General features: G+C 40.2%; 3 protein-coding genes across 4 annotated transcripts; 2 read left to right on the plus strand and 1 right to left on the minus strand.

Annotated features, from left to right (window-relative positions):
- The first annotated feature begins 20849 nt into the window (after positions 1 to 20849).
- LOC135635563 (phosphatidylinositol-3-phosphatase SAC1-like) lies at positions 20850 to 43134 on the plus strand. Its single transcript, XM_065146713.1, has 16 exons — positions 20850 to 21096; positions 21191 to 21395; positions 21487 to 21652; positions 22127 to 22349; positions 32089 to 32165; positions 33299 to 33486; positions 33771 to 33868; positions 34779 to 34912; positions 34996 to 35130; positions 36485 to 36854; positions 37005 to 37126; positions 37289 to 37405; positions 37555 to 37767; positions 40118 to 40309; positions 41843 to 41954; positions 42621 to 43134. Exons 1-16 carry the CDS (start codon positions 20971 to 20973, stop codon positions 42867 to 42869), a joined length of 2727 nt encoding a protein of 908 aa, XP_065002785.1. The 5' UTR covers positions 20850 to 20970; the 3' UTR covers positions 42870 to 43134.
- A 1385-nt stretch (positions 43135 to 44519) lies between these two features.
- LOC135635564 (large ribosomal subunit protein uL3-like) lies at positions 44520 to 49623 on the minus strand. Of its 2 annotated transcripts, none has more exons than XM_065146714.1 (6): positions 49573 to 49623; positions 49062 to 49166; positions 48593 to 48703; positions 46617 to 46921; positions 45185 to 45594; positions 44520 to 45012 (listed from the first exon to the last, which is right to left on the minus strand). In XM_065146714.1, the coding sequence occupies exons 2-6, from the start codon at positions 49144 to 49146 to the stop codon at positions 44754 to 44756; spliced, it is 1170 nt and encodes a 389-aa protein (XP_065002786.1). In that variant the 5' UTR covers positions 49147 to 49166; positions 49573 to 49623; the 3' UTR covers positions 44520 to 44753. The 2 variants fall into 2 exon arrangements, with proteins under 2 accessions (XP_065002786.1, XP_065002788.1); XM_065146716.1 differs by lacking the exon at positions 49573 to 49623 and adding an exon at positions 49520 to 49569.
- Positions 49624 to 50095: 472 nt separating this feature from the next.
- LOC135582295 (uncharacterized) lies at positions 50096 to 52530 on the plus strand. Its single transcript, XM_065147745.1, has 3 exons — positions 50096 to 50316; positions 50393 to 50481; positions 52294 to 52530. Exons 1-3 carry the CDS (start codon positions 50151 to 50153, stop codon positions 52423 to 52425), a joined length of 387 nt encoding a protein of 128 aa, XP_065003817.1. The 5' UTR covers positions 50096 to 50150; the 3' UTR covers positions 52426 to 52530.
- Positions 52531 to 72089: the final 19559 nt, after the last annotated feature.

Consider the following 72089-nt stretch of genomic DNA (forward strand, 5'->3'; position numbering starts at 1 on the left):
CTTTTCATAATGCATTTTTCTTTTCTTAAAAATTACATGTTTAATAATTTTATAATGAAAATAGAAAAAATTAGGAATCATGCTTATCATTCTAGTAATTTTGAAAATAATCATGAAAATTGCTTGTTTATGATAGACAAAATGATTTTGATTAAAAATACATTATGAAATCAAGTTATATGTGGTTGAGAAGTAATAATGTGTATCATGTTGATTTCCATTGTTATTTCTCGATTTTGAGTATATGAAATCATGTTCAATTTGAAGTTATGATTAATGAGTATATATTTTTGAAATTATGGTGATTCTTGATTATCGATTTTCATGATAATAACAGTGGCTTTAAAAAAAAAAAAATTTTTTTGATGCATGTTTTCATAAAAGAAAAGGCATGCTAACATGAAATCGATCACTTAAAATGAAACACTTAAAAAGGGGGAAAATATATTATCAATGAAATCATGAATCTATTTATGTTTTGTGAGCCATAGAAATGATTTTGATGACTTAAAATTGAAATGAGTTTTATCAAAATCATGATCTTGATTTATCAAATTGAATGAATTGAAAATGAATAATGATTTTTCTCTTGAATGATTGTGACTTGTATTCCTTGTATTCATGATATGATTTTTATGCAATTCTTTGTATTCATGAAATATTTATCTCATCACCCAATTATTTCTTTTTCAATATTCCTCAAGTGATGATATGAATGCATGAGATATTCATGAATTTATTTTGATGTATGCAAATGAGAAGTTTCGATCATGCATGGTAGGATGCAATGTGACAAATTAATACCATGATGATTTGAAATATTTATGATTTGGAATGATGCATATGCTTTTTATTATGATAATGTATGATGTGTATCATGAATACTTTAAATGATAAATGTTCGGTATCATGAATACTTCATTATCATACATGAAAATAGTGATAAATATTTTGAAATAAATGATTGTATCATGTTAGATGGTTTTACATTTTATGCATGATAAGCTATAGTGACGAGTGAAACAATGATTGAAATAATATGAATAATGATTTGGAATCATGCATATAATAATGAGTTTATATGTTTTGAAAATGTGCATGTTTTAATTTGAAAATATAATGATACACAAATGAGATTGATACTAACCTTTGTCATGATTTAAAAATTGATGTAAAGGGTTTTTCCCTTCTTTTTGACAATGACAAAAGGGGAGATAGCTAGCTTGCACAATTCAAGAAGAAAGCAAAGATTGCACTTCTTAAAAGAGAATAAATTGCTATCTTGAACATCACCAAGAAGTGCTATCTTGCAAATCTCAAGACACACAAATGCAATCATGCAAAATTTGTAATTTTGCACATCATTAAAATTTATGATGCTTTGGTGATTATGCATATTCTAAAATGTTATAAAATTCACTAGCTTGCATGATGTAGAACTTAGCTATATTGAACATCACCAAGGAATGCTATCTTGCCTATCTCAAGAAGCAAAAAGTTAACTTGCACATCTAGCAAAACTTATATTTCAAGAAGCAAGAGTTGCTTTCTTGAACATCTCAAAATTGCTAGCTTGCGGGCCTTAAAATGTTGAAAATTTTTGCTAGCTTGTATATGGTAAACTTGCTATCATACTACCATGATGATGAGCATGCCTTATCTTCATGATTATATTTGAAAAACTATGGCAAAAATATGTCCGAATGATTAAACGTGTTAAAATTATTTTTCGGACTTTTTTGATTGAATGATCAAATCACTTGATTGCCATAATAATTTTACACAATTACTTACCATGATTACATGTTGGAAATTATGTGCTTGAATACAAAAATTTCCATGATAATAAGCATGTTTTACCTTCATGATTGTCATTGAATATCTCTAGTAAAACCCTGTCCGAATGTATGAAAGTGTCAAATTTCATTTTTGGATTTTCTTGATCCTAACAATTGGATTTTTTTTTTTTGATACATTATCCTCTTCCAAATTTAACAAGCATATGTCATATCAAGTTTAATTCACATCATTGATTTTTGACATATGGAATCATCTAGCAAATGCACTTATCATGTGAAAAATATTTTTCGAGAAACATATTTGATGGTTCCCTCTTATAAAAGGAAGATATTTTTACATACAAGGATTTGATTCACTTACATATCTTAATCCTTGCAAAAATGAAGTGTTCTTTAATATCTTACCGATTTGAACTTCACATATGGCTTTCCTCCTTCATGTAAAAAGATAACAAATAAAAAGGAAGAAGCAATAAAAGCTATCTCCATGTCATGTTTTCCTCGAGATGTTTGCATTACTGGTATTCTATCACTCACTGTTGGAAAATGACATGAACCAACTTATGGCATCGCACTTATATTTAAAGTTTGCTTATATCGTTCTCCTTGTTGTTGATGACAAAGGGGGAGAAATATATGAATTGATATGTTTGCTATCACTAATGATGATATGGTTGCTATCACTGATGTTGATATGTTTGCTATCACTAATGATGATATGGTTGCTATTACTGATGTTGATATGTTTGCTATCACTGATGTTGATATGGTTGCTATCACTGATGCTATGATTAGGCCATACTTGCATCACCAAGAAATATATGATTGCTATCATTGCTATGATTAGGCCATACTTGCATCACCAAGTAATATATGATTGCTATCATTGCTATATGCCCTGTATCAAGATATCAAACAAAAATTTGCATCGTACGAGCTGATATCTTACCATGTGATGCAATGCTACACTTGCTAAAATATTCGAAATGTGTACATCATGAAATGATATCAAAATCTTGCTTCACAGCTTTACATGCCGATATCATGCCATATGATGAAATGCTACAATTGATAAACACTTGAAATAGTTGCGTTACAATATCAAAAGCTAACACTACAAAGGAAGCAAAAATTTGCTAGCTTGCAACATGCATATTTCAAGAAGCAAGAGTTGCCTTCTTGAATATCTCTAAACTGCTAGCCAGCAAGTTCTAAAATGTTGTAACATTGCTAGCTTGCATGTGCTATCTTGTATGCCGTAAAACTTGCATATCTAAAACTTGATAGCCTGAATGTTCTAAGAATGATGTAACATTTGCTAAATTTTCTGGCTTCAAACTTGCATGATGGTAACAATAGATATTATGTTTTTCGTGCAATGAGTTAAACTTACATCACAAACACTAGATTGTGGTACTTCTCCTTTTTGTTGATGACAAAGGGGGAGAAGTATGTTGATGACATGACATGTTATGCATAAGTTTATGATGACATGTTGCTTGGATTTTTGAATCCAAGAGTTTCTATCAATATGGCATATTGATAGGGGGAGTTTGTTTAAACTCTAGGAGTTAAGTTTAACTCCGTTATCAAGTAGTTGTCATCATCAAAAAGGGGGAGATTGTTGAATCTCGTATTTTGATGATGAAACTACTTGATATATGTTTATGATTTAATTTACATTTTGAGTGACGTAGGGTGCTTCAATCAGGATGAGATAATTTAAGCAGGAACATCATGTTGTGTCGGAAGAACATGTGAGAAGATTGGACGTTGGGCCGGTGGATCGGTCGACGTATCGACAGAAGGCTTCGGGCCGTGGACTCGGGCATCGGGCCAAGAAGAGCGGGTATTGTGCCAAGGATATCAGAGTTGCGGAGTCAACTGGCCGATTGGGCAATAGGCTGCAGGAAAGGACGATGCGCCGAAGAATCGGACGAAGCGTCGATGGACCAATGACATGTCGGACAACTTAGTTAATTGCTTAGGATTAATTGTCTTGATCGAAGTTTTTGTTTTGAGTGTGCAGGATTGACTACGATGAAAGTAAGACATGCAGCAGGAGTTGCGTCGGAGTCATGACAATGATCACGTTGGGAGTTCGAGAGCTCGACGGAAGTTCGGACAATCGTCGGAGGTTCTGCGGGAACAAATCCGAGAAGTCCAGAAGCTTGCCAAAGGAGCTCGTCGGAACTTGCCAAGTGGATCGTCGCAGTCCAGGAGTTTGCCGGAAGTCCGCAGGAGCATCACCGAGGGTTCATCGGATGATCGACGGAAGTTCGCCGGAAACTCGCCGGAAGAAGCGAGTGACGCATCGAAGCAAGCTACAGAATATGTCTTAGGAAATAATCGTAGTTAGCACTTTGATTAAGTTAGAAATGGGAGGTGATCCCATTAGCTTAATCCTGAGGCAATTGGGCCCATGAAGAACTCAAATTGGGTCGAATGGTTCAACCCATTCGGACCCAGGTTGCTGTGGGAGGTGCAACCGCCCAGGCTATGTCTCCCAGCGAGACTGGGCGGTGCAACCGCCCCAGCCAAGAGGTGCAACCGCCCAGGGCTCAGTCTCCGAGCGAGACTGGGCGGTGCAACCTCCTCTGTCAGGAGGTAGCACCGCCAGAGCTCAAGTTTCGAGCTCTGCCAGGCGGTGCAACCTCTCTAGTCAGGCGGTGCAACCGCCTGAGCTCGGTCTTCGAGCTCTGGCAGAGAGGTGCAACCGCCCCTGACAGAGGTGGCACCGCCCAGAGGCTTAGTCTTCGAGCTCTGCCAGGCGGTGCAACCGCCCCAGTCAGGAGGTGCAACCGCCTGATCCCGGAATTTCGGGATTTGATCGTTTTGAGCTCCAAATTTGAACTAGGTTGGGGCCTATAAATACCCCACCCATTCAGCATTGAAAAGATACAGATCACACACACGAAATCTTGCTGTCTTTCTATGATTCTTAGAGCTCAAAACTGTTAGTTCTCCTCTTTCTGTTCTTCAAAGTTTGAATTGTAAAGAGAGGAGAGAAAACTTCTGTAAGGGTTGTCTCCTAAGCCCTTAAAAAGGAGTGAATCTGTAAGAGGGTGGTTGGCCTTCGCATATTGAAGGAAGGCTTCTAGTTGACGTCGGTGACCTCGTCGATGGAGGAAGCCAAAAGTGGAGTAGGTCAAGACTGACCGAACCACTCTAAATCTCTGGTTTGCTTTTATTTTGAGCACTTTATCATTACTGTAAACCTCCTACATAGCTACTGCTCTCTGCGCTTTTACGAACAAGTTTCTAAGTTCTGATCTTTCCGAATCTGTATTCTAACGTAAATCGGTGTTTTCGTACGATCTTTACATTGCAGTTTACACTTACGTTTTGATTCCATTTATAACTGCAAACTGCCTTCTGCGCTTTTACGAATGAGTTTCTAAGTTCAGATCTTTCCGAATATGCATTTAGACGTAAACTACGTTTTGACGTAAAACTGTGTTTAGACGTAAACTGCACTTAGACGCAATCTATGCTTAGACGCAAACTGCGCTTAGACGCAATCTGAGCGTAGACGCAAACTGCGCTTAGATGCAAAATGCGCTTAGACGCAATCTGCATTTAGATGCAAACTGCATTTAGATGCAAACTGCATTTAGACGCAAACTGCGTAAACTGCACTTAGACGCAAACTCTGTTTAGACATAAACTGCACTTAATCATAAGTAATCTTAGAATCGGCTTTTACATCAAAATAGTTTTTATCGAACGAACGCAGCTTTCGTTTTTAATCGCTGAAAGATTTCCGCTGCACTAATTCAAACCCCCCCCCCCCCCTTTTAGTGCTCTCGATCCTAACACTCTAAGCTCCCTAGCCAAGACAAATGATATGTCACATTCAAAAACAACAACAAAAGAAAAATTATTGGTAAAGGAATCATAGGTAATAAGTTAAACCTTTTTATTGAAAATATGTTATTAGTAGATGGTTTAAAACATAATCCACTAAGCATTAGTCAATTGTATGATAAAGGATAATTATAAAATTTGAATCTAATGCTTTTATAATTAAAATATCACATAAAAATAAATCTATGATTGTCTTAAAAAATAACAATGTGTATACTATTGATATTGATGATTTTTGTGATGAAATGTATTTTTCGGCTTTAAACGATGATGCATGACTTTGACACAGGAGACTAGGTCATGCTAGCATGAAACTAATCTCTCAAATTTCAACTAGAATACTCATAAAAGGAATGCCTAGCATCAAATTTGTTAAAGACAAAGTTTATGGTGCATGTCAACTAGGAAAACAAATAAAAAATAGTTTTAAATTAAAGAATTAAATAAACACCTCTAGACCACTATAATTAATCGATATAGATTTATTTGGACCAATTGATATAACAAGTTTAGGAGATAGTAAATATACTTTTATAATTGTTGATGACTATAGTAGATATACTTGGACATACTTCTTGGCACACAAAAGTGATTGTTTTAAATATTTTTTTAAATTTTATAAACTTGTTCAAAATGAAAAGGGTTTTATGATTTCATCTATTCATAATGATCATGGTGATGAGTTTAAAAACTATGATTTTTAAAATTTTTGTGAGTCAAATGAGTATAACCATAATTTCTCTACTCTAAGAAATCTATAACAAAATAGAGTAGTTGAGAGAAAAAATAGGAGCTTACAAGAGATGATAATAACCATGTTGAACAAACATAGTCTACCTAAATATTTTTTAGTCGAAGTCGTTAACACGAAATACAATATCATGAACAGGGTTCTCATAAAACCATTACTTTCCAAAACTCCCTATAAATTATGGAATAACAAAAGACCCAATATTTCATATTTTAAAGTTTTCTATTGTAAATATTTTATTTTAAATGAAAAAGATATCTTAAGAAAATTTGATACAAAATCCGATGAAGGTATTTTTTTCTTTATTATTTTTTTATTTCTAAAACTTTTCGTATCTTTAATAAATAACCTTAGTTATTGAAGAATCCATTCATGTTATTTTTAATGAGCTTTTCGAATTTAAGAAAAATAATTTTAATTTTGATGCTTTAAATTTGAATAAAAACTCTTCTCCCCCAAGTAACTTGGATGCATCTTTTTCCAAAGAATCCTTGCCTAAGGATTGGAAGTATATAGATGCTCATCTTAAGGAGCTAATCATTGGAGATATATCAAAAGGTGTTCAAACTCGTTCTTCATTTAAAAATTTTTATGCTAACTCGGTATTTTTATCTCAAATTGAACCAAAATGCATTGACGAAGCTCTAAAAGAAATTCATGGGTTATTACAATACCAAAGAAGTTTATTCTTAGACCTAGTGAGTATTTAGTAATTGATACTAAATGGGTCTTTAGAAATAAACAAGATGAACTTGGTATCGTAGTTAGAAACAAGACTAGATTAGTGGCCAATGATTTTAACCGAGAAGAAGGTATTGATTATGAAGAAACATTTGCTTTTTGGCTAGACTTGAAGCCATAAAGATTCTCCTTGTGTTGTAATAATTTTACGTTATTTCAAATGGATGTCAAAAGTAATTTCTTAATGGCTTTATTTTCGAAGAAGTTTATATTGAACAACTATTCGGATTTGATAATGCTAATTTTACAAATCATGTGTTTAAGTTATCTAAGACTATTTATGGATTCAAACAAGCCCTAAGAGATTGGTACGAGAGACTTAGTTCATTTCTTATTAAGAATGATTTTTTAAAATATAAGATAGATACCACATTGTTTATTAAATATTTTAAAAATAATTTTATTATTATTTAAATTTATATTGATGATATCATTTTTGGTTCTTCAAATGAGTCTTTATGTAAGTCTTTTGCCAAAAGTATAAGCCAAGAATTCAAAATAAGATTAATGAGGGAATTAATTTTTTTCTTATAATTACAAGTCAAACAATTTAGTGATGAAACTTTTATTAGTCAAACTAAGTATGCTTTAGATCTATTAAAATGATTTAATATGGATAGTGCTAAGGCAATTAATACACCAACGAGCATCTCTACAAAATTAGATATGGACATTAATGGAGAATGTTTTGATCAAAAGACTTATAGAGTTATGATAGGTAATTTACTATACCTCAGCAAGTAGACCTAATATTATGTTTAGTATTGGACTATATGCTAGATTTTAATCTAATCTGAAGTAATCTCACAAAAAAGCTCTTAAGAGGATTTTCAGATATTTAAAAGGAATTCCTAATTTATAATGATTGTATCAAAAATAAAAAAATTATGAATTAATTGCTTATGTTGATGCTGATTTTGCTAGATATAGAATATATAGAAAAAGCATATTAGGAATATTTCAACTTTTAGGTCATGCACTTGTTTCTTAATATTTTAAGAAACATAATTTTATTGCATTATCTATAACCAAATATGTAGCAATATGTACATATTGTGCACAAATTATTTAGATGAAAAATACTTTAGAAGACTATGGACTTTACTTGAAAAATATTTTTATAAAATGTGATAATACTAGTACAATATGTTTAACAAATAATCTCATTCAGCACTCCTAAATATATTGATATTAGATATTATTTTATTAAAGATCATATTAATAATCACGATATATCTTTAGAATTTATTGATTTAAAGTATCAATAAGCAAATATTTTTACAAATCCATTCATTGAGGATCAATTTGATTTTATTAGAAGAGAGATAGGCATATTAAATCTTACAAATGCATGAATATTTCTTATCGTTATCTTGATTTCTTAGTTTTTCGTAACTTGAGTTTTCATTTTAAATCGTGATCGTTTTCTATCATCCTTCATCTTTTAATTTACAAAAATAGAGCTTTGATTCATGGACTTTTAGATTCATGACTTATCTCTCATTCGTTCACGTGATAGTTAAAATTTTTGCTCCCTTGATTTTCTATGATTCTCTTGAGTTTTCATGACTTAGAGTCTTTTCACTTTTTACAAAAGAAAAGACTTGTCAAGATGATTCATGACATTTCAGATTCATAACATGAAATCTCATATTCATGTGATAATTAAATTTTTTGCACCATTAAATTCTTTCTGCTTGCACATTTCAAGTAGAAGTAAATATTGCTAACTTTCACATCCCTAATATTTACTAGCTTGTATGTTCTAAAGTGATTAAAACTTGCTAAATTAATAGCTTATATATTTTTAAAAAAAATATTAAATATTTTTTTTTTCTTTTTTGTTGATGACAGAGGGGGATAAGTAAAATGTAATGATAAATGAGTTGAAAATAATGATGAAGAAATGATAAATATTTTGAAAATGTAAATGCTTTGAAATCATACTTGATGACATTATATTTTTGAAATTATACATGAAGATGATTTGTAATATTTTGGAATTATATATACTATTCCATGATGATTTGAAATATTTATGATTTGGAACTATGCATGTAATTATATGCATATAATATAAGTAATGATATTATGATGATGCATATGATGTATGTAATATTATGCATATGAAGTGTGAAATGATGAACTTTGTAAAGAAAATGATTAAAATTATTTCAATTTGATTTCTGAAGTTATCATTTTTTGAATTTAAAGTTTCCTTCAATATGACATATAGATAGAGGGAGTTTAGTTTAAACTCCATCATCAATTGGTTATCATCATCAAAAAGGAAAAAATTATTGAATCCCGAATTTTGATGATGAAATCAATTAATGAGTTTACGTTATAATATGCTATTTAAGAAAAGTGATACAGGACTAACTTCGATTAGAAAAGATAAAACGATTGAAGTAAGAAAAAGCAGACATTAGGCCAGAGTCAAAAAACGTGCATTGAGTCAGAATAATAAGATGTTGTTCCAAGATCGGAAGTTGCGAGAGTCAACTTACCGATGGATCGGACGAAAAGCCGAAGGTTCGGACAATGTACAGGAAGTTTGCTAGGAGTTTGGATGAACAAATGATAAGTCGGACAACTTAGATTTATTACCTTGTAATTGTTTAAGTCCTTATCATCGTAGTTAGGTCTTAATTTAAGTTAGGTTTGGGTATAACCCTACTAACTCAATTAGGGGCCAATTGGAACTGAGTTGGGGCTGTTTTGGGCCAAGAGGAAGGCTTATTCAGTGACCCTTAGTTGGCTCTGCTAGTCATAGGTGCCCAGCAAGCCAATCACGTGAGTGATGGCACGTGTGACTTGATACAGAATCTTTTTGCTTATTATATTTTGGCGTATATCACTTTATAACTATTGCATAAATGCATACATATATTATGATGTCCTTGGATTTATGCAATGGGAATCGGATCGTAATGAGATCACGATAATGAGATCGATTCACCTTTAAACACATATCCTAAATAATCCTGGTCATAGGTTACTCGAGAGGGACATCGTGATAACCGGATAGACTGGAGTGCTGTATACCCGTCCATATGATGGATGCAGCTGGTCTCATAGCTGCTCGTGTAGGGACACTAGGGGTACAGTACAGGTGCTCATTGGAGAATGAGTTCACTGATTGATCCGCTTACGAAATGTTGGATGGTTGATGATGCCTTATTGTCAGACAGCGATTCCGTAGTTCTAGTGGTGTATCTAGTCCTTAGACTTGAGACACCAAGGATGTCCTGTATGAGTGCTCCACTCTTTGATACCAAACTTATAGGTTTGGCTATCCCAGATCTAGTACAGTTGGTCATTGGGAGTGGTAGTCGACCTTACGAGGGCTATTGAGTGTCGATAGAGGATCATCCACTCTCGACGTCATGAGAGGAATATCCCATGTGTTCTTGCTCAGACAAATCCCTGGCTAGAGTCATTCGGGTTGAGAGAGAAAGAGTTCTCCGGGAGAATCCGATTAGAGCGAGACTCGAGTAGAAACCGTATGGGTCTGACAACACCATGCTCGATATACGGTCTCTAGGATATTAGATGGATGAGGGACTATAGGTACACGGTAACTGAGGACAAACAGGTCCAATGGATTAGATTCCCCTGTATCGTTTGGGGACTACGGCGTAGTGGCCTAGTACTTCCGTAGTTGATGAGTCAAGTGAATTATTACAAAGATAATAATTCACTGAGTTAGAAGGAGTTCTAACAGGTATGACTCACGGCCAGCTCGATATTGGGCCTAGAGGGTCACACACATATGGTAGGCATTGCGATGAGTAGAGGTTCGAATATGAGATATCCGACGGAGCCCTTGTCTTATTGGATGCAGATCCAATACCCACTAAGGGAGGACCCATTAGGGTTTGACAGGGGACCTCTATAAATAGGAGGGATTCAGAGCCTCTGTGGATCACCGCTAGAGAGGAGGACGCTTGACCTCCTTCACCCTCTCCTAAGGATCTGCAAGGAAACAAAGATATACGATCTCCCTAGGTAACACAATCTACTTTATACGTAGTTTCATGTTTCACGGATTTTTGCGTACCAATCTTCGCACGACGACGAACATCTTTTTGGGAATCGGGGATTTTGTTTTCTTGTTCTTCCGCTGCGCATGTGATGTCGCCCCCATGATTTCCCAACAGTGGTATCAGAGCCAGGTTGTTCGTGCGAATGATTGGTTTTGAACTGCGTGTGTTGTGTTTACGAAGAATTTTGACGTCAAAATCGTTGACGCAAAAGCGAGAAAGGGCAGCAACAGTTGCTACCCTCGATCTACGTGCGTGCAGCGCAGCCGAAGGCAGGCAGCACAGCGCCGGCGCATGCGCAAGCGCTGTGCTTGCAGCAGCCGGCCGGCGGCCTGCTTGCAGCAGGCTTGCGTCCGGCGGGGCTGGCAGCCCGCGGGCAGAGGCGCCTGTGGCCGCTTCTCCCGCGGGGTGAGGCACTGCAGGGCAGCAGCGCTTGCCGCCGCTGCTCCCGCGAGCGATCCCTCCCCCCCCCCACAGGGGCGACCGCCCGGCGGGACAGCACCGCCTGCGGGCGTTGCCCCGCCGGCAGAACCGCCCGCAGAGGCGGCGGTGCACGCGGGGGAGCCCACCTGCAACGGCAGTGCCGCCAAAGGGGCGTGCCACCTGCAGGCGAGGGCAGCGCCCTCGCCCCGCCGCACAGGCCGCCGCCAGCAAGGTGGCGACGGCGACAGCAGCAACAAAGGATAGTAGGGCATTAGGGTTTTTTTTTGGGAAAAAGATAGTTTTGCCCCTCGGAATTTGAGAAATTCCAGTTTCTGTCTTTTGTCCAAATTACGAAAATACCCCTATAAATTCAGAAATTCTCTACATGTCCCTGATTTCAAAAAATATTAATTAATTAAAAGGTTTAGTTGATTATTATTTTTATTATTATCTAGTAGTCCTACATGATGATGATTATTTATACATGTGATGTATGATGTGTGGACGGATGATCATGGACCGTGTGATGTGTGTACCTATGATTATTATTATTGAGGTTTGCAAGCCTCCATTATATTTCTCGTTTATTGTCGGGTCTGCGTGCCTATGATTAAGTTGTAATCACATGAGGAGGTGCAGCGGGAGCGTGAATGCGATAACGGGACACACGAGATGGACGATCGCGATGCATGAAGATGCATCAAGATGTCGATGGAACCGATGAGGATGAGATGGACGATCATAGGGCATGGAGATGCACTGTTGCACACATAGATCTTGATGTGAGTGATTAGGCCTACTAGCTCGGGCCTAATCATATTAGGTTGTGATCCATGATCATCTGGTGTAATTGATTATACACATACTAGATAAGTATATATATTTGCATGCGATGTATATATATATTAAATATGTATATATGTGACATGTCATATTAGGAGACCAAATCTTAGAAACATCTCTCGATAATATTAAGTCGATAAACGTGAGGCAATTAGATTGACCCACGTGGCCTTCCATCGTTATAAGTAGGAACCGATTCCCGGAGTAGGTTGAGTTGGTCGAGTCCCTCGAGACTCACCTATATCGCGATTCGCTATCTTGCTTATGACATAGAGATGTCACCGGTGACCTGAGGGCATGGTATACTTGGTCGAGTCCCTCGAGGGTATATCATCAAATCAGACTCATCTTGTAACGAAGGTGTTGACTTAACCGAGCATCATGGTTGGTCGAGTCCCTCGAGGCCATGGTGATTCGGAGGCCGAACAGGACGGGAATCACAAGGAGTTGTGATCGGCAAGAGTTGCCTACCTTTTAGGCTTAGTGTGATTGGTCGAGTCCCTCGAGGTTACACTAAGACGCTAATTGGATCCTGATCCCCACTAGAAGTCTGCCGGAGACTTCCGTTTCACGTGCTGAGGGTGTTGCGTGACTCGTTAGTAAAATAGTGGGAGCATATTAAGATAGAAGTCCATATCTTGATAGTTTATTTCTTGCAAAATCTGCATGTTATTCATTTCTGCTGCATCTTTATTTTCAGAAAATGTCGCTTTCAAATCCCTTACGTGGCATACATGATGTCAACCGCCTCACTGGTCCAAATTATACGGATTGGCTCCGTAACTTGAGAATTGTTCTCACAGCGGAGAAAATCGTGTACGTCCTTGATTCAGTGATGCCTACTCCCGAAGAAGGGGCAAACGAGGATGAGATCGCTCGCTACGTGAAGTACATTGATGACTCCACTCTTGCTCAGTGCTATATGTTGGGCTCTATGACTCCTGAGTTACAGAGACAACATGAAAAGATGGATGCCATATCCATTCTCCTACATGTTCGCAAATTGTTTGGGGAACAGGGATGGACTCAACGATATGAGATATCCAAGAGCCTTTTCCGTGCTAGGATGACTGAGGGGACACCGGTTCAGAACCATGTCCTAAAGATGATTAAGTGGATAGAGAAACTCACAGGTCTAGGAATGGTCCTAAAGGATAACTTGTGTGTGGACATTGTGCTTCAGTCCCTACCAGATTCCTTTTCACAGTTCATAATGAATTTTAATATGAACAAGCTTGAGGTGACTCTCCCATAGCTCCTCAATATGTTGAGGGAGGCAGAGAGTACTTTTAAGAAAGAGAAGCCAGTTCTCTATACTGGTGAGACCAGAAAGAAAAGGAAAGCAGAAAGGTCCATTAAGAAGGGAAAGGGCAAGGGCAGACCAGGTAAAGCAAAAGTTGCTAAGAAAGACCTAGTAAAGGACAAAGGTCAATGCTTCCACTATGGTAAAGATGGGCACTGGAAGAGGAACTGCAAAGAGTACCTTGCAGAAAGGGCGAAACAGAAGCTTGGTGAAGCTTCAGGTACATTCATGATCAATCTCCAATTGTTAGATTTTTGTGATAGTGCATTGGTATTGGATACCAATATTGCTTATCACATCTACAATTTATTGTAAATTCTAGCAAAGTTAAGGGGAGATTGACGAGAGGAATATTGCATAAAGGCTTGTTTATGCAAGACACTACTCCACATATCATGAATGTAAGTGTCTAAGAGGAAACGAGATAAGGTGAACAGTGCATACCTATGGCATTGTAGGCTAGGTCACATCCATGAAAGAAGGATTCAAAAGTTACTAAATGATGGATATCTAGATCCATTTGACTACGTGTCATATGCAACTTGTGAACCTTGCATTCGTGGAAAATTGACAAACTCTCCATTTAGTGGAATTGGAGAGAGAGCCACTGAGTTGTTGGAACTCATACATAGTGATGTATATGGACCCATGTTAACTCATGCCATTGGAGGTTACTCCTACTTCATTATATTTACTGATGATTTCTCAAGGTATAGATATGTGTACTTAATGAAGTACAAGTCTGAGGCCTTTGAGAAATTCAGAGAGTATAAGAATGAGGTGGAGAACTAGACTGGAAAGAGTATCAAAACTCTTCGATCAGATCGAGGAGGTGAGTACTTAAGTACAGAGTTTACTCAGTTCCTCAAGGACCATGGGATATTATCCTAATGGACACCTCCTTATACACCTCAGCTCAATGGTGTCTCTGGAAGGAGGAATCGTATGTTATTAGATATGGTACGGTCCATGATGAGTTTCGCTGACCTACCCATCTCATTCTAGGGATATGTCCTAGAGACCGCAGCTTACCTTCTGAACAGAGTTCCAACTAAGTCGGTAGTGTCTACACCATATGAGATATGGAAAGGGAAGAAGCCTGATCTTAAGGTTGTTAAGATTTGGGACTGCCCTGCCCATGTTAAAAGACACAACCCCGATAAGTTAGAATCAAGGATAGAGCGATGCAAAATTATGGGATACCCCAAGGAAACTTGTGGGTATTATTTCTATCATCTCGAGGATCAAAAGGTCTTTGTAGCTAAGAGAGCAGTGTTCCTTGAGAAGGAACACATTCTTGGCGGAGACAGTGGGAGAATGATAGAATTGAGCGAGGTTGGAGAACCAAGCTCAAGCACCACTCTACAGCCCGAGTCTGTTCAGGTACCTAATACACATTTTTCAACTTTACGCAGGTCTGATAGAGTATCTCATCCTCCTGAGAGATATGTGGGACATATTAGAGGAGAGGATGTTGAGGATATTGATCCTCAGACCTACGAGGAGGCTATTATGAGTATAGACTCCGGGAAGTGGTAATAAGCCATGAATTCTGAGATGGATTCTATGTACTCCAATAAGGTTTGGAACCTAGTTGATGCGCCCGAAGGTATTGTACCTATCGATTGCAAATGGATCTTTAAGAAAAAGATCGGAGTAGATGGAAAGGTAGAGACCTATAAAGCAAGACTAGTGGCTAAGGGGTATCGTCAAAGGAAAGGTGTTGATTACGACGAAACCTTCTCACCCGTAGCAATGCTAAAATCCATCAGAATTCTATTGGCTATTGCAGCACACTATGATTATGAGATCTGGTAGATGGATGTGAAAACCGCATTACTCAATGAGAACCTCGAGGAGGAGGTGTATATAATGCAACATGAGGGATTCATGTCCAAGAACTACCCAGATAAGGTGTGTAGGTTACTTAGATTCATTTATGGACTAAAGCAAGCTTCCCGAAGTTGGAACATAAGATTTGATGAGGCAATCAGATCTTATGACTTCGTTAAGAACGAAGATGAGCCTTGTGTATACAGAAAGGTATGTGGGAGCGCTATCACCTTTTTGGTGTTATATGTGGATGACATCCTCATCATTGGGAATGATGTAGGAATGCTATCCACAGTAAAGGCTTGGTTATCTAGACACTTCTCCATGAAGGACTTAGGGGAAGCATCCTATATCTTGGGGATTAGAATCTATAGAGATAGATCCAAAAGGATGCTTGGCTTGTCCCAGTCCAAGTACATAGAAACCATTGCCAAAAGGTTTGGCATGGAAAATTCCAAGAGAGGTCTCATACCGATGAGACATGGGATATCGCTTTCTACGAGTATGTCCCCAAAGACTCTAGAAGAAAGGGCAAACATGAATATGATACCTTATGCCTCAGCAATAAGGTCTATCATGTATGCCATACTATGTACTAGGCCTGATATAGCGCACGCTCTGAGTGTCACGAGCAGGTATGAGGCGCATCCAGGCTTGGAGCACTGGAAAGCAGTAAAGTGTATCCTTAAGTACTTGAGAAGGACTAAGGATCTTTTACTAATATATGGAGGTAATAGCCTTAAGATTGAAGGCTACACTGACTCAAGTTTTCAGTCTGATGTCGATGATAGCAAGTCGAATTCAGGGTATGTGTACACCTTGAATGGAGGAGCAGTGTGCTGGAAGAGTTCCAAGCAAGATACCACTGCTGACTCGACCACAGAGGCGGAGTACATTGCTGCATTAGATGTAGCAAAGGAGGGAGTCTAGGTGAAGAAGTTCATCACAAATTTGGGAGTCGTGCCGGGTAGCGAGGAGTCGACTTCCTTATATTGCGACAACTATGGGGCGATTACTCAAATAAAGGAACCTAGGTCTCATCAGAAGTGTTCTGAGGAGGTTCCAACTTATCAGAGAGATCGTAGCCCGAGGAGATGTAGCAGTGGAAAGAGTTCCATCCGAAGATAACATTGCAGATCCACTGACAAAGCCATTGTCTCAGATTGTCTTTGAGCGTCACAGGGGTCTGATGGAGATCAGACACATAGGTGATTGGCTTTAGGTCAAGTGGGAGATTGCTAGTCATAGGTGCCCAGCAAGCCAATCACGTGAGTGATGGCACGTGTGACTTGATACAGAATCTTTTTGCTTATTATATTTTGGCGTATATCACTTTATAACTATTGCATAAATGCATACATATATTGTGATGTCCTTGGATTTGTGCAATGAGAATCGGATCGTGATGAGATCACGATAATGAGATCGATTCACCTTTAAACACATATCCTAAATAATCCCGATCATAGGTTACTCGAGAGGGACATCGTGATAACCGGATAGACTGGTGTGCTGTATACCCGTCCATATGATGGATGCAGCTGGTCTCATAGCTGCTCGTGTACGGACACTAGGGGTACAGTACAGGTGCTCATTGGAGAATGAGTTCACTGATTGATCCGCTTACAGAATGCTGGATGGTTGATGATGCCTTATTGTTAAACAGCGATTCTGTAGTCCTAGTGGTGCATCTGGTCCTTAGACTTGAGACACCAAGGATGTCCTGTATGAGTGCTCCACTCTTTGATACCAGACTTATAGGTTTGGCTGTCCCAGATCTAGTACAGTTGGTCATTGGGAGTGGTAGTCGACCTTACGAGGGCTATTGAGTGTCGATAGAGGATCATCCACTCTCGACGTCATGAGAGGAATATCCCATGTGTTCTTGCTCAGACAAATCCCTGACCAGGGTCATTCGGGTTGAGAGAGAAAGAGTTCTCCGGGAGAATCCGATTAGAGCGAGACTCGAGTAGAAACCGTATGGGTCTGACAGCACCATGCTCGATATACGGTCTCTGGGATATTAGATGGATGAGGGACTATAGGTACACGGTAACTGAGGACAAACAGGTCCAATGGATTAGATTCCCCTGTATCGTCTGGGGACTACGACGTAGTGGCCTAGTACTTCCGTAGTCGATGAGTCAAGTGAATTATTACAGAGATAATAATTCACTGAGTTAGAAGGAGTTCTGATAGGTATGACTCACGGCCAGCTCGATATTGTGCCTAGAGGGTCACACACATATGGTAGGCATTGCAATGAGTAGAGGTTCGGATATGAGATATCCGACGGAGCCCTTGTCTTATTGGATGCAGATCCAATACCCACTAGGGGAGGACCCATTAGGGTTTGACAGGGGACCTCTATAAATAGGAGGGATTCAAAGCCTCATAAGCTAGAACCTTTGCTTGCCTTTCCTATTCTCCTCTCCCTCTCCACCTCAGAGCAGGCTTAGAGTCTTAAGGAGTGTCGTCGCAACCCTACTGTGTGGATCACTGCTAGAGAGGAGGACGCTTGACATCCTTCACCCTCTCCTAAGGATCTGCAAGGAAACATGGATATACGATCTCCCTAGGTAACACAATCTACTTTATACGCAGTTTCATGTTTCACGGATTTTTGCGTACCAATCTTCCCACGACGACGAACATCGTTTTGGGAATCGGGGATTTTGTTTTCTTGTTCTTCCGCTGCGCATGTGATATCGCCCCCATGATTTCCCAACAGGCTCAAGCGGTGGCACCACCTAAGGCTTGGCCTCCCAAGTATTGTTTGGGAGGTGGTACCGCCTAGACTAGATAGTGTATTGCTAGTAGTTAATGATGTCAAGCGATGACATTGCTTGATAAGCGGTGGTACCACTAAAGCCCAATTTTTGAGGCATTGTTAGGTAGTCATACTACTAAGACTATTGGTAGTATCACTAGTTGTCATGCAATAGTGCTTGACAACTATTGCTTGACAACCTATGATGAGATACTTTTTGGCTCCAATTTTGAAGCCATTTGAGGCTTATAAGAAAAACCTAGGATGAGATACTTTTTTGACTCCAATTTTGAAGCCATTTGAGCCCAAAAAACCTAGGATGAGATACTTTTTGGCTCCAATTTTAAAGCCATTTGAGGTCTATAAATACCTCACTCTTTCCTACATGAAAGAGCATGAAAAGTGAATAAAAGTCTTGAGATTTTGAGTTGTAAAAGTCTTGAAAAAATGTTAAGTGACCTCCTCCTCCTCCTTAAGATTTGTGATCATTCTAAGAGAAGTATGAGACTTGTAAAGGTTGTCTCCTAAACCTATAAAAAGGAGAAAGAATTATAAAAGGATAGTTAGTCTTCACCTATTGAAGGAAGACTGTTCGTAAACGTCGATGGTCTCGACGAAAGAGAAATCGAGAGTGGACGTAGGTCACGATGACCGAAATATTATAAATCTGATGTGCTTTCATCTTTACCATTTATCTTTATTGGTTTTCATTAGAATAAGATTATGTTAATCGATCAAAGTTTTCGTTAAGTACTAATTCACACCCTCTTAATGCCAATTTCGATTGTAACAAACAAAGTATAAAGAGTCCTTTTTAGGTGAGATTTTGGACTATTGCATTGTATATTGTGAATTAATTTTGGAAATAGTTACTGATCTCTTTCAATGTTTGGTATAATTGTACTATACTGAATTTAAATGATATGATACAGTTGCGAGTACGATCATAACATCTGGTAAAGTAAAATTATGTTAGCCACGTAGAGTGAGATGTAGTCATACGTTACCAAAATATAGATCACATGATATCAAAATGTTAATCAATCAACCATATGATACTGAGATATTGATAACATGATACTAAGTTATAGATAATATAATACTAAAATATTAACCATATGATATTTAAATATGGACAATCCTTCTAACACCATTATTCTTATATCGCTTGTTTCAATCAAACACTTGTAGGTTAAGCTTAATAAAACATGCGTAGAATGCTTTGGTTTGGAGAAAGGAACTGCTTTTGAAACACCGAGTTAAAAAAGAAAAAAAAAAAAACAGCAGAACATGTTTTGACAGATAGGCTTATAATATATTCTTATAATTTCTCCCCCAAATTATAATTTCACATAATTTTATCCAATATTTTTTAAATAGACATTTTAAATATCTGAAAGATCACTTATTACTTTCACCAATTATTTTCTAATATTTTGTAAATGATATTAACATCGAATTGAGTTTGGTGTGTGTGTCTACATATATATATATATATATATATATATATATATATATATATATATATATCATAAAATATTTTTGAATTATTTCTCTAGAAAATCCTCATATTTTAAGTATTTCTTAAAAATACCACATCTTTGATTTTTTTTGAAACAATACTCTTAATTTTAAAATACCCAAAATACCCATCATGTTTTTTTTTGTCAAAATTTTTCGCTTATTTTTTTACTCATTTTCAACCATTATAATGTTATCATCTAGCTTGTTTATAACATTTACAGTGTTTTATTGATGTATTAAAAATAATATAAATATTATTAAAAATATTATAAGTGATATCATATCTTGCCTATTTGACTAGATCATTACAATATCATATTTTTAATATTATAGTTATCTTAGTTAATATTATAAGTCTATTTAGATTATTTACAGTATTTTTATTGTGATGACTAAAAGCTTATAACATGCCAAAAACATTGTAATATTTTTAAATTAAATATATTATTTAGGAAAAAAAATAAAATAAGAAGTATCGATTGAAAAATACCTAAAATATTAATATTTTTTTTAAAAAATCGTCAAAGATTTTTTTATACAAAGAATAAGTGATAGATGAGGAGGTTAGATCCACCACAAATGAATCTTATATCAATCCCCAACAATATCATTTCACCAATTCTGAGTGCAATATGAAGTCTTTGTTATTAGTTTTGATTCCTTTCTACCATAACGGGACGTCTATGCAACAAGAATGTCTACATAACCGTTACGCATGCTTATAATGTCCATAAATGCGCCCGTTATATCATTGTAACACCCGTTATGATCGTGCTCCAATGTGCTCCGCCGTCTTCAGAGTTTGGATGACGGGTTAGTGATCCTCTCTAACAACGTTTCTAACGAGAACCTTCTTGTTGTGACGTCGTAACCGTTCGTTTGATGTAGACACGCCCAAATCACGGATCACCAAAAGTTGGAGGGGATCCCTTGCCAAGCCCACCGCGACCCAATTCGTCGACTGCCCCTCCTGTTGGCTCCGTCGTTCTTTTCCGGGCGAAGCCTATAAATGCCCTAGAAAGCCCAACCGCCACGGCCCCGCCTTCCGTTCTGCCACCGACCGCTCCCAGATGGCGAAGAGGCCGCCCACGCCGCCTCTTTCTGCTTCTCTTTCTCCGCCGCCTGCTGCTTCTGACCAGGACTTCGATCCCAACTCCTGCTCCCTCGAGAAGTTCCGCCTTTACGAGACCCGAGCCGTAAACATCCCCCTCCTTCCGCCACGCTCCTTCTTTATTTCTTCACTCGGATCAATCTTTGGTCAAATTCTTGCTTCATCGATGAATTCGGCAGAGATTTTACCTAATCGGAAGCGATCGGGACAAGCGGTTCTTCCGGGTGCTTAAGATCGACCGCTCCGAGCCGTCTGAACTTAACATCAGCGAGGACCCCGTCGTGTACTCGCCGAAGGAGGTCAAGAGCCTCCTCCAGAGGATCGACGAGGGAAATCGCGCCACTGGGGGCCTCAGCTTTGTCGGCAAGGTCTACGGAATTGCAGGTCCCGTGCTCGGTCTTTTATGCGTTTGATTCTTTTTTCTAAGAATGGTATCTTGTATTTTTGGCTCATTTTTTCATTCTATTCTGGTTAGGCTGCATTAAGTTTTTGGAGTCGTATTATCTGATTCTGGTCACGAAGCGTCGACAGATTGGATGTATATGCGGACATGCGATTTATTGCATTGATGAGAGCCAGCTGATCACTGTGCCACATTCTTCGATTCAGTCTGATGTCGCCCACTCAAAAACAGAGCTTCGGTTATTTTTTTACTTCTTGCTTTCTTGATCTTGCATGACAAAATAAGCATCTTTTATTCTTAGTAGTCTTGACTCATTCAATCAACTTACAGAGAATGCGCTATGTATTGGTAACACTAGCTTATAAAATCATCTTTAGCAATGCCTTTCACTAAGCCTGCATAATCTTACTGCATATTTAAAAGTTAATCTGTTATTCTTCCCCACCTAACAAATATGATCACTCTTCACGTTGGTTGACAACAAAATTTGACCTGTATGTCATGGTGAATTGCCCACTGAAAGATTATCCATATGAGGACATAACTAAGACTTGTATGCAGGCAATTATTAAACTGAATATTATCCTGTTCTTATTGCTTGTCAAATTCCAGTACAGCTAAGAAATTATGCTTCTACTAGTTACTTTCATCTTTGTTTGTATGTACAAATTTTTATTTCAATTTCTTCTCTGAAGCTTAAATTCTGATTCAGGTACAAAAAGCTTTTGTCAAGTGTTGATCTCACAAAAGATTTCTTCTATAGTTACACATATCCTCTTATGCAAAGCTTGCAGAAGAATGTCCTTGCCACGGACAGGGAGAAAATGGCTTATGAAAATATGTTTGTCTGGAATGCATATCTGACACAAACAATTCGATCAAGGTGTAATAATACACGTTGGACAATTGCTTTGATCCATGGACACTTTAAGCAGGTAAAATAGGCACTTTTGATTTGCATCTTCCATTTGATAGTTTGGACTGCATCTTTCCATATAGTGTTTTTGTTTTCACATGTTAAGTTTCTAAGTTCTAACCAAATCATTCTGCTTAATTTTCTGTTTATTTTTTGTTTTTTCTATAAAGTGAAGCAATAACAAACTTGGCAACTTAGTCCGACCGGATAGGGTACTTGTTCGTTACTAAATGGGCAGACTAATAACTTCAAATGATGCTTGCTCATCACCTCCAATGATTTTCTTCAAGTAACCAGCACAGTTATTTTTCTTTTCATTTTTTTGCCAAATTTCTGAGTTTTTACTGCTGCTTTTGCAAGATCAAATCTCCATATTTTCTATCTTCACTGTATGGTATCCTGAGTACATGGAATCAGGGGTTTATATGTTTTAGTAGCCTTTGATTCAGAATGAACATTTTCAGCTAGTGCTCCCTGAAGTTGGTCTTTTTCTGAGCGCATTTTTGCCTACAATGTGCATAACTTCCCCATGCACTCTTTTCATTTCACCTAATGCATATATATAGTTTGGTAAACATTATCCTGACTTTCTGAATTCTCTATTCTTGTTTATTCTCTTTTATAGTTTTGTGAGGGTTAATGTATACACCCTTAGCTCTATTTATCAAAAGATTAAGTATGTAACTCCAACTCTAATCACTCATGTTGTAGGGGAGTAATCTTACCCTTGAACAGAGGCCCAGCTTCATTCACATAAAATTACATTCTTCCTAACTCGACTTTCATAATTTGACCAATATGGTCTGATTAACATAATTCCTGTTGGCTCTGATACCACACTTATTAGCTTTTCTGTAGAACTTCAAAGAGATGAGAAAGAGAATAGTAGAAGAGACTAGGAGTACTTCCAATCTGCAGTGCTTTAGAATGATCCAAGAGCACCTATTTACATTAGCAAAAAGATACAGTACAAATATTTTTAAACAAAAAAAAAATCTACCATATCCAATAAATCTTTTACTCTCATCTATTTATTTAAATCTAAATTGTTATCTTTTATTTTATCTAATCCTAACTATTTGAACTAATCTTATGACATCCCCTTAATTTAAAATAATTGTAACTTAAAGTTGTTTTCGTTTGACTTGTAGCAGGAGTTTTGGGCCCTTTTATTTCAAACTTTATAGCAGTTTGTTTTTCACTCTTTGGAGTTGCATTCACCATTTTTGCATCTTTAACCTTCTTTGGGGTTTTCAGTGGTTCCTTGTCTTCACTTTTCTTAAAAGACTCATTAGAACCACTATTGTCTTTTGATGCTTGAGACTTCTTAGCTTGTCGTCCTTTTAAATGTTCATCATAAGAACTTCTTGAGTGTTGTCATCCTCATCTTCATCATTGCTGGTGCTCTCTTTTTGGGCAGCCTTTATAATGGTTGATGGAATAGAATTCAAAATATTTGGCTTCTTTAATTGTGGCTCCTCATCACTCTCATCAACTTTGGCTTTGTTTTGAGGCATCTTTTTATCAGTTTTAATTTTGAAAGGTTCCTCATGTGAATAGTTTGTATAAACTCACAAAAATTCAGATGATCATAACTTTTATGCCATAATGTTGATTCATCAATAATAGTAGCATGTAAGGAGAAATCCAAAAATAATAAGGAAAACACTTTATTTTTTGGCATCCTCATAGTTGCTATCAATTTTTTAATTTTCTTATCATAAATCAAGCACTTTTCATAATAAAATAACATAATATTCTTTTCTTATTAGTTTTATACTAATGAGATTTTATTTTAAACTAGGAATAAACATCACATCATCAATGATTTTTTTTATTAGATTTGGTGTTCATAGCAATTGTTCCTTTTCCTTCCACTTGAATATCTATGCATGGCCTCCGCCATTATGTTGTAGGATTTGCATCAATTATGTTCTCCTTATCTTCCTTGGTAGCAACGTTCGTTTACTCGACCTTATCCTCTAACTTGTCAGGCTCCCTTAAGTGAATATGAGCTCTAGAGCAGTCGAACTCTCCAACCGCTCCGATCATACCTTTACATGATCAAGTCCCCCTTATGGGACTCACTGGTTTTTGGGTAGCTAAGTCCCTTTGAACCTGTCATCGCTTCCTCGCCCCTTTCGACCTCTTGCTTCAACACCTTTGTGTTCTTCGAGCAATTCCCCTTGGTCGATGGAAAGACAGACTGTAACTCTTATGCATGACCTCCATCATCATGTTGCAAGATTTGCACTGATTTTGTTCTCCTTAGCTTCCTTGGTAGCAACGTTCACTTACTTGGTCTTGTCCTCTGACTTGCCGGGCTCTCTTAACCGAATATGAGCTCTAGAGAAATCCAACTCTCTAGTCGCTTCGATCATACCTCTGCATGATCAAGTCCCCTCCCATGGGACTCATTGGTATTTGTATTCGAAATTCTTTTTCGATGGTACACAGCCCCCATATACTAATGATCGAGGTTTTTATTCGATGCAAAATTCGATGCATGCACAGAAGACCTGCTTTTGCGATACCATAGCATCACTTCTTGAATCCATAGCCTTTCTTGTCGTCGTGTTATTTACCGAAATGGAGCTCCTAGTTGCTCCTGATCATACCTCCGTATGATCTAGTCCCTTGCGGGACTAGTTTCGTGTGTTTGCCTTGCCACGAACTATTCCACCACGATCCGCTACACCATGTTGTCTCTTGGTGACATCTCCATTGCATTATTATCATTGTGGGATGAACTCAGATTATGATCCCTCCATATGTGGCCTCTGCTAATATATAGTAGGGCTTTTTTCACCTTGAATTGTGTTTGCTCCTTTGACAAACGGCCTTCGTCCACCCGCTCTCAGGTCACACCCAAACGAAGCATCGCTCTAGGATAGTCCGTCGCCTAGTAGTTCTCGAAGTCCATCGACTTCGCTGAAAATGGTGCACCATTGTCTGGATCCTAAGCCTCTGGGCTCCCCAGCATAATCTCCGTTGCACACTACTTCCTTCATAATAACTTGAATGGCAGCACTATGGCATATTCTTTAAGAGTATCCGCCTCTATATCCTCTTGCCCCATGCCAAGGCTTTCTGAACCCAACTTCGCATTCACAAGTTGAGTCACCCTAGCTCCTCCATCAGATTCTTCTCCGAGATAAGGTGCATGTGCCTTGAAGCTCCCTTCATCTTTGGCACTATGCAGGATGAATCTGCTCCATCAGAATGAGGGACCCATGGAACAACATGATCCTGCTCTTGCCTCTACAAGAGTTCATATCCTTGACCTCTGTCCAAGGAAAGCTTCATGCCTCTACTCCATGTTCCATCTTCTATGCTGACTCCCTTCATGCGGCTTGGGTACTTCACCAAATTATACCAAAGTTGCTCCGCTCTTCGATTTGCATTGCGTTGATGGTGGCCCTCGCGCCCATCATTCTACGGGTCAGCCCTTCGTTGAGTACGATCTCTATATCGACTCTAAGTGTGCCTTTATTTGTGTTACCTTGGGTCACTCCCTCGCTTGATCTCGCAATGGATCCCCCAATGCATTATCTCAAGCGAGATCATGCGACGACTCCTCGTCGCTGGCTCGGTCCGTTGAGCTTTGTGGAGTTATTGTTTTGAGGTACTCCTCCTCAACATGTACGGTTCGTTGCACATGATTCTCTCTCTGAAGAGTCGGGACTTATCCCTCCAAGGTATCTGTCCCATTGGAGCAACTTCTCTCTTCACATCCTTCCCTCTAGAAGTTTTGGAGACTATCATCCCCTTGGACTACTTCGCCTTACTGAACAAACTGTGCATTGTTCTGCCCCCGCAAATGCACTTGCTAGATTGAGATTCCTCGCTAATACAGCCCCTGCTGGACCCCTCAAGGCCTAGCAACATGTTGAACTCCCTGCACACTTCAGGCTCATACGAGTGTATCATTCTCATGCCGAAGAGAAAGTTCCAATGCTCCATGGTGTCACGGACAAACTTCGAAACAAGATGTTTGATATAATGCTTATGTATGTCCGTGTCTTTTGGTATGTTCATGCTTTGCACAGCATGTAGAGGGACGATCGAAGGCTTAATAGTCTTATTTTAGTTGGGTTTGGTGGCAGCTTTAGGTTTGTAAATAAAGGTTGTGTCATGTGGACACTTGTGAGAGATTATCGGTCTGTAATGGACCATTTTGACCCTTTGTTGTGCAATTGTTCAGAGCTTGTACAGTCTGTTTGTAATTTGCATTGTCTATGAAGTGTTTTCGGAAATGTTTGCTTGTGGATCCTGAATGAGGTGTTTTCTCTAACCCGTTCTCTCTTTTGTGGGTCCTAAGGGACATGGGAGGCTTTGGGGAGGTTGACATTTGCGGACGGACACGCAAGGGTGCCGCACGACTTAGGCAAAACCAGCTAAGTCCGTGACATATGGTATCAGAGCGGGACAAGCACTCATAGAAACACTTAGCATGCAAACGTGGGGGGCCTAGCAGGGCTGTGTTGAGGGCAGTTAGCACACGCGCGACCGTTTGGGGGAAAACGAGCATGGAGATGTAGGGAAAAGGAGTTACTTAGAGGAGTGGGCATCTGAGATTGACATTCAGAGGAATGGCCAACCCTTCGCGCAAGAGGCACCACGAGAATAGGCAAGCTTGGAAGAATGCGGAGCGCACAAAGGTTGGGATGGCTGAGTTCGAGTTACGGCTCGACGTTGATAACTATACTTGATGGTGCTCAAGGCAAGCGAGGCGCTTGGTAAAGGATGAGACCATGCAAGGTGGAATGAGTTGCTCAGCGATCGAAAGAGTTGTGCAAAGCTCACAGAGGTGAGGGGAATTGCTAACTCGAAGAATTCGATACTCATGCATGGGCTTATATGCGGACGATGGAATGTTCGCGGCCATCCCAAGGCAACTGAAACTCGGCGCCATGGAGCATTGAAACTTTCTCTTCGGCATGTGAATGATATGTCCATAGGAGCCTAAAGTGTGCAACGAGTTCAACATGTTGCTAGGCCTTGAGTGGTGCAACGGGGGCTGTATTGACATGGAGTCGCAATCTAGCAAGTGCATTTGCAGGAGGCAGAACAATGCACAGTTTGTTCAGCAAATCGGAGTAGTCCAAGGGGATGGTGGTCTCTGAAACGAAGAGAGATGTTACTCCAACGGGACAGTTATCCAAGAGGGATAAGTGTCGGTTCTCCAGAGGGAGAATCATGTGGGACAGACCGCACATGTTGAGGAGGAGTACCTCAACAAATAACAACTCCACGAAGCTCAATGGACCGAGCAAGCGGTGAGGAGTCGTCGCATGATCTCACTTGAGAGAATACATTGGTGGATGCATTGTGAGATCAAGTGGGGGAGCGACCCAAAGCAACACAAATGAAGGCACATATGGAGTCGATATGGAGATCGGACTCAGGGGAGGGCTGACCCGTGGAATGGTGGGCGCGAGGGCCACCATCAACTCAATGCAAAAACGAGGAGCGGAGCAACTTGGGTGTAACTTGGCAAAGTACCCAAGCTGCATGAAGGGAGCCAACATAGAAGATGGAACATTGAGTAGAGGCACAGTGCTTTCCTTGGATAGAGGTCAAGGACATGAACTCTTGTAGAGGCAAGAGCAGGATCATGTTGTTCCATGGGTCCTTCATTCTGACGGAGTGGACTCATCTTGCATGGTGCCAAAGATGAAGGGAGCTTCTGGGCACATGCACCTTATCTCGGAGAAGCATTTGATGGAGGAACTAAGGCGACTCAACTTGCAAAGGCGAAGTTGGGTGCAGAAGGCCTTAACAAGGGGCAAGAGGACGCGGAGGTGGGTACTCTTGAAGAATATGCCACAGTGTTGCCATTCAAGTTGCCATGAAGGAAGCGGTGCATAGCGAAGATTGTGCTGGTAGGGGCAGAGGCCCAGGATCCAAACAATGGTGCACTAATTGCAGTGAAGTCGGGGGACTTCGGGAGCTACTAGGTGACGGACTATCCTAGAGCGGTGCTTCATCTAGGTGTGACCCAAGAGTGGGTGGATGAAGGTCGATTGCCAAAGGAGCGAACAAAATCGAAGGTGGAAGAGACCCTGCGATGTATTGGCAAAGGCCACACATGGAGGGATCACAATTCGAGTTCATCCCACAAGGATCAGAATGCAATGAAGATGTCACCAGGAGGCGACATGGTGCAGCGGATCGTGGTGGAACAGTTCGTGGCAATGCGATACACACGACATAGTCCCGTGAGGGACTAGATCATACGGAGGTATGATCGGGAGCTATTGGAAGCTCCACTTCAATGAATAACATGCCGGCAAGAAGGGCTATGGATTCAAGGAGTGAAGGCCATGGTACCGCAGAGGCGGTCTTCCGTACGTGCATCGAATTTTGCATCAGATGAAAGCCTTGGTCATCAGCATATATAGGCTGTGTTCCACCAAAGGAAAAGTACGAATGCAAGTACCAGTGAATCCCATGGGAGGGACTTGATCATCCAGAGGTATAATCGAAGCAGCTGGAGAGTTGGACTGCTCCAGAGCCTATATTCGTTTAAGGGAGCCCGCCAAGTCAGAGGACAAGGTCGAGTAAGCGAACGTTGCTACCAAGGAAGCTAAGGAGAACAGAATCGGTGCAAATCCTACAACGTGATGGCAGAGGTCATGCATGAGAGTTGCAGTCTGTCTTTCCATCGACCAAAGGGAGCTGCTTGGAGAACACAAGGTGTTGAAGCAGGGGGTCGAAAGGGGCGAGGAAGCGACGACGAGTCTAGAGGGACTTAGCTACCCAAAATCAAGCATCAGTTAAAATGGAGGTGGACTCGGAGGAGTGCCACAGAGACATATCTACTGATCATGAAGAAAAGGGATGCAGATGCGAGGCGATGGATAGTAGGGCCATGGGCATGGCAGCGCCATGGTACCATAGAGGCGGGACTTCCGTGAAAGTCATTGATCCCTTGCTCTCATGGAGGGAGAGCGCTTGGTCGTGAAAGGGGTCGAGGAGGTGGAGCATGCAGAGGCAAACTCCGAGTATCGAGACAAGGCTGAAGGGTAGAGGCCAAGGAACTTCGTAAGACCGGTGTCAACGAGCTTCTCATCAAGATAGCCGAAAGTGAAGGACTTTGGGTTATGCAAGAGTGCACGACCAAGGAATGAAGCAGACAGTACGCGGTACTGTACCTTTGCTACTCAGTGGAGTAGGCAGTAGGGTTGATAGAGAAGACGGTACAATCCCAGAGGCGACCAAATCTATTGGAGAATTACTCCAAGTTAGGGTAAAAACTTCCTGCATTCCAGAAGTTCGATGGCATTGAGAAGGTGAATCACAGTAACTAACTCAACGCAAGGAGTGCAAACACTTCAAGTGTTCCAAAAGTGTGAGCAAAGAGCAGGCGAAGGCCAGTAACCAGCTCGATGCATGGAGTACAACCTCGAGGAGTCGGGCGAAGTCAAGTAACCGTTGTCTTCTCAACCCGTAAGAGAATGGGCGAAACTGAGTACCATAATTCTCTTATCTATCTAGCAAAGGAGCTCTGCACAGGTTCAAAAACCCTTCGAAGATATTAGAAAACGATAGTTGTCAAATCCTCACCATTGGTGATCAGTGCTACTGAGAGTAGAGTATCCGTCTTATTTTTCAACAGAATGCCAATCGAAAGCGGAAGTGATGCGAATCTACTTGGAAGTGACAACTAAGTGAAAGAAGAGTCGATGAACAAATTTTGTGGAGGACGGACCAAAAACTTTGAAAGTTTGTGAGGCGATGCTCGTTAAAGCTCCAACAAGCATCTACCCAGTTCAAGCAGCATGAGGCATCTGAGAGATTGACACATAGTAAGGATGGTCTTTTCCTTCATCTGATGGTCTTTTCCTTCATCTGGAGGATCCGCAGGAATCAACAAGGATCAATATAACTCAGCCAACCCCACACCAGAGTCAAAGTCATTGGTGAGTTGAAGCAGCATGGCGGATCAAAGGTTCGACTACTCAAAAACAACAGCGGAGAGCAGCTGGGAACCAAGAGGCACATTGCAGCTGGAGCAGAAGATTGAAGACTCAGCAAAGGCGAGGAGTTGTAGTGTTCACAAAAGCTTCGACAAGGACGTCGAAGGAATAAGTGGGGGAGAATGTCACGGACAAACTTCGAAACAGGATGTTTGATATAATGCTTATGTATGTTCGTGTCTTTTGGTATCTTCATGCTTTGCACAGCATGTAGAGGGACGACCGAAGGCTTAATAATCCCATTTTAATTGGGTTTAGTGGCAGCTTTAGGTTTGCAAATAAAGATTTTGTTATGTGGACACTTGTGAGAGATTATCGGTTTGTAATGGACCATTTTGACCCTTTGTTGTGCAACTGTTCAGAGCTTGTACAGTCTGTTTGTAATTTGCATTGTCTATGAAGTGTTTTCAGAAATGTTTGCTTGTAGATCCCGAATAAGGTGTTTTATCTAACCCGTTCTCTCTTTTGTGAGTCCTAAGGGACATGGGAGGCTTTGGAGAGACTGACTTTTGCGGACGGATACACAAGGGTGCCACACGACTTAGGCAAAACCAGCTAAGTCCGTGACAATGGTGTCGAGTTTCGGTCCACTTGGGATGGCCACGAACATTCCATCATCCGCATACAAGTCCTTGCATGAGTACCAAATTCTTCGAGGTAGTAATTCCCCTCACCATTGTGAGCTTTGCATACCTTTTTCGGTCGCTGAACAACTCATTCCACTTTATATGGTCTCATCCTTTACTAAGCGCCTCGCTTGCCTTAAGGACTATCAAGTATAGTTGTCAACGTCGAGCCGTAGCTCAAATTCAGTTGTCTCAACCTTTGTGTGCTATGCATTCTTCCCAGCTTGCTTATCCTCATGGTGCCTCTTGCGCGAACGGTTGGCCATTCCTCTGAATGCTAATCTCATATGCCTGCTCCTTTGAGCGACACCTTTTCCCTACATTTCCATGCCCGTTTCCCCCAAATGGTCACGCGTGCTGACTACCCTCCACTGAGCTCCGCTAGATCCCCCATGTTTGCATGCCAAGTGTTTCTATGTGTGCTTATCCCACTACGATACCCTATGTCACACACTTAGCTGGTTTTGCCTAAGTCGTGCGACACCCTTGTGTGTTCGTTCACAAATGTCAGTCTCCCCGAAACCTTCTATAGTCCCTTAGGATCTACAAAAGAGAAAATGAGTTAGAGAAAACGTCTCACTCGGGATCCACAAACAATCATTCCAATAAACACTTCATAGTCAATGCAAATTATAAACATACTTCACAAGCTTTAAACGTTTGCACAACAAAGGATCCAAAATGGTCCACTACAAGCTGAAATCCCCACAAGTGCCCACATGACACAACATTTATTTGTAAGCCTAGGACATCCACCAAAACCAAAGAAAATAGGACTACTAAACCTACTGCCAGCCTTTTACATACTGTGCAAAGCATGAACAAAATCGAAAGACACGGACATACATGAGCATTACATCAAACACCCCGTTTATAGTTTTATCTGTTATAGTATGCCTCCTTTTTTTTTTATTATATATATATATACATATATATATATATATACACACGTACCGTACCATACCGAGCAAAGCTCGATACATCGGTAATATACAAAATTACGAACCTTGCTAAAATTACTTGTGTTATGGTTTCTCCACACCATAAACTGAAATTACTTTTGTTAATATTCATGGAATTTCATGTTGTTTATCCTGGGATGCTCAGTTTTGAATTACTTCCATTAGATAACGTTCTTTGTCAATTGCAGGTCAGGCTTTCGATTTTTGGACGAGAATTTAGTGTCATTCTCATTTCCAGACGATCTCGTCACTTTGCAGGGACACGGTATGTTAGTATAAGCTAATTTTGGTGTAGTACAGTCATTTATTGGTTCTTTTGTGGCTGTTTTCTTAATTACTCAAAATGTTATAAAAAAATTATAAAGAACTATTGGCTTATACTTTATATTGAATGCTCGTTGACAAGTCTATTCTCTTTTGGTAAGTAATTTTTCAAGTTCATCTTTCAGAAAATAGTCTGTCTTTTCTATTGGATAGAAGCTAGTCTGTCTTTTCATTCATGCCCAACTAATTTCCTGTAATTAATGCAAAAAAATTAAGTCATTTTGTTAATCTTCACTTTATCTTTGGTGATGTCTGAGAGGATGGAAATAAATGATGATTTGAAGTAGTAAGTTGGTGCTACTTGGTGCCTAGTCTTAATGAAATGAGATGGCTAGTTACATCTTCACCTGTTTCCAGTTTGCTACCCCTATGCTAATGCTTCAACTATGCTTTTTAACTAACCTCTTGGAATAGTTCTTTAAGCTAGGGCCTATAATTCTTCCCATTTCTAAAAAATGTATATTATTTGTTGATGTTCTTTTGTAAATTATTCAGTTATCTTATCTTCTTATGATAACACTGGTTTCTGAGGGATGTACGACAAACATTTTGAATGTATAAATACTTCAAATATGGTGTTATCTTTCAAGTAGAAAAAGTTATATGAATATTTTTCTTTTGTTACATTTTTTGAGAGCCATCCATAGAGTTCGGGAAGAAATTTGACGATTAATGTTAAACTCTTCATTCGGATCAGGCTTTGCAACTTTCCAATCCAGTTGTTCACTTCAGAAATCTGAATAATGTCAATTGAGACATTTTGTTCACTGATAGTACTGAACTTTGCATGGTCTAAATCTGTTTGCCTCAAAAATGAGGTATGAGTTCTAGATCCTCACTGAAGATGCATGTCTTTATATGGTCAGCCTTGCCACTACTAGGCAATTCTTGAATTTGATGATTAATTTTTGAAACATGTTTCAATTACCGGATTATTTTTGCACTTGTGTATCCATTTATATAAACTTAACTGGTGTAATACCCTATGATTCCATTGCATATTTGGAAGTCACATAGCTATTGTTATCTATCCTTCTTCTCTTTGTTGTTTACCTTTAATGATGTTGTATGAAGGTATTTGAAAAGAGGGGTAAATGATTGCGGTAGAGTTGCTAATGATGTTGAGACTGAACAAATAGTCCTTGATGAAGAAGCTGGATCATGCAGTGGGAAAATGAGTTCTGTTGTGCAGATGCGAGGTTCAATTCCCCTCTTTTGGTCCCAGGAGGCTTCAAGATTTAGTCCTAAACCTGATATTGTCTGTAAGTCTGAAATTTTATAAGCTGTGTGTTACTACAATTGTGGAGAATATACTGACACCACATGGCATTTCTGTATGAGGTAAAATGCTGAAGAAGAAAAGAAAAACAAGAATGCTAAATTCTATTGTGAGGATATCTTCACAGTTCACATACACTCTCTGATGCTATATAAGTTGATTAGGATATTTCATTTCTTCTTTCTTTGGAGCATTCACATTTCTCTTTTTCTTGTAAGTTGCTTCAGGAAATAGAAATCTTGATCTCTTTTTGTTTCTTGATTTCAGTACAGAGATATGATCCTACATACCAATCAACTAAACTGCATTTTGAAGATCTGGCAAAGCGATATGGGAATCCAATTATTGTTCTTAATCTCATTAAGGTGATTGGTAGATCTTTCATTGTCAGTTTCTTGCTTCTTATTATTGGTAAGGATATAATTTAGCTGCTACGGGACATGACCTTCAAATACCATACCAGACACATGTTAGATAATGATACTTTGGAACTCTTCCAATTTGATGCTGGATACTGTAAGTATCAACATTTTAAGTTAATTATTAAAAATCAGTTAATTTTGATGTCTTGAATTCTTTTAGGTAAGATCTTTGTATGTTGTCATGAATGTTCTAGATTTTGGCAATGGTGAAGATGGTTAATGGACTTCAAAAGGTTAAAATATACCACTATTCCTTTGAACTTTGGGCAAAAGTTTCAATTATTAAAAATTATTTTGGCAAATTTTATGATTGATTCTCTCATGTCTTCTTAATAGAAGGAACTTGCAGATATCAGTATCTATATTCAATGTTAAGAAGTTGAATATGCAGATGGTTTTCAATTAATATCATATTCTTGAGGTTGACATTTTTGTATAACCGTAAGATTAGTTGAATTGCAACTCTAGGTACAAATGTCATGAAGAATCAACAAGGGGATTCTTAATTTTGATAGAAGTTAAAGGAGGTCCTTTTCAGGCTACCTTGTATACAATTGTCAGGATCTCGGAGAATTATATGAATAGAATAGTTGTTGTTTTTGAATGATGATTAGAAAGAATTTATGAATGAGAAAGTCCCACAAATTGCAAAACTTTAAGCATGTATATGTTAGAGGTCTTGTTGGATTTGATTCATGTGTTTAAATATGATGATGGTTAGTTTCTGATGCCATGCATTGACTTGTTTAATAAGCAATTGTACTCTACATTTTGAACAGTCTATTGTGTTGTATATCTTGACTTATGTATGATTATTCATCATTTTAGTTGACTTGTCTGCTGAATCATGCAGACGTTCGAGAAAAGGCCTCGGGAAATGATGTTACGACGTGAATTTGCTAATGCAGTTGGATATCTTAACCAAATTCTTCCAGAAGAAAGCCAGTTGAAGTTTATTCATTGGGATTTTCATAAATTTGCAAAAAGGTTATCTGTATGTGTTTTTAATATGTTGAGTTGAAAGTTTGAAACTATCAAGATATCTAATTATTTTCTTTTTTATTTTGTAGCAAGTCTGCAAATGTGCTTGCTGTTTTAGGTGCTGTGGCCGGTGAAGCACTTGATTTGACTGGCTTTTATTACAGTGGAAAACCAACTATCTTGAAAAAGAAATCGACCCAGCTTAGTAGAACAAGCACTGGAAGGTATGCTGTGAACTTGACTTGTAGAATATGATTTTGAATTATTGTTTAAAACCAAAATCATTACATGAATATAACTTTTAATACAAAGGACATCCCAAAGCATTCTTGCTCTGCCTTGAACATGATTTTGGAGAAATAGGACATGCAGTTTACGATGGTACTACCATAAGAGTGCGATCCAACAGTTAGATACTTTTAGATTTGCATTCTTGCTTTGTCTGGTACATGATTTGGGAGATATAGGACATGCAGTTACTCATGGTACTACCATGGGAGTATGATCCAACAATTACATAATTTTAGATTTTTTCATTCCTACTTCTATTAAATTTTAAAGACCACCTTAAAATGCACCTTTTATAACTTAGATGTGACTGTAACTATAAATATGGGGTAGACAACCTTTTGGGTTGATTAAGGTATTTTAAAACATGAATATGTGGTAGTAACAAATGTGTTACTTATGTTAGATGTTTAAATTTATCATAGGAGAGACAAAAATGTTTCGACACCTAATCCAACTTGGAGATGCATTCACCCCTCTTGTTAGCTGTGATTTCAGTCCACATCACACAAGTGCTGATGCATGGTTGGTTGTGGAAGGACTCAATTCATTTGCACAATATTATCTGTGGGCAGACTAATTTTGGCGCCTAATGCTTTTTAAATCACTAATGTTAGACTAATTTTATGTTGGATTTTCCTGTGGTGTTCTCAGTGTTATATAAGTATTCCTCATTCTATCATTCTTTATATTAAGTTAACTATATTAGGTATATGCCTAAGAGTTATGCTTTTACGTTTTGGGTGATTGGTGTTTGCATGGATGGTCGTAGCTATAGCGAGTTTTGTGTATATGCCTACATTGAGCTGATATTGGATGTTCAGTCAAATTGTTATCTGGGCACCAGAATTTCAGGTCTTACCTAACAAATTTGTGGTTTTTCTCAAGATTTTCAGGGTTGCTTCTTACAATTAAATTTCTTGGTCTGAGTTAAGCTTAATTAGTGACAGAAAAGAGCAGAGACTGGGACAAGAGAGAAACTTGAAAGAAATGGGAAAAGTTTTCTATATAATTCTGTAACTTATTTTTAGTATATGTGGCTAGATCGTTGAGGCTTTACAGTTTTTGCTCTTTTTCTCTGTGTTCTCAACATGCATCTGCTTGTAGCTATTTAGCTTGTTGGCGTTGATAATAATTGATAGATTAGTTTATTGAATTATTCTTTCATGAGGTTAATCCTGATAAAATTTATATATATTTATGTTTATTCTTTTTTTTGTTTGAACTTTGAACTAACTGTTGTACTAAAATTTTAGCTTAGACAAGCAACTTCTAATGTGCTGTATACAGGGATACCTCTCTTGGTGATCTCAGAGCTAGTTCTGGGGACCTTGCAAGGATGGCAAGTAGTCTTGAAACTTTAAACACAATGGTCACTCAAGACAAACAAAAGGAATTAAACCATAAGCAACAAGTTAACGGACCTTGTTTTCAAAGTGGAGTTCTGCGTACTAATTGCATTGATTGCTTGGATCGTACCAATGTTGCACAGTATGCTTATGGCTTGGCAGCCTTGGGCCGCCAACTACATGCAATGGGACTTACTGATGTTCCTAAAATCGACCCAGACAGCAGCATTGCTGCAGCTCTTATGGATATGTATCAAAGCATGGGCGATGCACTTGCTCAGCAGTATGGAGGCTCTGCAGCACACAACACTGTGGGTTTTTGAAATAACTTAAAGTTAATTTCTGTCATCTTTTCCTGTTGGTTTTTCTTTCTATTTGTAATATGTGCAATTAAATTGAATGTTCCTTCCTTTTCCATAGATTTCTTACCCTAGTTGACCAAAACCAAACTTTGTTTTTAGGTCTTTCCTGAAAGGCAAGGCAGGTGGAATGCTACTACTCAGTCTCGTGAGTTTTTGAAATCAATTAGACGTTACTATAGCAATGCTTACACAGATGGTGAAAAACAAGATGCCATAAACTTGTAAGTTAAGAATTTTCTCTCTATCATGATTTCACCAGTTTATCTTTTTTTCTTGTACACTTGAGCCACCTATCATTGGAAAGGGTACATCATTCCTTATGGAGACGGAAATTGGTATCATGTTTTGACCATATTCCTGTTTATTTTTGGTTGATATATCAGATTTTTGGGTTATTTCCAACCACAAGAGGGAAAACCTGCTCTTTGGGAGTTGGAGACCGATTATTATCTTCATGTTGCCAGAATTGGTGATGAAGCAGTTCCTGATTCTGACAAAAGGTGATGAAATGGAGTTTGGATTCTAAAGCATAAACAACCATGGTTATTATTCATAAGTGTTCTTTCCTCTTTCTAGTGTCTACGAATTATAGTGCATTGGCATGGATAAATGTCAATTTCTTATGCTAACATGCTCAAATCTTCTACAGTTTATCGCTGGACATAATGCCTCCGGATGGACTTCAATCAACTCTTTCGCCAATACCTGCTTGCAAAAGAGATTTCTCTCGAATAAAATTGACGTCATTTGATAAGCTAATTGAGAGGACATGTAGTTCAATAAAGAATGTGAGGCTTTGCAGTGAATGTGACATGAAAGCAAGTGTTGCAGCAGGAAATCCTGGAATGGCACCAGATGCAGCGTAAATTTCTAGTCTTGAAAGTCTTAATAGTATTCACTTGCTTCTCTTATTAGCTTTTACTCGCTTGGTATGCAAAATTTGATTTTATTTTTAGTTGTTAATAATTGAGGACGATCCATTTCATGTTTCCATGGCCCATGGTATTCTTTGCAAATGTAAACCTTTAATAAACTAACTAATTCTTGTCTCTAAGTTCTTATGTATGTTTCTTAATAAATGATATTACAATTCACATGTAGGCAATGATCATTCATTCAAATTTCACCAATAGTTTCTTGTGATTAGTATTCTCTCTCTAGTGGTGCTGAATTTCAACTTGCTTATTTCCTTATTGTGACACCGCTGAACTTTTAGCCCTCTTGACTAAGGGATTAACAAAATCCATGTTGATTTTTCACATTCATGCTGGTTCATTTTTAATTGGAAATGGGGAAAATCATCAAGAATTTTGAAACTAGAGAAAAATATCATGTTAAATTGTTGGAAGGATATCAATCATGGTCATACATTCCATACCAATCGCTTGTCAAGATTTGTCAATACTTGACATGGCAGGGTATACCAGTGGCACCAACATGGAAAAGGAAAATACATGGAAAGATGATAGGACTCCTATCATAGGAGTGAGAAAAATAAGAGAAAGAAGTGAAATATTACTTGGTCAGAAGGCAGTCTTTGTCATGGTTGACATAGATGGTTTGTACTTTGTAGTGAGATGGAGGTCAGTCTGCATGTCTCTAGCAAAACCTGAGAGCAAGCATTGTTTTTCTTTCCGTCCAGTCGAGGGGCCTTTGGCCACATGATAGAGTTTATCAGCTGTAAAAGGTAAAGTTAATTGGAAATGGTAAATGGATGTATTGGTTAAGTTATTGGTAAAGTTCCTAGCCCATTAGATGCATTAATATTAGCTGTGAAAACTTAAAAGAGTCCCCTTTTTGTCCAGTTGCTGCTGCTTGTAACATTGATTGGGCTAAAAGTGCTTTGCAAGCAGTGTTGGGCCATGTGGGATGACTTACGAAGAGCTAAGAGGGAAGGTTTCAACAATCTTTTGGTCAAGATGGATGCTTTAGCTGCTATCAACATTTTTCGGTCTCAAGCTATTGTACCATGGCACTTGAGAAACCTCTGCACTGATATTTTTCTTTTAGCCAACTTTGTAGTTGTTACCGGATGGATGGATTCATATACCCAGGAAAGACAATCACATAGCACACAACCTTGCTCTTGTTGTAAGGCCTTCTAACATCCCATGTGTTTAGGATGCTAATTTTGCGAATGTGCCTTTTGGGAGGTCTGCTGATCTATCTCCTTTTAGTTGAATGAGAAGTTTTTCTTTTTATTTGGGAAAGAAAAGTTATCTTTTGCATGAATAGTTCTATGGAGGCATAACAGCTTTTACCTAAGGGTTATGCTCAAGTGCACAGTTTGCATAGGTCCCTGCATGTCCAGGTGAAATTGGCATACCTAGTGTCATCTAAATAATCTTCATTGCTTTCACATGCTTGGCATATGGAATGTTCTTATTCATACAAAAATCTTTAGTTTACTGGAAGCAACATGCAAATTCATGTATTGATCTTTGTAAGATTTAATAATCATGCCCTTGTCACTATCGTTGGATGCCTCATATCCGCAAGTCATTCATGACACTGTGATCTTTAGGTAAGAGTCTGTTTCTATGAGCACAATTGAGTTATAGTTGGGCTCGGTTGACACTGGCAGCATGTGCTGCATCAACACACGCATGCTATTGGCAGAAAAAGGGGAAAAGAAAAAGATACCAAATGAAGATGTTGCCTCGGGATGGGCTTAGGACCTTCATTAACGTTGTACTCTCCATTCCTTGCTTCCCTCTTAAAATAAAAAAAAATGAAATTTCTTTTTTTACTATTGACATGGTATGCTGCTAAATTCGTCTTGTAATCCCTTAAATATCGATAGATTTAATTCCCTATTTAATTATTGTCAACATCAATTATGAGAAGCACTTTAAATTTTTATTTTTTTCAAAATACAATGACCAACCCAAATAGTTCTCTTTTCCAATAATTTTATTTTATTTTTCTCTATAACATGGTGGAAATCAGTTCTAGAGTTTTCATTAGTTCATCATGTTATTCACATTCCTTCACAGTAATTGACATCTGGAAGTGGTTTATATGTTTCTTTGTAAACACATCCTTTTTTGACATGACAAAGTTCATATAGTGTTGTATAGATGTAGATAATATATGGAGACATAGTTGTAGATAATATATGGAGACATCTAACCGGACTCTTCAATCATATTACATTTTGGTGAAACAAGACCATTTCTATTGATAATTTGCTTTTGTACAACTTATTACAGTGAAATACAGCTTAAAACCCCAAACTGGTTGTTTGGCCAAAGAAAGTATGAAGAAAGTATACCTGCAACAAAAGTCACCGCAAGTGAAAAGGCAAATGAGAGATCTGAAGATGATTTAAGCGCTGCTGGTTATGGTAGCTTAAATTGGCTTTCTCATGCTGATGATGGATGTGAGGAGGATATCTTCAAAAAGTAATTCTCTTCCACATTAAAATTGATAGCCTAATTACCGTTGGACAGTGCTAGTTGTGGCACTAAATGGATTTTTACCCAAATGTACTATGCACATAAATTGTCTAGTAAATTGATCCAATGTTTGCAGCTTCTGCTTCATCTCCAGATATGTAATGCTTTTAAAAAGTCGGATATTATGTTTAATGGTTCTGTATATGTTCCAACTAATACACTTGCGATCAATTTAAGATATTTTCACAGTGAATGAGAATCAAGTGACAAGCATTATAATCTGTTTACCAGTTCAAGAAAGAAGAAGAAAACTTGTGTTCTTTTTTTTTATTTGTAACATTAGCTTACAACTGATCCAGGCAAAAGTAGGAACTTTGGTGACAATCAGTGGCAGTAAGTCTATGAATAGTTTAATTTATGTTCTTATCATGTTATATCATGCATGAAATTTATCTGGTACGTATTGAAGCTGTACATGAATCAGGTGACTTTCATTTTGTCCAAATGTGTATGTGTTTGACATGGAAGCATGCAGATTTCTGTAGGTGCACACACCTAATTTTGCCACATTATACTATGAGTTTCCCTTGTCTGACATTTATATTGGTGTCACCATGCCATATCTTGCTTGTCAGTTACATGATAGTCTTATTCCTTGAAAGATTGATATGTTTTCCTGTTCTGAGTAGAAGGAATCACAAGTTCCACAGCATTTTGACATGTTCCCAGTACATTTGGTCTAGCTGAGTTTTGACTATCTACATTAGCTCTAAGGTCATTGGGAGATGAGAAAACTCTACTTTAGCCTGTTCTAATTTGATAATAGCTTTTCTATTATTGAACTTTTTTTTGGCCAATTTTTGTTCTTATTTGAATAGGTAGCCTGGTGGGTCAAAAAAAAATTCTACAATGAGTATAGTATATGTTAGACTAGTTATTTATTGTTAGGATTTACATTTTGATAGTTCTAAAATTCAATTTTATTAGTTGTAGGTGGTGATATCCACTATCTTTTTCACAACTTAATAAGTGATCTTTCAAGGCATGGTTGGACAACAATTTTTTTCTATTGAAAAATTATTTTCTTCAAGGGAAACATTTTGCAATAATGTCATCGTTGATCCAAAAATGTCTTATTGTATAGTGTAGGACTATACTAATATCTTTTCAGTATTTTTCCCCTAATAAACCAGAAATCTGATTACTTCTTGGTTGCTGCAACTGTTGTGCATTGTGTTATACCAGTAGTTCCTGCAATTAGGCTGAATCAAGGAGAGGCCTTAGTATATCTTCGGAAACTAAAACTTGCCAGTATTTAAGACTAATACACATCTCTTGTGTGGTTATTTTCTTCTATGAATTAGTTTGTTGACATAATTGACATATGCCTGTCTGCAATCAGGAACTGATTACTTACTACCTATATATATAATTTTCCATATTGGATATAAGTACATGTTGGTAGGCTTTGGTCTTTGTGGATTCAGTATTGGAGAGCAATATATTCCAAGATTTTGGGCCTAATGGTTTGCTTTCCAGATACCTTGCAATGGCTTCAATTGGCGATGACAACAATTGGTATGGTGGGACCTTAATTTATGATGAAGATGAAAGTAGTGAGGCCTACAAGCATTATGCCGAATTATGTCAGGTAATTATTCTAATTCTTAGCTGCCCATAGAAAATTGAATGAAGGTTTTGTCAGATGCCCTTTGTGTCTACTGTAGTTGCAAGGAGGATATCCACATTTACCAGCATCTGATCTGCTTTAGATTCAGAGAATAGCATGAAAGTTTGGAAGCATGAATCTCTCACATTTATAATTGTTTGCTTTCTCGGGCCACTCAGAACTGGTACCCTATATATGTCTTCAACCATCAAATTGCTTATTACATGCTGTAGGAGATTAGTATGCCATTTTGGAGCCAACATGCTATATAATCTGAGTGCTGCTGCATGCACACATCAAAGCGTTGCACTGATGGCTCGTCAATCACATTGCACGCTAGTGACATCAAGTGTCGTTTATGTGGCGGCATGTATGGGGCTGAACTACAGCCTCTTCTGGCTTCCTTTTTAATTTCACGTGGCATTTGGTGTGATTCATATCAGCACCAAAATACCAGTGAAATCCTTATTTATATAAATGCAGAGAACGTGATGACCGGTTATAAGCACTGTTGACTTATGTTGGGCCATACCATTTCTTAGGATACTTGTACCTGTTTGGTTTCTTCTCATTCCAGATAGTATTCCATAAAATCCCATCTCGCCCCCCTCCCCCTCCAAAATTTTGCTTGAACCCAGTCTCTTGCAGGGCCCAGTTATGGATCCCTTTGAGCACGACCCCGAAAAAGAGAAACACTATGCGGATGCTTTGTGCATGGAGCTGGACAGCACCGATGATGCTCTTGTCGAAGCCGAAATGGTGGCTTCTCTCAAGGAATATGATCAGATCGGGGCGGACCTCGGAATAGTCTCTTCATGCAAGGGCGTTGCGGAAGATCCGAGCCAGCTGACCAGATGGATCATAGGGGAAGAGAAGGTGCAGGGATGGAGGAAATGAAATGGTTACCACGGCAGACACATTCGTTCTTTGTTTGAAGTCCTTGCAGTGATTGCTTTGTGTATCGATCGGATGCATTCTTCTGACAAATCGATTGCTTTGTGTATCAATCCGATGCTTACCACCGATTGATTGCTTTGTGTATTGATCCGATGCATTCTGACAAATTTTGTATAGCATTGGTCCGTTTCCTTGGGATAAAAACTTGGGCTTCTCTAAGAGATAGCTAGCAGCTATACATAGTTTCTTGCCTGTAGTTTTGTCATATCTACTATCCGCTTGAACAAGTAAAATGAGTTCATCTTTTTTTATCTTTTAGATTTCTCCATCTAGAGAATTCATCTTAATAAGTCAGTGTTTACCGTACCAAATTGTACCGCCCAGTACGGGCGGTATATACCAGTCCGACAGACCGTCCGATATCGGTTTACACTGTAGCAGTACAGTGTACTGTTGCAGTACACTGCACTGTAGCAGTGCCACAGTGCATTACAAGTCTGCAACCGTAAGTATGCCCGTGTATTAAGTACTGTAGCAGTGCTACAGTGCTCGGTACACTATACCGGTATCGAGTTCAGTTCGAAATATCGGTACGGTACGATATTACGAATCTTGTTAATAACTACAACGTTAATATATCTATAACATTGATATAAAGATTGTGGATTCAATCGTCATTTGATAAATCCTTGTACCTTGTCGGAGGGGTATTTTGAAAATATTAAATATAAATTCTGAAAAAAAAAACAAAAAGAAGATGGTTCTCGAATTGCAACAATATTCTCTAATTGATATATATAGAAACTCTTCGGTGCTCTCTAATTGCAATCATAAATCTCCCTAGTGCTTTTTAATCGTAATAATAATTATTATTGGTAAAGATATATATATATATTTTTTTCGTTCTGTCTGTTTGCCTTAGCTATTACAAATATTTTTTGATAGATTATCATAAGATCTTGGGCTGTAATCTCATCTTTGCCTTGAGTCGCTTATTCTTGTAAAAACGAAGAGAGAATAAAAAAACTGAGGATAGGATCAACATGCTTTCGATTATTCTTGTAAAAAAGAGAAAAAAGAAAAAAAAAAATAGAGGATCAAACATGATTGATCTTTGATTATAGTGTTACACATTTTTAGAATTTTTAATTCTTTTATCGATGGATGTATTATTAAAATAAATTTTAGCAACTTTGACATCAACAGTAGTAAGCTTTGATGGAAATTACAAAATTAAATATTATTTAAAAATTAAAAAATTAAAAGAAAACAAAATTCCGATTCAAAACAGAAACCTCCGATTCGATCTGCAATCATTTGGAACCGATCCAATTTTAATTCTATATTTCACAAAATCAATCTGATTCTATATTTCACAGAATTAGAACCAGCCAGGATTGATTCTATATTTTAACAGATGTATAACCATAATAGTTCCAAAAGCCTGTCCTATATTTCGCAGAATTAGAACAAGCTTATTATTTATGGTCACTAATTCATAATAAACTATCAAAATCTTAACCAACTAAACTTGTTAGCAACTCAAACATACATCATTAGGTCAGACACTAATTCAATCCAAAAACTTATCACTATACAGAAACCTTTATCACTAGGAAGGCACCTTTAAGATCAAGAGGCACAAAGATATTAGCAACCTAATGCAACAACCCATTAGCTTAGATTTCTCAAATTATTTCATGTCCAAAATTCAAATCAACCAAGTTTAATCCACAAAACAAAATCAAAGATGAAATGTAGCTTGACCTACCATCAACTTCCCTCTTCTGTTCTCTCATATGACAAATAACTTAGCAGGTAGCCAATCTGATGAAAAAAGATAACCAAACAAAGACTCGGAAAAACCTCAAAACCAGGCACCAATTAAGCCTTCATCCTACCATAGAACTTGCTCTTCTCCTCGGTTGTCTGGAAGCGTCCATGCCCGAACTTAGAAGAAGTATCAATGAACTTAAGCTTGATCTCCTCGAGGGCGACGCGAGAAGTCTGCTTCAGTAGGGACTGTCTAAGCGTAACAACCCTCTTCTTTGGCCCAACACAGCAACCCTTGATCATAAGGTAGTCATCTTTCACAATACCATAGTGCGGGAAACCACCCATTGGCGTGATATCCTTCTCGGTTCTGTTTAAAAAAAAAACAAGCCAAAATACTCAGTCAGGATACCTGACAATAACTCAGATCTCAAGTTTGATACTGCCCTAAAAGTTTCTCCGTATGCTTGACCAAGATTCTAAAGGAAGTTATTTTGGACCACTTTGTTAGAAAGCCAACTGTAGAATGGGCAATTAATTACCTGTCAAACTCAGTAATAGCAGTGTGTGACTCATCCCCAGCTTTACCAATTTTATAGATCTTTTTGTTCATTTCAGTACGGTGGTGGTATCCATTCTGACCAGCACGAGCAACAGTGTAGGAGACTCTGGCTGGGTGCCATGCACCAATACAGGCAACCTTGCGGAGTCCTCTGTGTGTCTTGCGTGGGAGGCGGGTGACACCCCAACGAGTCACCACACCTTCATAACCTTTACCTTTGGTCACACCAATGACATCGATCATCTCATCTTTCTGGAAGACAGCATCGATAGGGATTTGCTTCTCAAAGAAGCTGTAAGCATAGTCAACCTTCTGAGCAACTGTCCCTCCATTGACCTGGATCTCCATCAAGTGAGCCTTTTTCTGTTTCAGACCTTTCATCTTCCTTATCTGAGCATAAACAGCAAGTGACAAAAGACCGTAAGATCACTTCCATAAATGGAACCAACGAAGAATACATGCTTTGTAAATAGATAGAGTTACAGTGAGCTACAAAACACATCCTTTACCTGCTAAGAAATATAATGCAAGAAATATTCATAACAAATTCAGCTAATCCTATATTAAATCTAAATAATTTTCATACAAAAATTAGTTGGTAATTTGTTTATGTAGAATAAAGAGGTCCATCTAAATATGTTTTCTAAGTAAATTAGATTGTTATACTACTAACAAGTTGATGATAAGAAATTGTCCTCGTTAACAGAATAGACATTGCTAGTCATCTTCTTCAGTATCTTGTTCATTTTGGTCACGGCGTGTGCATTAAGATTTAAAAGAGTGGTTGGCACCATGCACCCAATGGGATGTCTAAGAAAAATCGATATCAAAGAAAAGTAGAAAACTAGCGTACTTAATATGATAGTAAACAAATCTGAAGAATACTAGCAACAGAATCAAACTCCAAAATTATCAAAAGCAAAATAATTATGATACTGTAGAAAATACTAGGTTGTATCACACAGGAAAGCAGCGATACCTTGTACTGAGATCACCCTGGAGTTTCAGGTAAAATTGCTTGATCTAAAAACTGCCAAATATTAGTCTGAACTGAGATTTTATCAAAGATCACAACTAAAAATGGGTCAACAATATACTCAAGGCTTATCTCATGTTGTTTGAATGGAGATACATTTTAAGAGAAAGGATGCAATGCTCAAATTTGCCTATTACATAAGAAAAAAAATAAAAATAACAAACACTCAGTGAGATATACAACAAACACAAAAACCTGACAAAATAAACTAGTAGATTCCTAAAAACATTCAGGTATGAGAAGAGGGTTAACATCAAGTGTACAGTATACTGAGAATAAGTTTGTCAGCAGCAGATAATGAAGATCCAACTCATGAACATGCCATATTAAGACTGCACTAATAATGTCATAAATGGGCAATCTCATCAAAGTGCACCTGTGTATGAGCCAGCACACGGATAACAGATGCATATTTCTTCATCTTCTCCAGCTGCACCTGAATTTCCTTCTTTCCTTCTTCACTTTCATATTTCTTGGAGTACTTTGTAAAAGCCTTCTTCTTGCTCTTGTACCAGCTCTTGTAAAATCTCCTCCTCACTTCCTCACTCAGATGTTGAGCCCACACAGTGTTAAGAGAACGAAGTCCACGTGGAGTCTTCACGTAAGCAACAACTCCCACAACAATCATTGGCGGAGTTTCTATGATAGTCACAGCCTCACATGTCTCCTTCTTGTGAAGCTCTGCAAGAAACAATCGAGTATAAGAACCTCAAAGCTTAAGAAAAGGCATAGAAGTGTAGGATATAATGAACAAGTCCAATAAGACTTATGACAAAAGCAAGATGCAGGCATTGGTAAAAAAATCCAATTGCAGAAAACATTAAAGCACTGAATAGTATGACACAACGAACAAGAAACCCTCCAATGTAATTTATATCGTAAGGAAAAAACATGCAAAATATGTAATAAATTAGAGAACGTAAAGGAAGCAAATGCAACACTTAGTTAAAACAAAGCTAATGCATTGCCGATTTTGTTTGTCCGCATTGTTGACAGATAAAGAGGTATAGCAAAGCAAACAAAAAAAGACATCAAACATTCATCACAAAGTGAGAACACTACATTTGCAATATATGAACTAGCAGACAAACAAAAACAATGAACCAAGCTCTGTATGAATAAACTGCAGTCTATTCTAAATTTCATTTATCTCAAGTGTAATTATAAATTTCACTTAACCTGTACAAGAATAAATTGCAGTGTACTCTAAATTTCACTTCCCTTAAGTTTGATTATAGATTTCATTTCTCTAGTTTGACAATATAACCAAAACATCAGTTTTGGAAAGTCGAAAGTTTAGTACATAAATTACTTGTAGTAATATCAAAAACTGAACAATATAATAAATAATATGTCACAATGTGCATAAGAAAAACTTAATTCTAGAGGCACATTGTCTTTTGTATTTCAGTAAAAAAATGAAACATCATTGAAGAAAACAAATATGTAATCATGTTAGTGTTCCTTGTTTCTGATGAAAATTTTGAACTTTTAGAACACAAAACAAACTTTCGAATCATAATAGTTGGAGTCATCATGTTTTGCATAGGGCAACTATTGGAGTCATCTATTGGAGGCAACTACATAACGTCCCAAGTATTGAGGTCATCTACATAGATCTTTTCCCATGATAATCATCACGATATGAATGAGACAATTTCCCACGTTAACTTTTATTAGTAGAAAGTATAATTTTTCAACTAATATTTAAAAAAAATACATAAATCGTCCCTGTCAGGTGATTGTTCACCAGGTCACTCATGAGGTTTGAAAATCACCCAACTCTAGAAATCAGATAATTTTCACTCAATCTCAAGAACAGATAATTGTTCAAGCAACCACAGTAGATCGTCCAAAGATCTCAGATATTTACTAAGCCTGCCGCTCAATCCCACCTGCCACATCTGAGATGCCTGTTCCCACTGTTAAGGAACCTCTTCCTCATAGTTGTTTTCTGGTTTTGTTCTCGCCAAACACTTATAATTTTCAGTTCTGTAAGTGATAGTTATGAAATGACCACAAATATGCTTATAGAAAACAAAATGACAAATAAAACAGATCTTTTTCATAATTATGAAAGTACAAATACAGGATGCCAAAACTGCCCTATGAAAAGTGATATGAAGATTTTATTTTTCTTAGGTTCAGCAACTAAGCAAGAGACATTAGGTTTGAAATGTTTATGTTGGAACGACTGGATGAATTTAGTTGTGGTAAATAAAAGACTTATTATCTAAAAAGAACCATCTCAGAATAGCACAGAAAAGCATACAAACATAATGATGCATCCAAATCTGTGTTACAGAATATTGTTTCAAACAATATAGCCAACTTTGGGTAATATATACTTACTTGAGCCTGGTTTGTCAACCTCACGAACAATGTGTGTCATTCCAGACTTGTATCCAAGGAAAGCTGTTAACTTGCAATGCTTTGTCGGATCATCCTTGGGAAAGGACTTTACTGCACCAAGAAAGCACACATATTTCTCATCACTATATTACTGGTACGTTAGCAAACAGAATTGTTCCACCATCTTTAATTAGAAAGAGAACAAAAGGGAAAGAATATCAACAAGGAACTTAAACATTATATATTGGAGGGCAAACTCTATATAACCAAATCTGCAAGCTAGCATGTGCTCTTTACATAAATCAGTGGATCAGGGAAGCACAAATTTTCCCATTCGACAACCAAGCTCCAGATAGCAACAACATACTACAAAAGTTCTTAATGTATGACGATCATGGCAATCTGAAAACTAGATTAGGCACTGGTTAAACAGAACATTCTTAATTCATGTAACCAAGATCCAGCTTACCTTTGCCACGGTGGCGGGAGGCTCTCTTCCTGGGGAGGAACCCGAGGGAACCATGCCTTGGGTGTTCAAACTTACGATGAGACATCCTTCTTACGTCTCTCCCCCCTGAAAACATGACCAGGGCTTATGCTTATGCACTGCCTATGAAAGCCGAAACAGTCATACAACAAATCACGAACACACCAGAGGATCCCGTAACAAAAGATCGACGGATCGAACCAAAAAATACATAACGGTAGAAGCATACATCTGATAGAAACAAATGATGCTGATTGCATTCAACTCGGGAAGAACGAAATCACCAAGAGAAGCGTCTAACAAACAGATTTCTGAAGGGCAAACACCAGAATCCAAGTACAATATCAATCCCTAATGAAAGGGTTTGTTCCCAGACCTCGAATTAAGAGGTGCAACAACAATCGAATCAAGAAAAAAAATAATCGAAGCCATAATCTAACCATCGAAGAGGGGGAGACAGAGAGAGTGAGAGGTAGAATGGGCATCTTGTTACCTCCAACGGCGATTGCCTCCCCGCATTCGCGTCGGAAACCCTAATGAGGGTTTATATAGCCGCCGAAGATGCAACAAGAGCATGTGCGGCGCTGCCTAATCGTAGAATGACTAAATTATCCTCTCACTTAAATAATATGACCGGCACCTATAATTCATCATCTCCAGTTGCGAATCTTGGCGTACTAAAATCTCGTAGACCGATGACTGATTACGACGACTTCAATGGACGGTCCAGATTCACACACACACATACACACACACACATATATATATATATATATATAATCCTGCTCGAAGAACAATATTTCTTAAATCCGATTCAACAACATCTAAATTTAATTTAAGTGAATTTAACAAATTTGGATCCGAGAAGTTTCGACTCGCTGACCAAACTCTTAGTAATTTCGAATCCAATCAAAGACTATCCAAACTTGATTAGATCCGATATTTGAATTTGATATAAGCGGTTTGGATAAATTTGGATCCGAAAAAATTAGACCCGCTAACCCACCAAAAGTCGTGAGCCTCTTTTGTCCGAAGAGAGAAAGAAGGAGAAAGTCCGGCTCCGACGTCGGGATGGCGCCGCCCAAGCGTGGGAAAGCGAAGGGGGGCTCCGCCGCCGCCCCTCCCACCGCCGCATCGGCGGAGTCCAAGGTCCCAGGCTGCCTCCGCCTCCTTCCTCCGTCAACGGTTGCCATTACCATCCACGCCAAGCCGGGCTCCAAGGTCGCCACTGTCACCGGTCCGCCCCTTCCCTTCGATCCCCTTTCCTTCCATCTTCTTTGTTTTCCGGCAAAGAGTCATATTTCTGGTTTTAGATGTGGGCGACGAGGCTGTCGGCGTTCAAATCGATGCCCCGGCGAGGGACGGCGAGGCCAACGCCGCGCTGCTTGAGTACATCGGCTCGGTGAGTCCTCGATCGTCTCGTCTATTCACTTTCTACTCGTAGTTTCTTACTGTAATCTTCTCAACCAACAGATCGTGTTGGGTTCTACAAAATTAGTTTCTAGTGTGTTAAAAAAATAGATTTTTGGTGGCTAATTTGGTGCTTGATTTCCTGTTCTAAGAACTACGCTAGGAGGAAGTTTGCGCTAAAATTACCTAAGGATATGAATCATTGCTTGAGGAATTTAGAGGAAATTGCCAGAGGTAAAGCTTGTGCAACATAATCCTCACATATGTGAAGTTATGGGATGGAACAATGCAAATGTTGGTGAGAAGGTAGTAATAACAATTCAAAGCACTGGATATTTTACTTAATTCACTTAACCCTAGTCTAGTATCCGACTATGTTTTCAGACTTAATAAAAAAAAACAAGATGACAATTAATTATGATCATATTGATTATAATATTGTAGAATTGGTTAAACTAAGAATGTTCTTGGGCTTCTAGTTAATTGAAAAAGGAAAAAAGGAGATAGAATTATTGAGTCATACATATAAATTTGTTCATGAGTTTGATTTTGGAAGGCCTCATGGAGCATAAGAGCTCCATCAAAATGAATGCAAATAAAATTTGTAGGTATTTTTTTCCAAATAAACCAGTTATTTACCACAATTCTTGAGTATTTTGTATATCTTCATCTTCTTCACCTCTAAATGAAAGTTATTTAGCTTGATGACCAACAATTGAAGAGAACTAAGTATCCAGTGAGGAGCAGAATTTATGTGTTCATGCCAGGAACACTGCCTTCAAGTGGTTCAAAACTTTTGATTTTTTTTTTTTTATAATACCGATATCAAGTTTTCATAAGATCTGAAGATCCAAAGGTATAATGCAACTCTGACCTTGAAATGGACCTAATCCGTAGTCCAGACAGTTTTCATAATGTATTAGAAAAAAAGATATGCTAAATTAGATTATCATGTCTTGATGGGAGCTATCCTTGCTGACTCCTAAAGAACACATATACCAGTGGCTATATTAGCACCATGAAAAGCAAATTGTTTCTTAATTGTCTTCTCAGGCATCAAGTACGTAAATTTGATTGGTAAAATGAGCATTGTCCAGATCGAACGGTACTCTGAAATTGTTGTAGTAGTGTTCAGTCCATCAGTCACTTGGGAACTTGATTATAAATTTCAGATGTTTCTGATATCATTCCAAATTATAGATGGCCAAGTCTTAAAGTTGCATTATGCCGTCAACCTCGTTCCACCATAATGTGAAGTTGGTTACCTTGATTATATTTCTCAGATTGATTATGGACACAACATCTCCCACCTTTCTACCATTTTTTGTATTGACACTTCTCATTCAGCTCATACATCTTTTGCCTCCTATACCTGCCTGCTCACAGATGTCCAAGTAGGTGGGATTTGTGCATAACTCCAGGTCCACTATAACCTTAAATCCAAAGTGCAGGATTTTGAAAAATTTTGGATTGTGTTGGTCAGTTCTTGATGCCATATAAAATTGAAGATTCAAATGTTCATTGGATATCAGCAAAATTTGTTCAGAAATGATTCTTTGATCCCAATTTGACAACACAGATGACATCCAAGGTCTGTAGTTATTTTCTTCAAAAATCCAAGAATTGTTAACAGACCCTGTTTCCCATTGTCTTAAGTATGTTTCAGTTGAACATCTAAATAAGGAATCCCTTCCTGACCTAATCTTTGTAATTGCTCTGTTATGACTGCTTAATTTTAAAAAGTCGATCAATGAAGAAACATATATACTCTTCTGAAAGGCTGGGAAAACTATCTACCATGCAGCTTTTAGGAGTGAAAAAACGGCAAGTATCTATTGGATCTGGTTCAAAATCCAGAGACAAGGTCGTTCTAGTGCAAGATGCAACTCTGCAAAGTGTTTTTGAAGCCCTTAACAAGGCATGCAAATGTGAGTAGGTAAGGAGCACCAGAGCTCACTGTGGAAAACTTGGAAGTTGTCTACAGAGTTGTTTGTTTTCTCGAGTTTCATGAGACTTAATATAAATTAAAGTTTGTTTACTACATTGTTCCCTTTGATCTAGTTTTATGAGTAGTTTATTGCTTGGGGGCCATAAACAGATACTGTTCCACAACTTTTTTCGTTTACAAGTTCTAACGAAGTTTCTTGGGGGGAGTATCTGTTTATTGCATGATGACTTTGGATACCACAAGCGATTGATGATCTTTAAATCACTGCATGATCCTGGAAAGAAGCCATCACTGCTAGTTTTGTGAAAATAGTTGCTGCCCACCTTGTTTAGTAACCATTCATCCAAAAGTCTGTTTTTGCAGCCAACATTCTAAAGAAGAAAAAGAAAAAAAGATCCAACAAGCTTGTAAATAAAAAAACACTCTCTCTAATCGCCTGCAGTCTTATCCGCCTGTTTGTTTTATAGTAAGTGAAAATCAACATCAAAGTGAAGTTTTGGACTTTGATTTCTGCATGAGCATCTGATTATTAGAATTTCCTGCGTAAAGTTTCTCAAAGTAATCTCGCTTTCTCATAAATGATTCTAGAGTTGGAACTCCTTTTATTTTATTTAATTTCTTTCGAAATTAAATAATTTTACGTTCAGTTAATTACTTTCATCACTTCCATCAAAAGTCTTATTTCAATGATTCACTATTGGTGAAACAAGTCTTGGCTCTTCAATCATCAAGCTACGTAGACTTTTACATACAATTGAGATATGCTTGAAGAACATACAAAATGGCTTCACCTTAAATTGTCTCATACGTTCTTGCATACTCAAGTATTTAGAGAAGAAGAAATTGATACACAAGGTGAATCTTTTGATCATGATTCTTGGCATCCAAAACAAGTTTCCAAAACTCTGCACTAGGCTTGACCATGCTCAGCTAGCTTTGATCATTCCACAACCGCTACAGTGGCTGACACTTAGTTACCACCCATGTATGCCATCTCCTGCTACATCCAAAAGCAGGCATTAATATGGTCCAAAATTGGAGGAGAGGAAAGCGGGAAGGAAAGATCACATCACATCACACTTTTCCCATATCTTAGTAGTTGTGTCCCCTCAACCTTGTACATCACGACAGAATCCTCCATTCCTTGTACATCACCATACTCTTAACCTTATCAAATCTCTCCTCCTAATAATGCTATGTAATCTGTTGTTATATCCCATCAACCCTTTGCAGTCTCTCCAACTCTTAAACATATATCTGCTCTCTTCTCTCTCTCTCTCTCTCTTTCTCAAATGGGACTGCTTTCTAAAGGATCTGTTCCGGTAATCCTCCTCCTCCCCCTCTTCCATCTCTTGGTGTCATGTTGCGATGGCTCAAGAAGCATGCACGCCTTGCACCGGAGACCGGCGGCAACGAAGAGGTCAGGTGTTGTCTTCTGGTTCTTGCCGAGAGCGACGCCGATCCCGCCATCAGGACCTTCGAAGCGGCACAACTCGCTCGGCTTGCATTCTCGAAGAACAATGCCTTGAAGAAAGGTGGGATGAGAGGCGTCTCCCATCTCCAAGGTTTTCTCTTTCACTCCCTCTCCTTCCATCTCTTTCTTGCTGCATTAATGGAAGCCATGCAAAGGTCGAGGTCTTGTCTCGTATCATGGAGATCAAGTGTGTGTTCTACTGTGTTATCTCGGTCTCATATATATGGTGATTTCGAACTCCTCCTACCTTGTTCTTTGCTGGAGCACAAAAAATGCAAGGAGAGGTTTGACAGAGACCATTGTTTTGATCCGAGTGGGTACGTACGTGTGCAGGGGCGTGGGAGTCACCGGCGATGCCCGTGAGCGGTGGGCAGAGTACCCTTCTTCTGGGAAGCCATGCGTGTGCAGCCCCGAAGTGGGAAAAAGGATAATAAGTGTGTCCTTTTTTGCTTCCACCTGCAACACACAGCTGAGTTTGAGGTGATGAATCGGTCCTCTTTTATGCATGCACGGATCGTGTGCGGAAGTTTTAGTGTTTGGAAGGCATTAGCAGCTCACGCAGTCACGTGTCTCTTTGATTGATGACGGAGAGAACAAAAAACCCATCTTTCTATCATATACACACACAACCCTACTTGATCTTTCTATCGTACCCCCGACACACAACACATATAGTTAATACATAGAGAGAGAGAGAGAGAGAGAGAGAGAGAGAGAGAGAGAGAGAGAGAGAGAGAACTGTTAACCAAAATTTGGATTTTAAGAACTTAATAGATATTTAACTTTGACTAAAACAATTTAGGCTCCTTACATTAATGATACTACCGAGTGGGGTCATGAAGGGTTCGAGTTGAGAATAGTTATTTGTCGATGGGATAGAGCCATATCCTAGTAGTGTAGGGTCATTATTGGATTGAATCTCATCAAGACAACAAATTCTTAAGTGGAAGAGTGGGTAATTTAGACTTTTTGTATGAGCTAATTTCAGTTTAAGGATTCTGAGCCATTAAATGTGAGAGAGAATATTGGTTTTGTAATAACCATAATTTTCATATTGAATTTGGTTTATAAGAACTAAATGGATATATACTAGTATTAATTTAGAATAAAATATTTTAGATCAATGATTTAGGGCAATCAAATTAATAGATTAATTATTTTATAGATCTGATTACAACTTTGAATATTGAATTCAGGGGATGAAATAGGAAATGATATTTTGTTCATATAACAATATATGATCAATTAATATTTTTCAAATTTAAGAAAGAATAAAAGAAATATTTTATCCTCTTATTTGTCGAATCCTTATGTATATTTTTAAAAATATACATAAATATTTTATTTTTATGAAAGTATATAAATATTTCTTTTTAAAAATATAAATATAAATGGTCTAATGAAAGTAAGAATTTTTAAAAATATTTTATTTTTGAAGAAAAAAATAGTGTTCGTGTTATTATAAGTAATATTAGAACAAGAGCTATTGTTATAAAAAATATTCTCTTTTTCAGTTTTTCTCAGATTGTACCTCACTTTTCAAAATTCACAAACCATCATATCCTATTTTTAATGTTTCAAAAATGCCCCTTAAAAAGCTATCATTTTTTTTCACCCAAATTCAAAAAAAATTTTGCAACTATTTACAGGGTTTTGTGGATTGATTTTTATTTATAAAACATTATATAGTATTTTAAAAAACATCATGTAGTTTTTTTGTAAAATTATAAAGTAGTTTATTTTAAAAACACTATACAATGTTTTTGAAACAAAAATATTATGTAGTGTATTTTTCTAAATACTATATAGTGTTTTATGGATAAAGAAACAATCCACAAAACACCATAAATAATTGGAAGAAATGTTTTTTGAAACACTATGAATAGCTTTTGGAAAATTATTTTAAAATAAGAGGTAATGGTTTGAGAATATTGAAATGGGAGAGTATCAACATCAAAGATGGAGTTTTTCAGACAATCGCCCTTAGAATAATTTAGTGTTGAATATGGTGAGATATTTAAGTGAGGAATAGCTGTCACGTGTCTTAAACTTCTTATCCTCTCTTGCTGTTCCAACACTGACGACCCGCGACTTTACCTTAATCACACACACATACACCGTACTAAAAGCTCACATGTATTTTACCTTAGTCACACACACACATACACTATAGTGATCATTTACACCGTGGCAGAGCGAGCTAGTACGATTTGGTTTGATTCCGAATACGCAAGATCGTCCACCTCCAGTGGGTCGGGTTCAAGCTCTGACTTTCGAGTCGGATGCTCCTTAGGACTGACTGCCTGCTCCTCGAGCTCCGGTTCCTGCACACATGTCGGGATCGAGAAGGGGCTCTCACCCCTCTGAAGATCTTGTTAGTATTAAGTGGCCAGAGAGGGACCTCCTGCCAATGGACCCCACGAGGGGTTTTTATCTTCCCCTCGTGGGAACCGATCGTACCTGGGTTGTCTATCACTGTCGACGCTGTACTTGGTTGGCATCATCCTGGCCTTTATGGGATGGTGTTGTGCATGGTCGGTGTCATCTCAGGCTTTGTGGGATGGCGCTGTGAATGGTCAACACCGTCTCGGCCTTTGTGGGACGGTGCTGTGCACGGTCGTCGCCTTCATGGTATGGCGCCGTGCATGGTCGGCACCGTCCCTGTTAGGAAATCATGGGGGCGACATCACATGCGCAGCGGAAGAACAAGAAAATAAAATCCCCGATTCCCAAAAAGATGTTCGTCGTCGTGCGAAGATTGGTGCGCAAAAATTCGTAAAACACAAAACTCCGTATAGAGATTGTGTTACCTAGGGAGATCGTATATCCCTGTTTCCTTGCAGATCCTTAGGAGAGGGTGAAGGAGGTCAAGCGTCCTCCTCTCTAGCGGTGATTCACACAGTAGGGTTGCGACGACCCTCCTCAAAACTCCAGGCCTACTCTGAGGTGGAGAGGGAGAGGAGAATAGGAAAGGCAAGCAAAGACTCTAGCCTATGAGGTTGTGAATCCCTCCTATTTATAGAGATCCCGTGTCAAACCCTAATGGGTCCTTCCCTAGTGGGTATTGGATCTGCATCCAATAAGACAAGGGCTTCGTCGGATATCTCATATCCGAACCTCTACTCATCGCAATGCCTACCATATGTGTGTGACCCTCTAGGCCCAATATCGAGCTGGCCGTGAGTCATACCTGTCAGAACTCCTTCTAACTCAGTGAATTATTATCTCTGTAATAATTCACTCGACTCATCGACTACGGACGTACTAGGCCACTACGCCGTAGTCCCCAGACGATATAGGGGAATCCAATCCATTGGACCTGTCTGTCCTCAGTTACCATGTACCTATAGTCCCTCATCCATCTAATATCCCAGAGACCGTATATCGAGCATGGTGCTGTCAGACCCATACGGTTTCTACTCAAGTCTCGCTCTAATCGGATTCTCCCGGAGAACTCTTTCTCTCTCAACCCGAATGACCCTGGCCAGGGATTTGTCTGAGCAAGAACACATGAGATATTCCTCTCATGACACCGAGAGTGGATGATCCTCTGTCGACACTCAATAGCCCTCGTAAGGTCGACTACCACTCCCAATGACCAGTTGTACTAGATCTGGGACAGCCAAACCTATAAGTCGGGTATCAAAGAGTGGAGCACTCATACAGGACATCCTTAGTGTCTCAAGTCTAAGGACCAGATACACCACTAGGACTACGGAATCGTTGTTTGACAATAAGGCATCATCAACCATCCAGCATTCCGTAAGCGGATCAATCAGTGAACTCATTCTCCAATGAGCACCTGTACTGTATCCCTAGTGTCCCTACACGAGTAGCTATGAGACCAGCTGCATCCATCATATGGACGGGTATACAGCACACCAGTCTATCCGGTTATCACGATGTCCCTCTCGAGTAACCTATGACCGGGATTATTTAGGATATGTGTTTAAAGGTGAATCGATCTCATTATCGTGATCTCATCACGATCCGATTCCCATTGCACAAATCCAAGGACATCACAATATATATATGCATTTATGCAATAGTTATAAAGTGATATACGCCAAAATATAATAAGCAAAAAGATTTTGTATCAAGTCACACGTGCCATCACTCACGTGATTGGCTTGCTGGGCACCTATGACTAGCAATCTCCCACTTGACCTAAAGCCAATCACCTATGTGTCTGATCCCCATCAGACTCCTGTGACGCTCAAAGACAATCTGAGACAACGGCTTTGTCAGTGGATTTGCAATGTTATCTTTGGATGGAACTCTTTTCACTGCTACATCTCCTCGGGTCACGATCTCTCTGATAAGGTGGAACCTCCTCAGAACACTTCTGATGAGACCCGGGTTCCCTTATTTGAGTAATCGCCCCATAGTTGTCGCAATATAAGGAAGTCGACTTCTCGCTATTCGGAACGACTCCCAAATCTGTGATGAACATCTTCAGCCAGACTCCCTCTTTTGCTGCATCTGATGCAGCAATGTACTCCGCCTCTGTGGTCGAGTCAGTAGTGGTATCTTGCTTGGAACTCTTCCAACACACTGCTCCTCCATTCAAGGTGTACACATACCCTGAATTTGACTTGCTATCATCGACATCAGACTGAAAACTTGAGTCAGTGTAGCCTTCAACCTTAAGGCTATTACCTCCATATACTAGTAAAAGATCCTTAGTCCTTCTCAAGTACTTAAGGATACACTTTACTGCTTTCCAGTGCTTCAAGCCTGGATCCGCTTGATACCTGCTCGTGACACTCAAAGCATGCGCTATATCAGGCCTAGTACATAGCATGGCATACATGATAGACCCTATTGCTGAGGCATAAGGTATCATATCCATGTTCGCCCTTTCTTCTGGAGTCTTTGGGGACATACTCGTAGAAAGCGATATCCCATGTCTCATCGGTATGAGACCTCTCTTGGAATTTTTCATGCCAAACCTTTTGACAATAGTTTCTATGTACCTGGACTGGGACAAGCCAAGCATCCTCTTGGATCTATCTCTATAGATTCTAAACCCCAAGATATAAGATGCTTCCCCTAAGTCCTTCATGGAGAAGTGTCTAGATAACCAAGCCTTTACTGTGGATAGCATTCCTATGTCATTCCCAATGATGAGGATGTCATCCACATATAACACCAAAAAGGTGATAGCGCTCCCACTTACCTTTCTGTATACACAAGGCTCATCTTCGTTCTTAACGAAGTCATAAGATCTGATTGCCTCATCAAATCTTATGTTCCAACTTCGAGAAGCTTGCTTTAGTTCATAAATGGATCTAAGCAACCTACACACCTTATCTGGGCAGTTCTTGGACACGAATCCCTCAGGTTGCATCATATACACCTCCTCCTCGAGGTTCCCGTTGAGGAATGCGGTTTTCACATCCATCTGCCAGATCTCATAATCATAGTGTGTTGCAATAGCCAATAGAATTCTGATGGATTTTAGCATTGCTACGGGTGAGAAAGTTTCGTCGTAGTCAACACCTTGCCTTTGACGATACCCCTTAGCCACTAGCCTTGCTTTATAGGTCTCTACCTTTCCATCTACTCCGATCTTTTTCTTAAAGATCCACTTGCAACCGATGGGTACAATACCTTCGGGTGCATCAACTAGGTTCCAAACCTTATTGGAGTACATATAATCCATCTCAGAATTCATGGCTTCTTTCCACTTCCCGGAGTCTATACTCATAATAGCCTCCTCGTAGGTCTGAGGATCAATATCCTCTACATCCTCTACTCTAATATGTCCCACATATCTCTCAGGAGGATGGGATACTCTATTAGACCTGCGTAAAGTTGATACTTGTGTATTAGGTACCTGAATAGACTCGGGCTGTAGAGTGGTGCTTGCGCTTGGTTTTCCAACCTCGCTCAATTCTATCATTCTCCCACTGTCTCCGTCAAGAATGTGTTCCTTCTCAAGGAACACTGCTCTCTTAGCTACAAAGACCTTTTGGTCATCGAGATGATAGAAATAATACCCACAAGTTTCCTTGGGGTATCCCACAAATTTGCATCGCTCTGTCCTTGATTCTAACTTATCGGGGTTGTGTCTTCTAAAATGGGCAGGGCAGCCCCAAATCTTAACAACCTTAAGATCAGGCTTCTTCTCTTTCCATATCTCATATGGTGTAGACACTACCGACTTAGTTGGAACTCTGTTCAGAAGGTAAGCTGCGGTTTCTAGGGCATATCCCCAGAATGAGATGGGTAGGTCAGCGAAACTCATCATGGACCGTACCATATCTAATAATGTACGATTTCTTCTTTCAGAGACACCATTGAGCTGAGGTGTATAAGGAGGTGTCCATTGGGATAATATCCCATGGTCCTTGAGGAACTGAGTAAACTCTGTACTTAAGTATTCACCTCCTCGATCTGATCGAAGAGTTTTGATACTCTTTCTAGTCTGGTTCTCCACCTCATTCTTATACTCTCTGAATTTCTCAAAGGCCTCGGACTTGTACTTCATTAAGTACACATATCCATACCTTGAGAAATCATCAGTAAATGTAATGAAGTAGGAGTAACCTCCAATGGCATGAGTTGACATGGGTCCACATACATCACTATGTATGAGTTCCAACAACTCATTGGCTCTCTCTCCAGTTCTACTAAATGGAGATTTGGTCAGTTTTCCACGAATGCAAGGCTCACAAGTTGCATATGACACATAGTCGAATGGATCTAGATATCCATCATTTAGCAACTTTTGAATCCTTCTTTCATGGATGTGACCTAGCCTACAATGCCACAGGTATGCACTATTCAACTCATCTCGTTTCCTTTTGGACACATTTATATTCATGATATGTGGAGTGGTGTCTAACATAAATAAACCATTATGCAATGTTCCTTTCGTGATGATCTTATCATCTAATAATATCGAACAACCATTGTTCTCAAAAACAAATTTATATCCACTAACTGTTAAACATGAAATGGAGATAATGTTTTTGATAATAGAAGGAACAAAATAACATGCATCTAATGCAATAAAAGCTCCACTAGGCAGATGTAGGGCGACCTCGCCAACATCTAATACAGCAACTTTTGCTCCATTACCCATCTTGAGGTCCATCTCGCCTCTCTCTAGTCTCCTAGGCCTTGCCAGAACCTGCAACGAATTGCATATATGATAAGCACTACCGGTATCCAATACCCATGTGTTATCATAAGAGTCTGACAAATGGAGATTGATCATGAATGTACCTGAAGCTTCATCAAGCTTTTGTTTCGCCCTTTCTGCAAGGTACTCTTTATAGTTTCTCTTCCAATGCCCATCTTTACCACAGTGGAAGCACTGGCCTTTATCCTTTGCTGGGTCTTTCTTAGCAACCTTTGCTTTACCTTATTTGCCCTTGCCCTTTCCCTTCTTAAGGGACCTTTCTGCTTTCCTTTTCTTTCTGGTCTCACCAGTGTAGAGAACTGGCTTCTCTTTCTTAATAGTACTCTCTGCCTCCCTCAACATATTGAGGAGCTCTGGGAGAGTCACCTCAAGCTTGTTCATATTAAAATTCATTATGAATTGTGAAAAGGAATCTGGTAGGGACTGAAGCACAATGTCCACACACAAGTTATCCTCTAGGACCATTCCTAGACCTATGAGTTTCTCTATCCACTCAATCATCTTTAGGACATGGTTCTGAACCGGCGTCCCCTCAATCATCCTAGCGCGGAAAAAGCTCTTGGATATATCATATCGTTGAGTCCTTCCCTGTTCCTCAAACAATTTACGGACATGTAGGAGAATGGATCTGGCATCCATCTTTTCATGTTGTCTCTGTAACTCTGGAGTCATAGAGCCCAACATATAGCACTGAGCAAGAGTGGAGTCATCAATGTACTTCACGTAGCGAGCGATCTCATCCTCGCTTGCCCCTTCTTCGGGCGTAGGCATCACTGTATCAAGGACGTACACGATTTTCTCCGCTGTGAGAACAATTCTCAAGTTATGGAGCCAATCCGTATAATTTGGACCAGTGAGGCGGTTGACATCAAGTATGCCACGTAAGGGATTTGAAAGCGACATTTTCTGAAAATAAAGATGTAGCAGAAATGAATAACATGCAGATTTTGCAAGAAATAAACTATCAAGATATGGACTTCTATCTTAATATGCTCCTTCTATTTTACTAACGAGTCACGCGACACCCTCAGCACGTGAAACGGAAGTCTCCGGCAGACTTCTAGTGGGGATCAGGATCCAATCAGCGTCTTAGTGTAACCTCGAGGGACTCGACCAATCACACTAAGCCTAAAAGGTAGGCAACTCTTGCCGATCACAACTCCTTGTGATTACCGTCCTGTTCGGCCTCCGAATCACCATGGCCTCGAGGGACTCGACCAACCATGATGCTCGGTTAAGTCAACACCTTCGTTACAAGATGAGTCTGATTTGATGATATACCCTCGAGGGACTCGACCAAGCATACCATGCCCTCAGGTCACCGGTGACATCTCTATGTCGTAAGCAAGATAGCGAATCGCGATATAGGTGAGTCTCGAGGGACTCGACCAACTCAACTTACACCGGGAATCGGTTCCTACTCATAACGATGGAAGGCCACGTGGGTCAATCTAATTGCCTCATGTTTACCGACTTAATATTATCGAGAGATGTTTCTATAATTTGGTCTCCTAATATGACATGTCACACATATACATATTTAATATATATCTACATCGCATGCAAATATATATACATATCTAGTATGTGTATAAGCAATCACATCAGATAATCATGGACTACAACCTAATATGATTAGGCCCGAGCCAATAGGCCTAATCACTCACATCAAGATCTATGTGTGCAACGGTGCATCTCCATGCCCTTGTGATCGTCCATCTCGTCCTCGTCGGTTCCGTCGACATCTTGATGCATCTCCATGCATCACGATCGTCCGTCTCGTGGGTCCCGCTATCGCATCCACGCTCCCGTTGCGCCTCCTCATGTGATTACAACTTAATCATAGGCACGCAGGCTCGACAATAAACGAGAAATATAATGGAGGTTCGCAGACCTCAATAATAATAATCATAAGTACACACATCACACGGTCCATGATCATCCGTCCACACATCATACATCACATGTATAAATAATCATCATCATGTAGGACTACTAGATAATAATAAAAATAATAATCAACTAAACCTTTTAATTAATTAATATTTTTCTGAAATCAGGGACATATAGGGAATTTCTCAATTCCTAAGGGTATTTTCATAATTTGGACAAAAGACAGAAACTGGAATTTCTCAAATTCCTTGGGGCAAAACTCTCTTTTGCCCAGAAAACCCTAATACCCTTTCCCCTTTTCGCTGTTGCCGCCGCCGCCACCCTGCCGGCGGCGGCCTGTGCGGCGGGGCGAGGGCACTGCCCTCGCCTGCAGGCGGCACGCCCACTGGCGGCGATGCCGCTGCGGGTGGGTGCCCCCTTCGGGCGTCGCTGCCTCCGCAGACGGTGCTGTACCGCCGGGCGGCCGCCCCTGTGGGGGGGGTTTCGCCCGCGGGAGCAGTGGCAGCAGGCGCCGCTGCCCTGCTGTAACGGACAAACTTCTAAACAAGATGTTGGATGTAATGCTTATGTCTGTCCGTTGTCTTTTGGCATGTTCATGCCTTGTACAGCAGATAGAGGGGCGACCGAAAGCTAAATAGTCCCATGTTAGTTGGGTTGGTGGCCTTTTTAGGCTTGTAAATAAAGGTTGTGTCAAGTGGACACGAGCGAGAGCTTTTCGGTCTGTAATGGACCATTTTACCCTTTTTTGTGCAACTATTCAGAGCTTGTAAAGTCTGTTTGTAACTTGCATTGTCTATGAAGTGTTTTTCGGACATGTTTGCTTGTGGATCCCGATTGAGGCGTTCTCTTTAACCCGTTCTCTCTTTTGTTGGTCCTAAGGGACAATGGGAGGCTTCGGGGAGGCTGACCTTTGCGGACGGACGCGCGAGGGTGCCGCACGCCTTAGGCAAAACCAGCTAAGGTCGTGACATTATGGTATCAGAGCGGGACAAGCACTCATAGAAACACTTGACATGCAAACGTGGGGGACCTAGCGGGGCTGCGTTGAGGGCAGTCAGCACACGCGCGACCATTTGAGGGAAAACGGGCATGGAGATGTAGGGAAAAGAGTCGCTCAGAGGAGCGAGCATCTGAGATTGGCATTCAGAGGAATAGCCAACCCTTCGCGCAAGAGGCACCACGAGAACAGGCAAGCTTGGTTGAATTTGGAGCGCACAAAGGTTGGGATGGCTGAGTTTGAGCTACGGCTCAACGTTGACAACTATACTTGATGGTGCTCTAGGCAAGCGAGGCGCTTGGCAAGAATGAGACCATCCAAGGTGGAATGAGTTGTTCAACGACCAAAAGACTTATGTAAAGCTCACAAAGGTGTGGGGAATTGCTAACTCGAAGAATTTGGTACTCATGCATGGGCTTGTATGCGGACGATGGAATGTTCGGGGCCATCCCAAGGCGACCGAGACTCGGCGCCATGGAGCATTGAAACTTTCTCTTCGTCATGTGAAGGATACGTCCGGAGGAGGCTGAAGTGTGCAACGAGTTTAGCATGTTGCTAGGCCTTGAGGGGTGCGGCGGTGGCTGTATTGACGTGGAGGCGCAATCTAGCAAGTGCGTTTGCAAGAGGCAGAACAATGCACAGTTTGTTCAGCAGATCGGAGTAGTCCAAGGGGATGGGGGTCTCCGAAACGAAGAGAGATGTTGCTCCAACGGGACAGTTATCTAGGAGGGATAAGTCTCGGCACTCTAGAGGGAGAATCATGTGAGACGGACTTCACATGTTGAGGAGGAGTACCTCACAAACAACAACTCCACGAAGCTCGGTGGACTGAGCAAGCGGCGAGGAGTTGTCGCATGATCTCGTCGAGAGAATGCATTGGTGGATGCATTGCGAGTTCAAGTGGGGGAGCGACCTAAAACAACTTAAATGAAGGCACACTTGGAGTCGATGTGGAGATCGAACTCAAGGGAAGGTTGACCCGTGGAATGGTGGGCGCGAGGGCCACCATCGACTCAATGCAAAAACGAGGAGCGGAGCAACTTGGGTGTAACTTGGCGAAGTACCCAAGCCGCCTGAAGGGAGCCAGCAGAGAAGTTGGAACATGGAGCAGAAGCACAGTGCTTTCCTTAGACAGAGGTCAAAGACATGAACTCTTGCAGAGGCAAGGGTAGGATCATGTTGTTCCATGGGTCCTTCATTCGGACGGAGCGGACTCATCTTGCATGGTGCCAAAGACGAAGGGAGCTTCTGGGCACATGCACCTTATCTCGGAGGAGCTTTTGATGGAGGAACTAAGGCGACTCAATTTGCGGAGGCGAAGTTGGGTTCAGGAGGCCTTAGCACGGGGCAAGAGGACGCAGAGGCGGGTACTCTTGAAGAATATGCCACGGTGTTGCCATTCAAGTTGCCATAAAGGAAGCAGTGCGCAGTGGAGATTGTGCTGGTAGGGGTATAGGCCCAGGATCCAGACACTGGTACACAAACTATAGTGAAGTCGGTGGACTTCGGGAGCTACTAGGCGACGGACTGTCCTAGAGCGGTGCTTCATCTAGGTGTGACCCAAGAGTGGGTGGATGAAGGTCGATTGCCAAAGGAGCGAACAAATTCGAAGGTGGAGGAGACCCTGCGATGTATTGGCAGAGGCCACACATGGAGGGTTCACAATTCGAGTTTATTCCACATGGATCAGAATGCAATGGAGATGTCACCAGGAGGCGACATGGTGCAGCGGATCGTGGTGGAATAGTTCGTGGCAATGCGACACACACGACAGCGTCCCGTGAGGGATGAGATCATATGGAGGTATGATTGGGAGTTACTGGAAGCTCCACTTCGATGAACAACACGACGGCAAGAAGGGCTATGGATTCAAGGAGTGAAGGCCATGGTACCGCAGAGGCGGGTCTTCCGGGCGTGCATCGAATTTTGCATCGGATGAAAGCCTTGGTCATCAGCATATGGGGGCTGTGTTCCACCAAGGGAAAAGTTCGAATGCAAGTACCAGTGAGTCCCGTGAGGGATGAGATCATATGGAGGTATGATCGGGAGTTACTGGAAGCTCCACTTCGTTGAACAACACGACGGCAAGAAGGGCTATGGATTCAAGGAGTGAAGGCCATGGTACCGCAGAGGCGGGTCTTCCGGGCGTGCATTGAATTTTGCATCGGATGAAAGCCTTGGTCATCAGCATATGGGGGCTGTGTTCCACCAAGGGAAAAGTTCGAATGCAAGTACCAGTGAGTTCCATGGGAGGGACTTGATCATGTAGAGGTATGATCGAAGCAGCTGGAGAGTTGGACTTCTCCAGAGCTCATATTCGCTTAAGGGAGCCCGACAAGTCAGAGGACAAGGTCGAGTAAGCGAACGTTGCTACCAAGGAAGCTAAGGAGAACAGAATCGGTGCAAACTCTACAACGTGATGGCAGAGGCCATGCATGGGAGTTGCAGTCTATCTTTCCATCGACCAAACGGATTGCTTGGAGAACACAGAGGTGTTGAAGCAGGGGGTCGAAAGGGGTGAGGAAGCGACGATGAGTCCAGAGGGACTTAGCTACCCAAAAATCAAGCATCAGTTAGAATGGAGGTGGACTCAGAGGAGTGCCACGGAGACATCTCTACTGATTGTGAAGAAAAGGGATACAGAGGCGAGGCGACGGATAGTAGGGCCATGGGCATGGCAGCGCCATGGTACCGCAGAGGCGGGACTTCCGTGCAAGTCATTGATCCCTTGCTCTCACGGAGGGAGAGCGCTTGGTCGTGAAAGGGGCCGAGGAGGTGGAGCATGCAGAGGCAATCTCCAAGTACCGAGACAAGGCTGAAGGGCAGAGGCCAAGAAACTTCGTAAGACCGGTGTCAACAAGTTTCTCATCAAGATAGCCGTAAGTGAAGGACTTCGGGTCATGCAAGAGTGCACGACCAAGGAACGAAGCAGGCAGTACGTGGTGCTGTACCTTTGCTACTCAGTGGAGTAGGCGGCAGGGTTGATGGAGAAGACGGTACAATCCCAGAGGCGACCTCATCTATTAGAGAATTACTCCAAGTTGGGGTGAAAACTTCCTGCATTCCAGAAGTTCAATGGCTTTGAGAAGGTGAATCACAGTAGCTAACTCAACGCAAGGAGTGCAAACACTTCGAGTGCTTCAGAAGTGTGAGCAAAGAGTAGGCGAAGGCTAGTAACCAGCTCGATGCATGAAGTACAACCTCGAGGAGGCGGGCGAAGTCAAGTAACCTTTGCCTTCTCAACTCTTAAGAGAATGGGCGAAACCGAGTACCCCAGTTCTCTTATCTATCCAGCAGAGGAGTTCTGCACAAGTTCAAAGACCCTTCGAAGATAACGGAAGACAATAGTTGTCAAATCCTCACCAGCGGTGATTAGTGCTACTGAGAGTAGATTGTCCGCTTCATTTCCCAACGAAATGCCAATCGAAAGCGGAAGTGATGCGAACCTACTTGGATGTGACAACTAACTAAAAGAAGAGTCAATGAGCAGATTTTGTGGAGGAAGGACCCAAAACTTCAGAAGTTTGCGAGGCGATGCTCGTTAAAGCTCCAACAAGCATCCACCCAGTTCAAGCAACATGTGGAATTTTTGAGAAACTGGCGCAGTAAAGATGGTCTTTTCCTTCATCTGGCGGATTCGCAGGAATCAACAAGGATCAACACAACTCAGCCAACCCCCCACACCAGAGTCAGAGTCATTGGTGAGTTGAAGCAGCATGGCGGATCAAAGGTTCGACTACTCAGAAACAGCAGCGGAGAGCAGCTGGGAGCCAGGAGGCACATTGCACTGGAGTAGAAGATTGAAGACTCAGCAAAGGCGAAGAGTTGCAGTGTTCACAAAGGCTTCGACGAGGACGTCGAAGGGAAAAGTGGGGGATGTTGAATCTCGTATTTTGATGATGAAACTACTTGATATATGTTTATGATTTAATCTGCGTTTTGAGTGACGCAGGATGCTTCGATCAGGATGAGACAATTAAAGCAGGAAAATCATGTTGTGCCGAAGGAACATGTCAGAAGATTGGACGTCGGGCCGGTGGATCGGTCGACGTATCGACAGAAGGCTTCGGGCCATGAACTCGGGCATCGGGCCAAGAAGAGCGGGTATTGTGCCAAGGATATCGGAGTTGCGGAGTCAACTGGCCGATTGGGCAATAGGCTGCAGGAGAGGACGATGCGCCGAAGAATCGGACGAAGCGTCGAGGGACCAATGACATGTCGGACAACTTGGTTAATTGCTTAGGATTAATTGTCTCGATCGAAGTTTTGTTTTGTTGTGCAGGATTAACTATGATAACGATGAAGACATAAAGCGAAACAAAGTGTCGGAGTCAAGCGCGAAGGATTTGTTGCGAGTTCGAGAGTTCGACGGAAGTCCGAAGGTTCGTCGGGAATGCTACCGGAACTAGCCGAGAATGAGTTGGGAGCTTGCCGAAGGGTTTTTCGGAAGCTCGCCGGAAGGTTCGTTGGAAGTTCACGGAGCTCGCCGAGAAAGATCGGAGCTTGCCGACGAAGCTCGTTGAAACTCGCTAAGATCAAATCGTGAAGTCTAGGAGCTTGCCGGGAGTCCGCAGAATGGTTTCCGAGAGTTCATCGGAAGACCGCCGGAAGTTTGCCGGAAGCTCGCCAGAAGAAGTCTTGACTTACGGACTTTGTAATAGCTTAGAAAATGTCTTTAAATTCATAGTTAGCACGTTAATTAGGGTTAGGATTAGGTGTTAATCCTATAACCCAAGTAGGGGCCAATTAGGCCCAAGTTCGGACTGGTTTGGACCAAGTTTGGAGCCAAACCAAGTGAGCTGGAATAGTGAAAGAGGTGCAACCGCCCCAGCCAGGAGGTGCAACCGCCAGGGCTGTGAGGTTGGGAGGTGCAACCGCCAGGGCTGCGAGGCTGGGAGGTGCAACCGCCCCAGCCAAGAGGTGCAACCGCCCAGAGCTCAGTCTTCGAGCTAGACTGGGCGGTGCAACCTCCTCTGTCAAGAGGTAGCACCGCCAGAGCTCAAGTTTCGAGCTCTGCCAGGCGATGCAACCACCGAGCTCAGTCTTCGAGCTCTGGCAGAGAGGTGCATCAGCCTGAGCTCAGTCTCGAGCTCTGCCAGGTGATTTAACCACCGAGCTCAGTCTTCGAGCTCTGGCAGAGAGGTGCATCAGCCTGAGCTCAGTTTCGAGCTCTGCTAGGTGATGCAACCACCGAGCTCAGACTTCGAGCTCTGCCAGGTGGTGCAACCACCAAGCTCAGTCTTCGAGCTCTGCCAGGTGATGCAACCATCGAGCTCAGTCTTCGAGCTCTGGCAGAGAGGAGCAATCGCCTGAGCTCAGTCTTCGAGCTCTGCCAGGCGGTGCCACCTCTCCAGTTGAGAGGTGCAACCGCCTGATCCCAGAATTCTGGGATTTGATCGATTTGATCGTTTTGAGCTCGAATTTTGAATTGGGTTGGGGCCTATAAATACCCCACCCATTCAGCACTGAAAAGATACAGACCTACACCGAAATCTTGATCTTTTCTGTGATTCTAAGAGCTCAAAAGTGTTGTAAAGCCTTTAAGTCTCCTCCTTCTGTTCTTCAAGTTTTCAGTTGTAAAGTGAGGAGAGAAAGGTCTGTAAAGGTTGTCTCCTGAGCCTGTCAAAAGGAGAGAAACTGTAAAAGGGTAGTTAGCCTTCGCCCATTGAAGGAAGGCACCTAGTTGACGTCGGCAACCTCGTCGGTGGAGGAAGCCAAAAGTGGAGTAGGTCAAGGCTGACCGAACCACTCTAAATCTCTGGTTTGCGTTTATTCTCGAGCACTTTATCATTACTGCAAACCTCCTTCATTACTACTGCTCTCTGCGCTTTCACGAACAAGTTCTAAGTGTTGTTCTTCCGAATCTGCATTCAGACGTAAATTCGTATTTTCATACATTACAGTTTACGTTTACGTTTGATTTTGCAGAACTGTCTTCCGTGCTTTTACGAATGAGCTTCTTTGCAGTTTACCCTTACATTTTGATCCTATTGATAACTGCAAACTGTCCTCTACAATTTTACGAACGAGTTTCAACATTTAGACGTAAAACTGCATTCAGACGTAAATCGGCTTTCCTCGCACAATCATCAGATCTCAGTTTACGTTTATGTCTTGATTTCAACTGCATACTGCTTTCTGCGAGTATACAAACGAGTTTCAAAGTTTAGACGTAAATCTGTGTCTAGACGTAAAACTGCGTTTAGACGTAAATCTGCGTTTAGACGTAAAACTGCGTTTAGACGTAAATCTACGTTTAGACGTAAATCTGAGTTTAGACGTAAATCTGAGTTTAGACGTAAATCTGCGTTTAGACGTAAATCTGCGTTTAGACGTAAATCTGCGTTTAGACGTAAAACTGCGTTTAGACGTAAATCTGAGTTTAGACGTAAACTGCGCTTAGACGCAAAACTGCGCTTAGACGCAATCTGCGCTTAGACGCAAACTGCACTTAGATACAAACTGAGAATTAGCTTTTGCATCATAATAGTTTTTGAACGAACGCAGCTTTTGGTTTTTAATCGCTGTAAGATTTCCGCTGCACTAATTCACCCCCCCCCCTCTTAGTGCTCTCGATCCTAACAGGGGAGAATGTAATGGACAAACTTCTAAACAAGATGTTGGATGTAATGCTTATGTCTGTCCGTTGTCTTTTGGCATGTTCATGCCTTGTACAGCAGATAGAGGGGCGGCCGAAGGCTAAATAGTCCCATGTTAGTTGGGTTGGTGGCCTTTTTAGGCTTGTAAATAAAGGTTATGTCAAGTGGACACGAGCGAGAGCTTTTCGGTCTGTAATGGACCATTTTACCCTTTGTTGTGTAACTATTCAGAGCTTGTAAAGTCTGTTTGTAACTTGCATTGTCTATGAAGTGTTTTTCGGACATGTTTGCTTGTGGATCCCGATTGAGGCATTCTCTTTAACCCGTTCTCTCTTTTGTTGGTCCTAAGGGACAATGGGAGGCTTCGGGGAGGCTGACCTTTGCGGACGGACGCGCGAGGGTGCCGCACGCCTTAGGCAAAACCAGCTAAGGTCGTGACACTGCGGCGCCTCTGCCCATGGGCTGCTAGCCCCGCCAGCAGCAAGCCTGCTGCAAGCAGACCGTCGGCCGGCTGCTACAGGCATAGTGCTTGCGCATGCGCCGGCGCTGTGCTGCCTGGCTGTGGCTGCGGCTGCCGCTGCAGGTGGCTGCAGGCATGCAGATCGAGGGCAACAGCTGTTGCTGCCCTTCCTCGCTTTTGCGTCAACGATTTTGACGTCAATATTCTTCCTAAACACAACACACGCAGTTCAAAACCAATCATTCGCACGAACAACCTGGCTCTGATACCACTATTGGGAAATCATGGGGGCGACATCACATGCGCAGCGGAAGAACAAGAAAACAAAATCCCCGATTCCCAAAGAGATGTTCGTCGTCGTACGAAGATTGGTGCGCAAAAATCTGCAAAACACAAAACTGCGTATAGAGATTGTGTTACCTAGGGAGATCGTATATCCCTGTTTCCTTGCAGATCCTTAGGAGAGGGTGAAGGAGGTCAAGCGTCCTCCTCTCTAGCGGTGATCCACACAGCAGAGTTGCGACGACCCTCCTCAAAACTCCAGGCCTACTCTGAGGTGGAGAGGGAGAGGAGAATAGGAAAGGCAAGTAAAGACTCTAGCCTATGAGGCTGTGAATCCCTCCTATTTATAGAGATCCCGTGTCAAACCCTAATGGGTCCTTCCCTAGTGGGTATTGGATCTGCATCCAATAAGACAAGGGCTCTATCGGATATCTCATATCCGAACCTCTACTCATCACAATGCCTACCATATGTGTGTGACCCTCTAGGCCCAATATTGAGCTGGCCGTGAGTCATACTTGTCAGAACTCCTTCTAACTCAGTGAATTATTATCGCTGTAATAATTCACTCGACTCATCGACTACGGACGTACTAGGCTACTACGCCGTAGTCCCCAGACGATACTGGGGAATCCAATCCATTGGACCTGTCTGTCCTCAGTTACCATGTACCTATAGTCCCTTATCCATCTAATATCCCAAAGACCGTATATCGAGCATGGTGCTGTCAGACCCATACGGTTTCTACTCAAGTCTCACTCTAATCGGATTCTCCCGGAGAACTCTTTCTCTCTCAA

Source organism: Musa acuminata, chromosome BXJ3-4, assembly GCF_036884655.1.
Source record: "Musa acuminata AAA Group cultivar baxijiao chromosome BXJ3-4, Cavendish_Baxijiao_AAA, whole genome shotgun sequence".
Lineage (NCBI taxonomy): Eukaryota > Viridiplantae > Streptophyta > Magnoliopsida > Zingiberales > Musaceae > Musa > Musa acuminata.

Bases quoted from the DNA above. Each gene is read 5' to 3' on its own strand.
- LOC135635563 (XM_065146713.1), top strand. From the start codon at position 20,971: ATGGCGAAGAGGCCGCCCACGCCGCCTCTTTCTGCTTCTCTTTCTCCG. The intron at 22,350-32,088 runs GTAAAATAGGCA...TGTCAATTGCAG, and splicing joins TCCATGGACACTTTAAGCAG to GTCAGGCTTTCGATTTTTGG. The intron at 41,955-42,620 runs GTAATTATTCTA...AGTCTCTTGCAG, and splicing joins ATTATGCCGAATTATGTCAG to GGCCCAGTTATGGATCCCTT.
- LOC135635564 (XM_065146714.1), bottom strand. From the start codon at position 49,146: ATGTCTCATCGTAAGTTTGAACACCCAAGGCATGGTTCCCTCGGGTTC. The intron at 48,704-49,061 runs GTAAGCTGGATC...TTCTTGGTGCAG, and splicing joins CTCCCGCCACCGTGGCAAAG to TAAAGTCCTTTCCCAAGGAT. The intron at 46,922-48,592 runs GTAAGTATATAT...TGTTTCTTGCAG, and splicing joins GGTTGACAAACCAGGCTCAA to AGCTTCACAAGAAGGAGACA.
- LOC135582295 (XM_065147745.1), top strand. From the start codon at position 50,151: ATGGCGCCGCCCAAGCGTGGGAAAGCGAAGGGGGGCTCCGCCGCCGCC. The intron at 50,317-50,392 runs GTCCGCCCCTTC...TTCTGGTTTTAG, and splicing joins CAAGGTCGCCACTGTCACCG to ATGTGGGCGACGAGGCTGTC. The intron at 50,482-52,293 runs GTGAGTCCTCGA...TCTACCATGCAG, and splicing joins TGCTTGAGTACATCGGCTCG to CTTTTAGGAGTGAAAAAACG.